Source organism: Cornus florida, unplaced genomic scaffold (assembly GCF_030987335.1).
Source record: "Cornus florida cultivar Cherokee Brave unplaced genomic scaffold, ASM3098733v1 CherokeeBrave_3.0.0_Hap2_Chr06, whole genome shotgun sequence".
Classification (NCBI taxonomy): domain Eukaryota; kingdom Viridiplantae; phylum Streptophyta; class Magnoliopsida; order Cornales; family Cornaceae; genus Cornus; species Cornus florida.
In genome coordinates, this window is record NW_026775576.1 from 43637202 (window position 1) to 43709290 (window position 72089).

At 36.1% G+C, this 72089-nt stretch overlaps 1 protein-coding gene and 1 non-coding gene across 2 annotated transcripts; one reads left to right on the plus strand and one right to left on the minus strand.

Annotated features, from left to right (window-relative positions):
• Positions 1-17691: 17691 nt before the first annotated feature.
• Positions 17692-18354, minus strand: LOC132313999 (UPF0496 protein 1-like). Its single transcript, XM_059812924.1, has one exon. The coding sequence runs from the start codon at positions 18352-18354 to the stop codon at positions 17692-17694; it is 663 nt and encodes a 220-aa protein (XP_059668907.1).
• A 20724-nt stretch (positions 18355-39078) lies between these two features.
• On the plus strand, positions 39079-39187 carry LOC132315435 (small nucleolar RNA R71). The gene has a single exon (XR_009483646.1). It is a non-coding gene; the product is annotated as a small nucleolar RNA R71 (small nucleolar RNA).
• The last annotated feature ends 32902 nt before the right edge of the window (positions 39188-72089 follow it).

Sequence of the window (72089 nt, forward strand, 5' to 3'; positions counted from 1 at the left end):
CAAAAAAAAAAAAAAAAAAAAAAGAAGAAAAAGAAGGAGGAGGAGGAATATAATCATGACACAATTATAAATAAATATAATATATCTATCAATTTATCACTTTCCTAGAAAATATGATATTTTTTTTCACTTTCCCAAAATATTATATTTTTTTCACACTTTCCAAAAAAAAAAAAAAATTCATCAAGATATTCTATCACACTCTCGACTTTACCACAAATAAATGGATTGTTTCCATCACATTTTCAGTCTTCAATATTTTTCACAATGCAAATAAAGTGAGCGAAACAACTATTTACCAGTAGACAAAGATATAGATACTCAGTCAGCCACACTTCAGCTAAAAGGTAATTTACGATTATTATTTGATATTATAATTTTAATTAGAAAAATTATTAGTTATTGCCATCAAAATTATTTTAGGGCTTGTTGTTCTTTCAAAAATTAGTTTGTGTAATTGTGTTACTAATTATTATTCTCTAAATAAGACTTAAATTTTTTTTATTTGCAGTCAAAATCAATAAAATCATAGATTCACTTACTCTATCAAATTTTATGATTGATTGGATTATTTGGTTATAACTTATAAGATTAGATTTGGTTATCATGTATTTTTATTTTTATTTTTATTTACATATGTGATATATTAGAACAATTAGGTAACTATGTTATTTTCATTTTCATATCTTATTCTCGATTCATCGAATATGATTTTTTTTTATTTTAAGTATATTTAATTTAATGAACTCAATTTTGAAACAACAATGAATAATTTGAAAAATCGTTGTGAATATACTGAATAGAAATATTATGAATCAATATTTTAATTTTTACATATATTGTTTTGGTTCAAATTATATATATATTATTGTTATTAAAGATTATCCCCACAAAAGGAAATTCCTAACTACACCACTGGGTGCTGATGAATGCTTACATGAGTGTGAGTGTGAGTTTGGAGTGGAACGTTTCACACGCATACTTGTTTTATTTCCTTTTTGTTTTATTGTTATTATTATTATTATTATTATTATTATTTCTTTTGTTTTGTGTTATTTTTTCTTTTCTTTTGTTTTATTTGCTTTATTTTTAATTTTTATTAGTTTATTACAATGATTTTTCTTTCATTTTCTTTTCTTTTAATTTTTTTTTTCTTTTTCTGATTTGTTTTATCTTTTTATTTCCTTTCTTTCCTTATTATTTTCTTACTAATTTTTGTTTTTCTTTAATTTTAATTTTCTCTACTTTTTTTTAAAAACATGTTTAAATATAAAAGTAGTTCAAAATAGAATGTATTCTTCAGAAAATTGTGAAGCATTGCAAGGAGAGATGGAAGAATTGTGCAATATAGGCTATATAGTAAAGATGGTTGGAAGATTTTAAAATGTTAAAAGTTGTAGATATTTGTAAAGTAGAATTTGAGAAAATTATATATGTGGACCAATAATCGATGAAGACTTCATCTTTTGATTATTAAATCATTGATTATAATTAACCAACCATTTTTAGTGAAAAGTATTGTCCATCTCAAGAATTTGTAAAAACAACCTCCAAGATTCAAGATATAAATACTTCAGTTATGAGTGCTAGCTACTTCACTAAATGAAGATGATGAGATTCCATATTTTTTTGAAATGATCTATTCTTGAATAAGCTACAAAAGGGGATCGCTATAACATCACAAAACCTTTATTAAAAAATAACAATAACTTAACTCGAAAAAAAAATAGATTTTCAATTCCTAACTAACTAGACTTTTGACATGAGTAATCTCATCTGCTGAAGAGAATAACGATAACATTTTTTTTCCCTTGGTCTACAATAGTTTTCAACTGTCCGCTCTTCAAATTGTACAGGTACCAATTCCTCCTCTCTAAAAAATGGCCAGCTAAATCATCATCATGTCGAACAATCATCCATCCTTGATTTCCAATCCTTTGGATTGGGTAAAACGAATCACTCACTAAGAAACTTGACAAATCAGTAGGCTTGGCAACAATTGAAAAAAGACATGTTTTATGTTTCATAACCCAAATACGATTAGCCAAATCCTCAAAGTTGCCAGGGCCTATGGATTGTGGTTGGGTGGTCAAAGGAGATCTTGACTGGCCGACAAAGTCTTTCTTGAAATTTCCGTATTTTCCAATTAGGATTCCGACGTTCCGATGACGTCCTCGGGCTTTTTCGTGTCATGGTACAGTGTCAAAATCAAAGTTTGGGGCGGCCTTCTGTGGCGTTGACGTCACGCAACTAAAGGGTTGTACGTTTCTAGATCCGGTTGTTCTAGTTGTGCGGATGGGACTGCCACATGGGCTTGATTGTAAACGGGTTCCATGTTTAAGCCCAACTTTGTTGTATTGTAATAACGATGAGGTGGATCTTGTGAATGCTAGCGCTCCCCCTATCAGTGACACCCTTTAAAGCTTTAGGTTTTTATTAACCTTGGGTGGTAGTCTTGTTTTGGAGGGTTTTATGTCTTTTAGCGCTACTTGTGCGTTCTTTGGTTTATCAATGATTCATTGTTCTTGCTTGTGTAGATTTTGCCAGGTTAAAAAAAAAAAAAAAAAAGTGCTTATGAATGCGTACTTGAGTGTGAGTGTGAGTGTGGTGTGGCACGTTTCACACACCATACTTGTTTTATTTCCTTTTTGCTTTCTTTTTTTTATTATTATTTTTTCTTTTATTTTGTGTTATTTTTTCATTTCTTTTGTTTTATTTGCTTTATTTTTAATTTTTATTAGTTTATTACAATGATTTTTCATTCATTTTCTTATTTCCTTTTCTTTTAATTTTTTTTTTCTCTTTTATTTTCTTTTTCTGATTTGTTTTATCTTTTTATTTCCTTATTATTTTATTAATATTTTTTTTTTCTTTTAAGTTTAATTTTCTCTATTTCTTTTTTTAAAAAAAACATGTTTAAATATAAAAGTAGTGCAAAATTGAATGGATTCATTAGAAAATTGCTGAGTCTTACAAGGAGAGATGGAAGAATTGTGCAATATAGTAAAGAGGGTTGGAAGATTTTAAAATGATAGGAAAAATTGTAGATATTTGTAAGGGAGAATTTGAGAAAATTGTATAGTTGACCAATAATAAATGAAGACATTATCTTTCAATTATTAAATTAGAGATGATTGTTAATCAACTATTTCTGATTTACTTGATAAGTGAGTATATACTTCACCATCTCTAATTTGATAATGAAATAATACATTCTATTTTTTATTAGTCCACATCTACAGTGAGACGGTGACATTACGGTGTACATCCTAACTAATGGGAACCTAAGTAATGTACATGTTAAGAGTGTGTAAAAACAACCTCCAAAAAACAAGATACAAACACTTCAGTAATGAGTACTAGCTACTTCACTAAATGTAGATGATGCGATTCAATTTTTTTTTTTTTTTTTAAATGATAACATCACAAAACCTTTCCTAAAAAATAATAGTAATAACTTAAAACTTTTTTAAAAAATAGAGTTTCAATTCCTAACTAACTAGACTTTTGATATGAGTAATCTGCTGAAGAGAATAACGACAACATTTTTTCCCTTCGGCAACAATAGCTTTCAACTGTCCGCTCTTCAAATTGTACAGGTACCAATTCGTCCTCTCTAAAAAATGGCGAACTGAATCATCATCATGTCGAATGATCATCCATCCGTGATTTCCAATCATTTGGATCGGGTAAAACGAATCACTCACTAAGAAACTTGACAAACCAGTAGGCTTACCAACAATTGAAAGAAGACATATTTTATGTTTCATAACCCAAATACGATTAGCCAAATCCTCCTCCTCCTCCTCCTACTCCTCCAACATCCACAACTCTAATTCTACATCCGTGGCGGGATTCGAGAAGTAGAGAGATCCCTTCATCTCTAGCAAGTTGCAGTTTATTAGTTTGAACAGCAGCCGGTTATTATGTTCATCTCATTAAGCATAGCACGTCCACCGTCGAAAAAAACCACCACTTTATATTTTTCAATTGAACCATCATGTACTATCGAAAAAATGCCACCAAACGGGCTCAGATTTGGATTCTGAGGCAACAGCCTTTGACTATCAATGACAGGATTATGAACACACAACTTTATTTTTTCGTCTTCTTGGGCAGGTGTAAGGGAGTAACAATGAAAAGATTGAACAAGTAATAAACCATCAGTAGAGGCAACAATATCGTGGTAACCTTTGGGAATACGTATAGGAAAATATTCCGTGGAGTCTCTCTCTCGGAGATCCGAAAGAAACAAGCGATCGGATCGTAAATCTTCTGTGAACATGAAACAGGGCTTGGATTCCCATATGTGAAGATGGGACCTGATAAATTTTGGATCAGAGATGATGGTTTTCCACAACTTACATACTAGTATCTCATAGATGATCTCAATAGGCAGGCTGGTCTGAGTTGTTGTCTTTTTTGTTGCCATCGCTTCTGATTTTGTAGATGCCACCACCGTTTCTGCTTCGCATGCTATGCTGCTTACAATCTTTCTGGCCTAGCTAGCTAGCTCTATATCACACACGCACATTCAACCAATATATATAATGATTAAATACTAACCATATGAATTGAGATGATATCATATTTTCATATAGTTTCAAGTGTACTTCTAATGTAAGTATGCCTTTAGAATTTAATAAGTAAAATTGAACGGGATCCACTACTAAAAGGTTCCTATGAATGTGGACTCTAGTTTATATGATATTTTTAAAAATTATGAAAAAGTGGTGATATTGACGCGCCCTAAAGTAGTACTCCCTCCGTCCTATAAATAAGTGTCATGTTTTGAAAACCCTGACTCACAACCTTTCAATTTCCTAAACATGACACTTATTATATGCCGCAGGGAGTAGTATTCTAGTGATCCACTGTTATATTATCAGAAAAATAAAATGTCAAGAAGCCCTTGTGCTTTAACGGGTTTTCACTCTCTTGTTCCCATCTTTATTACTTCTCTCCCTTCCCTCTCCTGTTCAATCCGTGTAGCAAACCTTGCAACTATTTTTTTCCTCCCTGTTAGTAATTCCAGATTCTTCCCTAACTCCCAATCTTTTCAAAATTTAAGAAGCGGCAAATAGCATAACAATAAATTGATAATAATCATAATATTGATAGACCTTTCGTGTTTATCAGCGTGTCCATTTGTCTTGGGGGACGATTTTGAATCGAAAAGAAAAAAGGCAAGAGTCATGAAAGGAATGAAGCGTTAGGGACCTTAGGGTGTGAGAAAAGGAAAGAACGATTGTTTAGGAAAAAAAAAAAAAAAGAAAGACAAAAAGAGAAACTTAACTTAAGAAAGTTTGATTGGAGTTTGTTTTGTCATTTCAATTTAACAAAACAATGTTTGGAGGTTTGGGTGAATACCCAAATTTCAAAAAATTAAGAAATTAATAAATAAATAAATAAAATAAAATAAAATTTTGATACACCTAAAGAAAAATTTTGTGATAGGTATTACGAGAGAGTTTCGAGTATCGATACTTCCGAGAGGTCCAGCAGGTAATAAGATGAGTACACATTGGCCCCACAGTTCCTACCAAAAGTTATATTAGACAGTAGGGGCGAAATTATCGGTGATTAGGGTTTTGCCCGCTTGGTGCTTCTTTGGTTCTTTCGTAATTAAAGTCTGCAGATTATAGATGACAGTTTAAAACCCTATCAAAATCATAATTGGTTAAGTTGAGAGCCCCTATCCCTTTCTCAACCCAACCAATAATTCAAAAGTAAAAGTAAAGTCCCTTTCTCATAACGACTTCATTATTGGCCAGATTTCATACTTTTTGAAACTATGTAAGAACGAAACATATGCAAATCCTCGATATATAAAAAGATGAACATATATATATATATATATAGAAGTGAAATTGAATTGAATTAGTATTTTTTCCAAAAAGAAGAAAAAAAGAATAGAGATTGATTCGATAACCTCAATTTGTTTGAATATCCCGGTCTTCCTCGCCAGCGGCTACCAAATAAAGAAAATTAGAAAAAGCTCTGCCTCATCACTGCAGCACACCGGATGATTGATGTTTTAGACAAAGCTATTCTAGGGCTTCTAGAATATTATTGTCTTCATCAACGGTAGGATGGGCCTCTTGGCTTGTCTATTGTAGGCTTGTCTTGGGCTCTGTTATTGGGCTTTGCCCATGTACATCTACCATTTTATACTTTTAATATAATTCTTACCTTCCAAAAAAATAAAATAAAATAAAATAAAATGCAATAGGATTCTTCCAACTTCATCTTTGACTGGGAAAAAACAATTTATTAATATTATCTTATCTCTAACTTAATAGGATCTTATCTTCATCTCTCTAATTTAATACTGTAAAAGACTCTATGCTCCACAGTTTGTACAGACCTGGTCAATCTATTTATCCATAATTTTTCTTTAGAGTTACTTTATAAACCTTCGTGTTTTAAAAATATGATGAATCTGAGTTAATAGAAACTGAAGAAGCAGAAGAATCGATTTATTTACTTTATTTTGAATTTAAAATTATGAATCGATTTATTTACATATATCAGTTTGTCTTACATAGGACCAAAATTCCTTTCTCTTTCTCTCGTTCTATACACGGAACCAAAATCCTTTGTCCATTGAAGTGACTAAAGGCGGATCAAATTCACAAGATTCGATCTTGAGGATTTTGTTTCCGATCTTGAAGCTGGATCAAACCCACAAGGTTTGATTTCCACTAAAAATTGATCTTTTTGAGTGGTGTTAGGGTTCCCTTTAAGGAGAGAAAATGCAACAACTCCCGCTCCCTCCTCTCTTCCTTCACCCTGACATTGTTTCTCGCTGTACTTCAATTAGTGAATATACGTGTATAAGTATACAAAGCCTTTAACGTAACAACTTAAATATAACTTGTTTTAAACATGAATGATACGTGGCATCCCAACTTTCTCGTAACATGTATCACATAAAGCCTTTAATAAAACAATTTAAATGTAACATATTTCATACATTAATTATTTCTCGTAACATGTATCACATAAAACCTTTAACATAACAACATAAATGTAACATATTTTAAACATGAATTATATGCGACATCCCAACTTTTCCGTAATATGTATCACATAAAGCCTTTAACATAACAACATAAATGTAACAAATTTCAAACACGAATTATATGCGAAATCTCAACTTTCTCGTAACATGTATCACATAAAGCCTTTAACATAACAACATAAATGTAACATATTTCAAACACGAATTACATGCAACATCCCAACTTTCATAAAAACTTAAATATAACCTGTTTCAAACATGAATTACATGAGACATTTCAACTTCTTCTTTTTTTTTTTCTATTTTGTTTTTTTTTGGAATTTTAAGCAAATTATATATATATAAATGGATAATTACAATGATGGGCCATTTGGCTAGAAACAACCTAAATAAAATTGGAACAAAAGCCCAATATGCCAAACATGGAGATAGCCCAGAGCCCAAAAACAAAATTAATAACCGCAATTAACGGCTTGATTAGCCATTAATAGAGGTTGTTAGCCAACATTCCCGTAGGTAGCCCTAGAGTGAGAGACCAGAGCAATGATCAGTCCGGCGATCTCGGAGGAAGTCTCAAGGGAGGCCTACAGCAAGCAAGAGAGATAATCCAGTCAGAGAGGATACGTTTGGATGAAGAACAATCCCCAAGGAAGCCCAATTTGAGGATATCAGTGATTGTGGAGGTTATCCGAGCAAGGACCAGTCTTTAAGAAAAGCTCTTCCCCTTGAAGATCTATTCATTCCTTTCTTCCCAAGTGTCGTATACCATGGACGAGAACCAGAGCTTGCGAAGTAGATTCTCTGGAGAGTTCGACTTCCATTGGGCACTGATCAATTGTAGCAGTTGGTCCCAATTTGTGATTACAGTGTAGAATTTGCATTTAAGCTTGATAAATCTCCAAATTGGGGATACAAAACAGTAGTTGAAGAACAAGTGTTGGTGGGATTCAGGATGGATTTTGCATAGGACACACATGTTGTCTTGGCTAGACATTGATCTGCTGTCAAGGGTGGGTAATCTTAATTGAACTGCTAACCAGAGGTTAAGTTTCATTCTAGGAATTGTTGGGGAGATCCAAACTAGATTGTACCAATGCACTAGTGGTGAATGCTCTGTGAGGTACATTGTTGTATGTCTAAAATTGTATAGTCCATTTGATGAAGCTAACCAGTACTTTGAATCATCTCTAGAGGAGTAAGGAGGGGGTAGTTGTAGCAGTTCTGGTATGGTAACTAAGAGAGAATTGGGAAATGACCATGATGAATTGTGGATAAAGGTGTCAATAGTAATTGAATCATTGAATCTTGTAGTGTAGAGGGTGCTGAGTGAGAAACGAGTGCATGACCAATTTGTTGGGACTTATATGCCCTGGCATAGTAAATTCCTATTTGGATTATAGTGACATATGTTCCTGACATATCTGAAATATTTATGATTTATATAATTGGTGAATTTAATATATTATGTTTCAATTCATTATGGAATTGATAGTGCCCATTTGATTACAAGAGATATTTATATATGTATGTGATGGCGATCAATACATGAATATAAATAGTAATCATAAATTGTTCATAGTTGGTAATAATAGATGGACTCATTATTAACTAAGACTTGAACTGAATCTACGTTAAATTGAGATATATTGCGAGAGCCGTCGTATTTAATTGCTCCCTATCACCGTCATATCATTTGACTCTTGAGCATGAGAGAAGTATAGACTTTTTTATTAATTAATAATTACTCTGATTTGTTCGGCGAAATTTTCGGAATCCTTAGACCGGCACTTTAGGTAATTATGTAATTAATAGTTAGAGGGTTATATTTTCAATATTTGTATCATTGCTAATTGTATTTATTTTGTATTGATTATGGTTGATCATAAAGTAAATTCGAAGGCCTTCGTGTGTTTTTAGACAAAATGATTTATTATATATTTATTTATTTAAATTATTATTTTTGTCAAACAAATATTTTATTGTGATCAAGCCGGAAATAATCAAAGGTACTAAAAAAAATATATTAATTAAGTAGTCGGATTGATGGTTTTATTTATCTGATAATTAATTATGCATAGAGGGGTCAAAATGTAACATTGACTTAGAGGTTATTTATTATTTAATTGGAGTTCAATTAATTTCTTTTAGTGGAGTAGAAATTAATTTATGAATTAATTGAATTGGGTCCATGGACCGGGCCAATTATTAATTCATTGTAGCCAATAAAATAATAAGTCCAAAGGATTCTCACTCATAGCCCAACTTGATATTGGAATCCTATTAGATTTGAGACATGTGAATTAGAGATTGAGAAGGATTTATTGTTTCCTTTTCCTTATCTTTATGTTGCTTATATATATAGGTGGTTTATGTATATTTTAAGGGTGATTTTTAGAAGAAGGAAAAAGTAATATATTTTATCTCTCTAGAAAAATTAGGATTAATTTTCTCATCTAATGGAAGCTCCTACAAGCTTAGTTTTCCAAGGTCATTCATGGAAGCTTATGGGTGATTCCTAAAGGCAAAACCATTACTAAGAACATGGAGATCCAAGTAGAAAGTATCTAGCAAAGGGATCTACAATAAGTGAGAACATTTACTTTAGAGGAAAGATTCTAAGGTTTACTCAAACCTTTGATGTAAGTATTCAATCTATTAATTGAATGATACATCATATTTTATTTTTGCATAAAACTTATCTCTATGTGATGAATCAAGATCTATGTATGAAAATTCCTCAGAAAGTATTAAAACATGCACGTTTCCCAACATAATTGTCATGCTAAAAAGAAGTATGTAAGCTACTGCTAATTTTGTGTTTGAGAAGAAGTTTAGCTGGATGTCTGAGTTGTAGGATTTTCCTCCCGCATATTAGTAATTGAATCATTGAATCATTGAATCTTGTAGCCCACATATAAGTCCATGATCTAAACATCATCCACAGCCCAAACATAATCCACGACCCAAATACCAAAATGCACAAAGTGAAGAGCATATGAATGCAGTATATTAAATCTTAAGATACTTAAAGAGTGATCTGGGTAAAGGTTTGTTATTCTTAAAAATGGTGTCTCTAACATTGAAGGATACACTGATTCTGATTGGGCAGGTCATCAAACAACCAGAAGGTCCACGTCTGGTTATGTTGAGGCTGAAATTCGCGCAGTCCGATACGATACCGTTTTCCTGCAAGGAAAAGAGGAGAAGATCGATGAATCTTGACGGCACCGGTGTGGTGCCTGCCAAGAGCTCTCCGACGATCAAATTAGTCACAGAGGTCTAAAAAGAAGGCAGGGATTAATAACAGTTTTTATGTCGTACCTTCTTTAATGGCTTGGTGCCCTATTTATGGTTGTCGATTGGAATCAAAATCGTTCCGCTGATGTCGATGGTTGATCTTATCTTCCACTTGTGCGAAATCATAGGAGATTTGTTGCAAGATTTGTCGGGGATATGATTTAATCATTTTGACTTCCTCCAGTTATAATAGGATTATTCTTACCTGTTGAATCACGTCAGATTTCATTATCCTTGATAATGAAATCTAATCAATTTTATCGAGGGTAGGGTAGGTTTATATTTTTCCCTATCAGGTTATTTTACTTTCGTGGAAGGTAATCTTGTCATTTAGAGAAGCAAAAAGCAGAAGGTGATGCCACGATCAAGTGCAGAAGCTGAATTCCGATGTATAGCTCATGGTGTATGCGAATTGTTGTGGATTGGGAGTGTTCAAAAAGATTTAGGGATTGAATATGCAAAACCTATGAATCTTCATTGTGATAATAAAGCAGCTATTGAGATTGCACAGAATCCTGTACAACATTGCCACACCAAATATGCTGAAGTTGATCATCATTTCATCAAGGAGAACCTCGATCAAAAGATTATACAATTTCTATTTGTCCAGTCCGAAAGCCAGTTAGCTGATATGCTCACGAAAGCAGTTTCAGGAGAGGTGTTCCATGGTATAATCGACAAGTTGGAGATAATAGACATCTATGCTCTAACTTAAAGGGGAGTGTCAGCATGAGTTGTATGTGGGGTGTAATTATTAGATTAATTTTGTTATTAATTCTAGGAATTTGGTTAGTTGACCAAACTTGTATTTAAATATAAGAATATTTAGTTTCCCTTAGGATAGGATTGTTTCCTTTTTATAGGATGTAATTGTAGTCCTTTTTATAGGATGTAATAGTAGCTATTTATTGCCTCCAACTTGGAGAATATTTTTAGTATAGAAGAATTATTTACAGATACCACTGTCTTACAAGTTTTTTTTTTTTTGGGTAAATCCATTGTCTTAATATTAATGGAAAGACTTCAAAGTATTAATTTTCAGAATATATTTTTTAGAAGTTTGGTAATGTTTTTAAAATTTTCTCTCTTTTGTCCTAATAATAATATAGGTGGCTTTTTTGGAAGAAGACAACTGAATGGCATGAGTTGGGTCGGAAAAACAAACAGGTATGTTTTTTAAGATATTATCATGCTTGTTTAATTAGATTTTCAACTGCATTAAGAACGTGACATTAATTATTTGGTGCTTTTCTTATTCATTCTAAAAATTACTTGTTTTTGTTTTTGTATTTTGTAATTTTGTTTTTCTTTTTGGGTATTTGATTAATTGATTTCTTAGAGTTTTGATACGCAGCATGCATGGGTATTTGATTAATTGATTTATGTTCTTGGTTTCTTGTTCTGTTTATCGCTTTATATTAAGTTGTTTCTTGATTTCTTGTTCAGTTGTACCTAATTGATTCATGCATGGGTATTTTTGTTTCTGTTCTCGGTCTGTTTTTAGATATAAATTTGTTAATTTTGTTCAGTGTATAATGTTTATGTTTATAATTCATATTGTTAGTAAGACTAGCCTCTAATAAGTAATAATTCATAAATATTTGAATTGATGTTGAAAGTTTAAAACTTGCTAGTTGAATAACTTGGATATATTAGTAGCTCTATATTCTCTTATATATTACCTAGTATATTTGGAGTGGTACTTTTTTACAATTTATTTTTATAGAGAAATAACAGATTTGATTTCAGAGCTATCATATTTTGAGTTCACAATTTCACAACAATATCTATATCTATATATATATATATATAGGAAGGATGCATAGTCAAGATGATTGGACAGCCTGCCAGTCTTAACATTCAGAGTGATTAGTCTAAATTCTCCAGAACTTGGGAGTTGAGGATGATGGGCTGCCGAAAGATTATGAAAGGTTTGCAGGAGTAAAAATTTACGGTGCAATTGCAAACCCAAATCGAATACCTTCTGACGTGCAAGATTGCATTTCTGCGATCAGTAATCATCTGTAAGTTGCAACTATATATATCCCCATTCTTTAGCTTCCGTTGGGGTTGGGGGTGTATAATGGTATCGGACCATTGAAAAAGGGTTATGAACCTCACGATACGTCGACGAATGTGGCAAACCATGTTTTGAAGTGCTTGAAGGCAGGATTTCAGCTCACTTCCCTTTTCTATTCATTGTGATCCAGGAAGGTTTGCAAGATGCTCATTTCCTGAACTAAACTTCAAAAAAAAACAGTTGGTAGGAATTGTGAAAAGCTCAGATGATCTTATTTCTGTTGGAAATTGTTCTTTTTAGACATTTATTATGAGGGTATGCCCTTTTTTATACAAACCCTCATTTCCACTACTATTAATCTCCTTATGAATGTAGGAATTGTGAACCTTGGGACTGTTGTACTTTAATTTGTAACTGAAAAAAATGTGATTTAATCAAATAATTTTCAAAAAAAACCTAGTTTCTTGGTTTCAAGTCCATACCAATTCTCGGTTTCTCAAATCACCATATTAAAATTGTAAAGCTATCAAATTGACGCTTACATTCTAAAATTAAAGTCAGTTTATTTAAAAGCACTGGCGGATCCAGCGTAGGGCTGGGCTAGGCTCTAGCCCATCCCAAATTTTTTTTTTTTGTTTTTTCAAATTACTATGGGTATTTTTAGCCAAGCCCAAAAAAAAAAAAAAAATTATTATTAATATTAGCCCACCCAAATAAGCCCAAGTCAACTAAGCAACAATACTAAAATAAAGGCCTAAACCTAACAAGTCTTATTAATGATGAATATTAGGATATGAAGTAAAACATATTTTGAGATAAATTTGTTGTAGAGGTCGTTATGAAATTATATATATAGAATAAATTCATAATTTCAACACTTTCAAATCATCATGAAAAATAAACAGAGCTCCTGTTTTTATCTAGAAAGTATTCAACAAATAAACAAAAAAATCTATTGCATTATAAACTACGAAAATTTGATGATTTTGATCTCTAAATAGACAAGGAGTATTAGTATAAAAGAAAACATCTAAATTCAATAATTCACAAATCAAAAGTTACTAACTTACTATAGATTTAGATAAAACAAATATAGATGGGTAAGTGCTAGAATTTCAAATTGATTTATAAAATAAAACCACAAACAAAAATTACAATAATTCAATCTTTAAAACCAAAAAAACCAAATATGAAACATGTTAAAACATAGCACGATGGGAGATGAATTTCTTACTGATTGCATGACTAGGACCTTGTTTGAAAAATTGACTTGAAGTTTATTATCGACGAATTCGAGTCTTTAAAGACTCGTCAAGCACAACTTAGATATATATTTTGTAATATTTGAATTCAAATATTTATCTGGATTATGTTATAAAAAAATTTGCTGAAGAAATTGTGTTATTAAATTTATGTTTAATTTTAGCCCACCCTACTGACAATGGATCCGCCCTTGTTTAAAAGCCTTCAAATTCCTCTACAATCAAACTACTTTTCACCATTGGATTAGATAAGAGCTACCGAAGCTACCCAAGAAACCAAATTTCGGCTTTACAAATCACCGGAAAAGTCATTGTTTGGAAAAATGTTGATCATGCTTGAGACAGAGCCGTTGTGAAAATGTGTTGCTGTCCGATTCGGACCAAACTGAACGGCTCACGAGGGCCTGGCCTCCACCACGGCTATTGTTCTAATTTTATTTTTCCAATAGTTTGGGCTATACATATTACAAAGATCCACTCCGATATTGAATACCATATTGCATTTCAAATCAAATCATCTAAATTCGCTGGTTAAGTATATAAAACACTTTTAAGATTTATTTTGATTCTATAAGTCCGTTAAAAATATAAAAATATTACAAATAAGGGATTATTTGTATTAAAAAGTATAATTATAAAGTCATGTGCGTAACACAAAATGTCTTATTGAAATATTGGAAATGCCCTTAACCATTTTCTATATAAATCTCATGTCTTCCTTAAAGCTATTATTGTCATTTTACTATAGGGAAAGGAAAATTATTTGGATTAGACCCATAATAATTCTACCAATTCAAAATTTAATATACTATTTTTTAAAATATTTTTAATTTATCCTCCTTACTTTGAATTTATAAAAGCATGTGAACCCACTATATAAGGATATATTTAAAAACTTATTCCTGTCACTATAATAAATATAAAAAAAAAATTTGCACAATTTAGTAGTGTAAGGAAGGTCAGTGTAATTTGACAAAGAAAAAGGAAGGCCTCAAGGGAGGTTAGTGCCCAACATTTAAACTTTAGTAGTTTTATGAATCTCCTAAAAAAAAAAAAAGTGCATCTCTTTAACGATGTTTTTTACAACCTGATCAGGATATTATTTCTATGAAACATATACTATTTCCCTCTAGAAAATGCAGCTCAAGACTTTTAATTTTTTAATTTTAACCTTAAGGGATTGACTCCAGGTGAAGTCTTGGGACTTAGTGCCTTAGGAAGTATTAAATTTCAAATTTGAATTCTCTCAAGTGCGATCAATTTCTTAAGGGTCACGACCGTATATATAGTTTCAGCTTTACCCGATTCGTGTGAAGGGATCACATTGCACGGACACTCCGATTATCGAAAAAAAAAAAAAAAAAAAATTGCAGCACAAGAGACTTGTTATCATTCTTCAATCAACAAACAACCTACCTAAGTTAACAGTTTCAAAATTTAGTGAAATTAGCTGTAGTTTAATCGAATGAAACTTGAGAAATCTATTAAATGCTTAAAACTAGCGAAGCAATGATCTTTTTGACAAAGGAGAAATGCAGAATCTCCTTTTTTTGAACACAATAAAACTCTTTTCATAATTTAATCTTATACACATATAAGATTAAAATTAAGTCTGGAGCAGAGTCACACAGTCTTAATTTTTTATTTTTGAATGATAAAATAAACTCATACACATAAATAAACTCACACACGTCTTCATTGAAACTTGAACCCTAACCTTTTTTTTTTTGGTTAATTCCACCTACACCCCCTCACGTTTGCTTATATTTCACTTACACCCCCTCTACGTTTCATAATTCCACCTACACCCCCTGTCAGTAACCACCATTTAGTTTTCTAACAGAAATGTGTGATTTTACTTTTTTGCCCATAAATTATATATTAAAATTTATAACTTAAATAAAAAGACTTAAATGCCCTCTATCTCTCTCTCTACATAGAGACACATTATGTAAACGCCCGTGACCAAGTCAGATGACGAAGATCTCTTCACCTCTCAAGATTGCTTCACCTAAGTCGGATGGCAATCCCAAGTCCGGTGAAGTTCAGTTCAGTTAGGCGAAGCTCGCAACGGAAGATAATGGCTATGATAAGAACCCGTGTCGTCCATGGCTGCACATCGTCGATCTGAAGACCGATAAAATGTCTCCACATGAAATTTTCAATCCAAGCTAACATTTCATTAAATTCAGTAAAAATCAAAATCTATAAGCTCTTATCATCCCCAATATCCAACCATCGCCATCTTCAACAGCTCGACCACAATCCATCAATGAAGTTAAGTAACCCAGACAATGTAATCTTATCATCCTAAGTTCCATCCCCAAACTCTCAATTCTGCAACCCAACATTGCAGTCAATGTCTTCGATCACCAGTATGGACCGGTCTGTCGTGCTGATCAACAGCCTCCTCAAATCTGAATTGCATTGAACCTCTCTCAAGTCCAAGTCATACATATCAAACTTCAAGTAATTAGCCATGGCTGCAACCAAACTCGACTTCCCTATACCGAGTGGTCTATATAACAAATACCCACGCTTCCAAGCCCTCCTAACTCTTCTGTAATACTCCTTCCCATTTATGAACTTCTCAATATCTTCAATTAGCTCCTTCTTCGTCTCCGTATTCATCGTCATTGTATCGAATGTTGCCGGATGATTAAGAAGCACCGTACCCCAATAGTCTGTACCATTATAGTCCACTGTGTGAAGCTTCAAAGCTTTTCTCTCTTCTTTTATTGCCTTGGCTCAGCCGAATCCATCTCGTCGAACTCAGTCTTGCCGCTGCCGGACATCAAAGCCTCGAACTCAGTTTTCGCCGGCGCCATCAACATCGTCACAGTAAGCCATCTACATCTTCACCGACGCCGCCATCAACATCCTCACAGCCCGTCATCTTCAACAGCCGGATCGAAACCAGCCATCTCCCTCTTCGCCAGCGCCATCAACATCCTCACAGTAAGCCATCTTCCTCTTTGCTGGCGCCGCCATCAACATCTTCACAGCCCGTCATCTTCAACAGCCGGATCGGACCCAGCCATCTCCCTCTTTGCCGGCGCCATTAACATCCTCACAAACCGCCAACTCCTCCCTACTTTTGCTAGATCCGTCGCCACCGGATCGGCTCTACAACAGCCGCCAACTTCATCTCCAAGCTTGTGTACCTCATGGCCAAAAGTTATCCATCTGTTGAAACTTGAAATTCTCGGCTACAACAAGCAGGAACTATCTTGGTTTGGGTTGGCACCGATAGAACTATCTTAAGGGTAATTTTGTAAATTTGCATTGGTCAATAAGGTTAAAAATGCCATTTCAAGTATTGGAGGGGTAAAATTGACCTTGTACTGATTTGTTAATGCTAACACCGTTAGTTACTTAACGGCAAGGGGTAAGTTGCTACATAAATCAAAACCTCAAGGGAGGTAGGTGGAATTATGAAATGTAGAGGGGGTGTAAGTAGAATATAAGCAAACGTCAGGGAGTGTAGGTGGAATTAACTCTTTTTTTTTTTAAGGGACCAAGTTTGTAAAGATTAAAATTAAGCCAGTGGAGCAAAGTCACACAATCTTAATTTTTTATTTTTGAATGGTAAAGTAAACTCATACAAACATAAATAAACTCACACGTATCTTCACTGAAATTTGAACCTTAACCTTTTCTTTGGAGGGACCAACCATGTACCAACTGCTCTATTGCTTATTTGGTAGGTCTTCTTTCTATGTAGTGATGTTTGGTTATCGTCTCCATGATCTTTTCCCTCCCTCTCATTATCCTAGTGCTACACTCCTCAGTATGTTTACTCAACTTCTCAATTGTTTCCGCAAACTCCCTCAGCTTCTTCTTGATGTCATCTATGGCTAGCACCACATCCTCCTCTTCTCCAAGAACAAAATCAGCATTTTGCAAGACTGAGCCAATCTTAATTCCCACTGTATCCACAAGTACTCGAATGTTGTCCAAATCCCAGATTGCAAACTGAGTCTCGTTGGTTAATGAATGAATTATCTCTTTCTGTCCTTTCAGCTTATTCTCATACTTCATCCAAAGGGAACCAATCCAATGATCCATTGGGATTAACACCGCTGTAACTACTGCCCCCAATTCCTCAACCGGGGGCGCACAAATAGCACCCAAATGGTAAATATCAAAGCAGAAACAAAAGTCACCCCAAAAATCACGTTCCATATTGTCCTCCAAAACTTCATTTTATTCGACTTCTTATCAAGCGCACTTTTAAGAGGTTGAAAGACCAAGAAGAACTCTCTGGTAAATGGGTCACCGGCAGTCTCGAAATTCTTCAATTCCTGCAGCGTGCTCGAATAGATTTTCCTCTTCCCATCGAACCCTTCTTTCTCTTCTTCCTCAGATGGCTGCAAAGCGACTTGAATCGTCAATTGGCTCTCTCGGGCACCCTTGAGGCACTTCTGGAGAGCATTACAGAAATCCAGAGTCTGGAGACTGTTGTCGAAGTAGTCCTTCACAACATCGAACTGATCTTCGTTCTTCAATGTGTCCTCTTCGCGTTCCTCAAGGAATTTTACCACTAGTTCATTCGTTTTGCAGTAGTAGCCAGTGACTTCTCCGAGTGAGTTCAGAGAGAGTTTCCCAATCCCGACGTCCACTACCAGGCTGTGGATGACTCGGCTGGTGCTTTGTTGGAAGGTCGAATCGAATGACTGAAGAAATGGGTCGCTTCGGCATGCGTCCTCGTAGGAGCTCAGAACTGACGCGACCTGTAAATATAGTTCCATTGTGGGAGAAATTAGAGAATGGTAAATCGAAATTTGAAAGCTTAGGTACGCTGTTAGATATGAAGATAGATATTGGTTTTGGTTCAATTGTACTACTTCCTTTCCAAAAATAGTATCATAATAGTGTCATATTTTTGGGAACTGTGTCAATTCAATTTCTAAGACAATTTGTAAGAGTTATGATTTATTAAAAGTGACACTTTTTTATGGACGGATGAAGTATTTGTTGCGACATGCAACTCAACTGAACCATTGTGGTGATTCAGAATTGGACAATCCTCGAAACTATAAATGGGCAAAGGAGTGACAGAATGGAATTTTCATGATGGAATTAATGTTACAATTCCCACACGGAAGAGTACACAAGTTAACAAGAAGTTGGTTATGTTAAGAAGTCATTATTTGATATTGTTCCTTAATTTTTGTTTATCTTTGGCTATTCCTTATAAGTTATAGATTTTATATCCAACGAACCAAGTACTGTAGTAGTTTATTCACACTTGTAATAAATCAGCTTTAATTACAGTTGACTAACCAAGCAAAGATTCTATAAAATTAAGAAACACACATATCTTGAGCAACCACCAGCAACTAGGATATTGACATTGCCGGTTGACTTTTAAAATTCGCATGTCAAACAGTGATACAACTCTAGGAGTACTTTAAAAATTCATATCTCAGGTCGTGATCCATCTGTTCGATAAATTAAAAGACAACAGATAAATAGAGCACTCCTTTTATCTTTGGCAGACAAGAACACAAAAAAACATACCAGGATGATCAGAATTAATTCTGACACGTATGAGTATAAATATGATCGTCTGTGTGATTAGAATTGTATAATAGGATTTGGTTTAACTGTTGAACAAAGAGTGGGCTATAATTAGGGCTATAACTGGGGTGGGCCCAATCTGAAAAAACTCAAGTTCAGCTCAAATTTTTTTTTGGGCTTGGAATGTTTTTCTAATTTCGATTTGAACATGTCTATATATTTTTAAATCGAATTCAATTCGGGCTTGGGTCGGGTTGGGTTGATATGGATGAAGCCCGAAACCTAACCTAACCCCAAAAATATTATATATATATATAACTAGACTTAAATCATAAAAGTGTGTAGCCATATTGGTACTGTGCTTACGGTATATGTTGAAGGGTTCATGTTCAAGTCTTGGGATAAGTTTAAATTATATTATATTTTACACAAATTATTCTAAGACTAGCTCATGGGGCTCGGGTTGGACTAGTTATGTATGGGCGGGCTTGGGCTGAAGATTTTCTGTATGGGCTGAGCTCGAGTTGAGTGCCCAACCCGCCTTAGTTATAATCTGCAGAAGAGAGAAATTTTTTGTATGTTGGAAGACACATACAATCACACCCTCTTAGGGACCCAACATATATGTTGGTCACACTTTTGGCTCAACTCCAATACCATTCATAGCAACCCACTCTATCATATGGCATGATGTTGTTCACTTTGGTGTCGAGTTTGCACAATATGGTTTTGTTCTTTAGGTTTTACCTTCAAAGATCTCGTTCAATTTGGATATTACCAATTCTAACTACATATATAGCACTTCTAGTTTACACGCCATGGTGGTGATATAGGATCATGCACCCGTAGCCTACCAGCATGGTAGCATGTCAGTGCCTCACACTCTCTTAGGCATACCCAGCCACAAGGTCGCTGCAATCCGGCCACTTAATTCCCTAAGAGCCCGACATCTAATATCATTTGTAACAGCGCAATCTATCGCATGGTATGATATTGTCCGCTTTAGACACGAATCCGCACAGTTTTATTTTTTGACTTTTACCCTAAACGGCCTAATTAATAACATTTGGAGATAACACCTATACATATAAGCACTTCATCTTACCCAAGCGATGTGCGATTGTGCACCAATAAAGTCTGCCACCATGGTAGTCTGTCAATGCCTCGCACCAGCCCACACAGACCCACCCACAAGTTCACCTTGATATTTGCAAGGAAAATTCTTACTAAAGCCCTTTTTTTCTCCTTTCAATTTCTTCCACCACAAGTTCACCTTGATATTTGCAAGGAAAATTCTTACTGAAGCCCTTTTTTTTTCTCCTTTCGATTTCTTCCTTCATTTTCCTTCTTTGGCTCTCCTAATTTCACAATAACAAATATTTAGGTTATCTGAAACCCTAGTACTAAAATACTAGAGTTATGAGTAACAAATCATACACATTCATTTTTATTTAACTCTGATCGATCATTCTAGGTATCATACTCTCGAGATTTTCAATTGTTGGATGTGGTGGTAGGACCCACTTAATAGATAATCCAACAATTGATAAGCATCGGGAGTACCGCACACCTGGGGTATCGGGAGTACCGCATGACCGGGTCCTTTACAAGGGTCGCGATACCAAGTCAAGCTTGAAGAGTTGTGTGTGTTTAGGAGGTGGCCAAGTTTTACATTTATAAAAAGCCACTACTACCTTTCTCTATATAAAACATAGATAGGGCGAGTAGGGATCGTCCCAAGGGATTTGATGGTGTATCGAATTGTGAATTATGGTAATTAGGGTTAGTAGGTCAAGTGATCACACAATTGGTTGGTTGGTTGATTAAGCTAAATTGAATTCAACTAAATAAAATAATATGAGGTAAACAAGAGAGAGAGGTCTTGGGGTGTAGAGATCACCACCAAGCAATACTTTTTTATACTACTAACAAGTGATCAATTGAGGGTAATGGGTGTGTTGCAATATGATAAGGGTGTGTGTGCATTAGGTTGATTCAATAGGCAAGGATGACAAATCAAGCAAGTATTGTCTAAACATCATGTGAAGAGCACAATATATCTAAGCAATAGAGCATATATTGTCTAGACAATATGGGGATAGCACAATAGATCAAAACAAGTCATTAATCCTTCATTAAGCTTACAATCCACATGCAACACAATATTAGAGGAATATGCCATTTGGACTCACAAGCATGGAACATCAAACATCAAGAGTAGATTGTCCTCCCATCTAACATTATACTACCACTACACTAAATCTACACTACTAGCATGAAAATAAAGCTATCTAGACTAGGGGAGAGGCACAAACCATCAAGAATAGGCATAAACCATCAAATGAACCAAAATAGCATTCATTAAGCATATCATCTTGATAATCTCTAGATCTATAGCATCAATACACATAGACATGCATCAAAAACACTAAATCTAGAGATAAACACATGAATATCCTACTCTAGCATACATAGACATATGGGTAGAATAGAATAGTCAATTGGAAGCATTAAACCATACAAACCATGAAATAATCAAGATTTATATATACATGAATATCAAGATGTATCATACAACACTAATCCCTCAATAATACACAAAATTAGAGTATAGAAAGCATGCTTGGGGCTAACTCTAGCCCCAAGAAGATGTCTAGCCACTCATGGTAGTGATGATCCAACCCTCAAGGGCTAACTCCATGGCTGCTCCTTGTAGATGAAGATCTCCTCCAATGGTTGCTCTAGCTTCCTCCCTTCTTCCTCTCCAAGAATAGCCTCCAAGATGATTTTTAATGTGTGACAAGAGACTCTAGACCCTTCACTAAAAAGTGTATCATATTCCTTATATAGGTAGGTCAAATACACCCTATGATGAGCTGTGGTCGTGCAAGGCATATTCTCAAATGATTAGGTGAAGGACGGAATAAATGACCTGGACTTTAACTTTTTCTCGCTGGAGGAAGTTCGATCGATCGAACCTTAACTTGGATCGATCGAAGATGGGTTCGATCGATCGAACTGCATCTTGGATCGATCGAAGTGGTCTGACTCCTCCGGATAAGAACAAGGCTGAGATATTTCGAAGATATTTATGGGGAAAAGGACAAAAGTGGTTGGTAGGCGTACAGCTATGGATAAGATCAATCATTTGACTAGGACAAAATAGGGTTCGATCGATCGAAGGTGATGTTGGATCGATCGAACTTGGAATTTCAGCAAAGGCCAAGGTTGGATCTATCGAGAAGTACTGTGATCGATCATAGATGTTCGATCGATCGAACTCTAAGTTGGATCGATCGAACTTTTCAGCTGCACAACTTTGATTCCTTTTTGCTCCTTGCTTTCTCCACTTTGCTCCCTCCTTTGGTTTATCTCAGGATTGCTTCAATTAAGCTCTTATTTGGCTGAGTTAGCTCAATTTTGGGATTAGTGCCTGAAAATATAAATAACACGTAATAAGTCTAAAACGGCAAAGTAAGATAGATAAAGGTACTAGAATGCTTAAGCTTAACGGGTTTAAATGCGCACTTTTCAGTGCTCATCACACCCCCAAACTTAAATATTGCTAGTTCCTAGCAATGAACTAAGAAGTAAAGGAATGAAATGAACAACTAAACAAGTATAAACTGGAAAGCAAGTAAAATGATAGCGCCACTTTCGTAGGGAACACGATTACATTTAGCATATGCAACAAGCCTTTTGAACCCCTAGGTTACCCCTAGTGGACGAGTAAAGTCTCGTGAGGGTTTCCAGAAATGGTACCCACAAACATTAAGCTCATTCTTTCAAAAGAGGCACCAATATTGCAAACAAGCATTGAGAGAAAACTACCTCAAGTATGCAATTTTTCAACCGTTTCTAAGCAATCTCCCAAAATTTCAATATCAAGCAAGCAAGCATGGTCCTCCACACATCAAGAAAATGATCATGAAAATCAAAACAAGTCTAGAATCCATGTGAAAGGTCCGGCATCAAGTGTGTTGCTATCTTAGCTAACTAGAGAAGTAATCACATCCTTACCCTCAAACTAGCACACAAATCTAATACCGATCATCAAGATAAGAGAGTGGACCTTTTATTAAAGCTTTATTGTTCTAGGTGCGCTTATTCTTTTCACTCTATTTCTTTTATTTTATTTTTTTTTATTTTTTTTATTGAGGATCAAAGATGGAAGTATTGTGCAATGTGTTGATCTCTTAAGCTTTCTAGAAGATTCATGTAGCGAGCTTTAGGTCAATGACTCCCAAACCAGATGGCTTTAGGGCATTAGGTGTTAAGACACCCCTACGAACTTACAAACTCAAATCAACTAGGCTACAAATCAAGACGACAACCATCTAATCATTTCCCACTTCTCACCTTTTGGGAGAAGTCCTTACTTTTATTGCTTTTTGCAACTTCTTCTTCCTTTTTTTTTTTTTTTTTTTTTTTTTTTTTTTTTTTTTCAATTCAATTATTAACCTAGAGTTTGGGCCCTCCACCTTTCGGCGCGAGAAGTTCACTGTTTAATGAGGCAAGAATCCCGGCTACTCAATGAAAAGGGGTTGTTATCCACCTTTATCAAGAATGAAAACTTTCAATGCACTACTAGCCCAATTGGGATATAACCAATTCAATAATCAACAAAGCATGTACCTCACAATTGAATACTAGCGTGCGCTGGTGCTAGTGTAGAATCCTAGAATGAATCTCAAAATAAACACAAAATCAGGATGATGTGGACCAAAAATGCAAGTAAGATATCAATCTTTTGAAAAATTTACTCCTAAATGGCATCCTCAAGGCATATAAGGAGTATTGGACTCTCAAGTCAAGCAATTTTTAAATTTTAAGCAACATAGTCCTCAAAAGATCAAAATCATAGCTAGAAATGAACCAAGTATAGAAATATCCCTCAAATACACAAGACATGCTCAAAATTTGAATTTTAAAGTAACACTGAAACATACACCAATACCACCAAACTTAAAGTGCACATTGTCCTCAATGTGTGAAGAGAACAAAGGAAAGAGTATACCAGTGCTTTAGACATGAATGATCGGGATAGAAGTATCCAAAGTGGGTGGCATGGCCCCCCCAAACTTGGGATAAACTGTGGTCCTGAAAAGTTTGCACTCGGATAAACTCATTAGATAACAAGATAGGATAATCAGTGCACAGTGGACATGTAAGTGTAAGATGGGATAAATAGAGAATAGAGAGAGAGGTGTAAGAGTGGTCCTGAAAAATTAGGCAGCACTCTCTCACTGAAGTCACTGTGGTGTACCTGATAGAGTCAAACATACAAATATGAGATACTAAGAGACATCCATAATCAAAAAGCAATATATAGAGAATATAAAGTGCAGGTACATCAATAAAATAATAAAGCCGACAGACCGGCCGCAAAGTATAATACAGTAACAGTGACAGTATAATACAGATCTAGAATAAAAGAAATGAAAGCATAAAATAACTGGAAGTGGAGTCTCAGGAGGCCTGATCGTGAAGATCTGCAGTGGCTGGAGGTGCAGGTGCGGGTGCAGGTGCAGGTGCAGGTAGTCGGCTGGAAAGATCGGCAAAGCAAGCCATGACTTCTGCCCTGAAAGAGGTGAACTCAGCTCGGTGGGCAGTGATGTCGGCTCGCATGGCTGCTACGTCCTCCTCTAGTGTCTACAAGCGTGCTCCGAATCCGGGAGTGGGAACTGGAGACTCAGGCAGAGATGCCTCTGAAGAAGACTCCCGAACTCGCTCCTGAGCAGCGGCTCGATCACTGGTATCATCGGCATCAGCATCAACTGAAGCATCGGCATACTCCTCCGCAGGTCGCTCCAGGTCAATGTCCATGCGATCGGTAGCCGGACCGACTGGTACGTCGTCCGCTGCTATATCTGCTGCTGCTGGAGGTGCCGGCTGTGCCTGGGCTGCCTCCTCCTACCCTAGGTCAGCTGCTGCCTCTATAGCTGGCTCCTAAAGACTCCGAATAAGAGCATTGTAGCTCTTATTCCAGTCGCTCCTCTTATAGAAGCTGGACAATGCAAGGGGCTTCTCATCTGGGGGCACTCTGTAGCGCTGGTCAAGAAGGATCTGCGTGATGAGGTGTCCGAAGGGCAGGACCTTGGACCGCTTAGGGTCCTTCCTGGAAATGAAAGAATCATACAGCAACCTCATCACACTCCAGATGAGGACTGGGATAGATACCCAGCAGCCCGTGTAAAAAGCATAAAGAGCTGTCAAATAGTCATGACGCCTCTGGATCTTGTGGCCCGCCATGTAAATGTTCTGGAAAAGAACTGTGTCAATGAACCAGAGGTCGTCAGGCAAGAAGGTCCTGTGATCGGTTGGTCAATTAAACATCAACCTTCGCAATAGCACGAATCATTGTAAAATAGGGCTATTGGTCGGGTAAGTCGAACCACTGGGACTGCGCTAGTCTATGGCAATCTAAGAGTCTAGAATTGTTCTTAGAATGATAAGGGGTAATAAGGGTTTGTTTGATTGGTTTATCACTAAGCTAGTAATTGAAGTGCATAAAACAATAAATTGCAAGGAAATTAAAGGAGTGAGATACAAGTAGAAAATACTAGGGAGATGAATCCACACTACACCCTAAGTACATGCTAGATTAAGGCTAAATTGGGGAAGTACAATGTATAAAATGGTCACGGAATATATAGAAACACTAGATTACCATATACCCTTAGAGAAGTTCATTAAATCATTAAACAAGAATAATCCCTCAAAAATTAATACATTTGAGCTACCTAAACTAAAGTGTAGCCTTCAACATACTCACTCAAGCAAGAACTATCAAGTTTGTAATCAAATGATAAAGCACATGAGGTAGGAAACTAGCATAACCCATCAAAGGAAGTTCCTAAGCAATGGACTATCCATTTTCTCTATCAACATGCCTTGAAAATTATTCATAATCCTATCTCCATTGTCACCATGAAGAAGCAAGCATTATGATTACTACAAGAAACCATCTAAGACAAGATAAATCACTTACAACAATCATTTATAAACATTAGAATTCATTACAAGAAGTAATATGCTCTAGATTATGAAAAAACCAAAAATGATACATCATAATCCCCAAAATAGATCCTAATGTAGAACATAAGCAAAAGGGGAGGCTTCATCACCTCCCTAGATGAGGTTTAGTTACCCATGAGTGAGCCTAGATGAAGGAAGAAGCAAGACTTTCCCCTCCATTTTCGAGCTTCCTCCTTGAAGCTTCAAGAACTCCTCCTCCTTGCTCTCTTCTCTCTCCTCTCTCTTCCCAAAATGAAGCTTAATGATATATGTGGCCTTGCTTCCCTTCTTTTGTATCGATAAGGCTCTAAAAACCCCCACCAACCAACATCTCCAACCAACCATTAAAGAGGGAAATTAGAATTGAGGAACCTAAGATGCAAGTGGCTGAAAATGGGCCATTCCTAAGTGCAATTCTGCCCTAATTTCGAGCACTCGAAATAAGGGCTCGAGCACTCGAAATTGGAGCAGAATGCTCCATTCTTGCCTTGCTCCGCCCGGACCTACTTTAATGAAATGGCCATAACTTTGCACTCCGAACTCCGAATGACAAATAGTTTGAAGATTTGGAGAGCTAATTCAGAGCTTTAAATACTTCATGTTTTGGTGGAGATCCAATTCTCAAGGATGGTTGGTCGGAAATGAAGATCAAGGCAGAATTGTATTGCTGCCAGGCAGTTCTGTGCACCTCTGGTAACAAGGCCATAACTCTCTGATCTGAGCTCCGAATGATAAACTGTTTGAAGATTTGAAAAGCTGATTCAGAGCTATAAATCTTTTATGTTATGAGGAAAGTCCAGTTCCCAAGTTTTCAAGGTCAAAATGGCGAGCAAAGTTCAGGATCCACTGCTGCCAGAAATTCAGCCTTGTGCCTTTTGATGGCCAAAACTCCACAAAGCCTTGATTTTGCTCCTTTTTTGGCAAATGGACCTGAAAATATATACATACACACAAATGATGATAATCTACTTAATTAAACAAACAACGGACTTAACTAATGCAATTTAGGGCGCTTGAATATACAGTATTCGGCGCTTATCACACCCCCAAACTTACATTTTGCTAGTCCCTTAGCAAAACTACAATGAAAAACTTAATGAAAAGACAACCATGGGCATGCTACTACAAAAATATCATCCATGGTAAAATGAGATAGATACATAGCTCAAATACAACTTGAAACAGACAAAAACTAGAGATGGGGTCATTGGGAAAACTACCTTGCATATATGAAGCATTGATACAAAAATTGGCTAAATACATTTCCACATACATGCATCAACATCAAAGTCTATATAAATAACTCAATTATCATCTCTTGAATGGAAATCAACTCTAGCTTCAGTGAAAGTGAATTGGATTCTCAACATGCGGCTTTTACTTTCTTTTCCAATTCCAAAGCACAAGTTTTCAAATCATTGAATTCCCCTTTAAATGAGGTCCCTAAGGTATGATTTTATTTACAAGACAACTTTTGTTGCTTGTTGACAATTTATTGTAACTCATAAGCGAAACATAGAATGGTTGTGCAATGCTGAAGTCCCTTAAGCTTTCTAACCAACCTATGTAGCAAGCGTTAGGCCAACAACTCCCAAACAAGATGGCTTTAGGGTGCTAAGTGTAGAGACACTCCATAGGGCTTAATAGCTCAAGTTGGAAAGGCTACGAACTCTAACGAACCATGTTTATTACTAGTTTATTTTTTTGAATGACCGTGCAATGTTTAAGTCCCTTAAGCTTTCTAACCAACCCTTGTAGCAAGTGTTAGGCCAACAACTCCCAAACCAGACGGCTTTAGGGTGCTAAGTGTAGAGACACTCCATAGGGCTTAATAGCTCGAGTTGGAAAGGCTACGAACGTCAACTGGTCATTTTTTTCTTTCTTTCTCATTTTTTTTTTTATTTTAATAGATACATGCCAAAGGTATCCATCTATCAGGTTCATCAAATCAGATTAACTAGGCCAAGGTCAAGGTCAATCAAGTTGCATGCCTCACAGTTAAGTTTCCAATGTGCATCTGTGCATTGTGAAGCTTATAAGAGTGTAAATCCAGCAAGAATCTAATTGAGGCATTTATACAGACTACATTGTATTTGCATGATCACTTCAAATTTGAATTTCTTTATTTTCAAAAATTTCTCAATTACTTCTATACACAAGGTATTAAACATATGCTTCATCTCCAACAGGTTTCAAATTACAATATCATTGCTTAGCAAAAATGCAAAACCAAAAATGCATAAATGCACCCCCAAACTTGAATGTCACATTGTCCTCAATGTGAGAAGACAAGTAAATGAAAATAAGAACAGAGAGGGTTAAAGAACAATAATACCAATCGGAGTGAGGAAGGCAAAGGTTTCCATCTATGTGAATGTGCAAGTGCTTCCCCCAAACTTGGACATGAAGACCTAGCAAAACATAACTAATATACAAATGTAAAAGCATAGGCTCTTAAGAAAAATCAAAACAGAATTAAAAACACTAACCTGAATTGTAGTGCAAGATAAAAATCCAAACAAAACACAAATGCAGACATTAGCCACAAGTGTAAAATGGATAGCAAAAGAATGCCAAAAGTGTGCCATTTTTTTTTTTTTTTTTTTTGAATGGCATGCATGAGGGTGTTGTGGAGGAATTGAGGATGGGGTTGATTGAGTGTGAAGGGTGGTGGGTGGTTAGGGAGTGAAGGTGCCGAGAGAGAGATGGTGGCATGCATGGTGGGGTTAGGTGAGGAAGTTTGGTGAGGTTGGTTGGATGGTTGGGAAAAAAGAGGATGCCGAGAGGGGCATGCATGGGTGTTGCATGGTGTTGGTGTGTGTAGATGCCGAGAGAGAGAAGGCTTGTGTGAGGGTTGGTTGGTGAATGAGAGAGGGGTGAAGTTTGGGGTGGTGGTCGGTTTGGTTGGTGTGTGCATGGTGTTGATGTGAATGGTTGGGATTGTGTTAGGAGGGTGGCAGTGGAAGGCATGCATGGTTGAGGATGATAAGGGGTTGCCGAGAGGTTAGGGTGTTGTGAGGTTGGTTGATGCTTGGTTTGCATGGTTGGATGGTGCCGATGGTGGTTGGTTGCATGGTTGGATGCCTTGGGTGAGAAAGAAATTTCGAGCACTCGAAATGGGATTTTGAGTGCTCGATTTGAAGACAGAGAGTTTGGTATGTTGGGTTGTAGTGGGATAGCAGCTGCGAGCACTCGAAGCTTGGCCTTCGAGTGCTCGAATTGGAGACAGTGGTTGCGGGATGTTGGGCTGAAAATTTAGAGCACTCTAAATGGAAGCTAGAGTGCTCTAAATGAAAGCAGTGAGCTTGGGATTGATGGTTCACATTTAGAGCACTCCAAATGGGAGCTAGAGTGCTCTAAATGAAGGTAGTAGCTTGGGATGAGATTGGTTCACATTTAGAGCACTCTAAAATGGAATTAGAGTGCTCTAAATACAAGCAGCAGCCTCGGAATGATGGTGGAGAAGTTTGGAGCAATCCAAATGGAAGCTAGAGCACTCCAAACTTGGGCAGTGAGCATGCAAAATTGGTGTGGTAATTTGGAGCAATCTGAATGGGATTTGAAGGGCACGAAATTGGCTCAGTAGGCTAGGGGGTGAGCTCGGCTGTGAGGACTGAAGCAAGGAGTGAAAGGGAAAACATGCAAGACAGTGAGCACCATAGAAGTTGAATTTGTTGCAATGGAATATGGAATGTGAGCAACATGGAAATGGAAGCTGTTCAAAATGGAGTCCATGCGTGGAAATTCCATGCATTTGCATTTGCAATCTCATTCCATGGGAGACAGTGAGCACTATTGCATGCATTTTCATGCATTTTGATGCATTTGCAACATCATTCCAGGAATTTTGCAAGTTGGCGACTTGGAAACAAAAAAATTTTGCGTGTCATTCCCATGGAATGGAAGAATGTCCGAAAATTTTTAAATTGTCTCATAATGCTTGAATGAACTGAAGAAAATTTTCAAATTGCATCGTTTTTGGAAAATTTCCAGACTTTGAATGAATTTGAAAATTTTGGAATTTTTGAATATCTCTTCAATGCAACATCACACAATTCATGGAAAATTTTTAAAACTTGCAATGTCAATCCAATGCATGGATGGACTTGTGGGAAAAAAAAATTCAAAAGCTTTGCAATTGCAGGGATGGAAAAATTGCCAAGCTCTAAGCTTCAATGCAATGCATGGAAAATTTTGAAATTTTTTCAGACTGAGCAATTTTTCCCCAATGCTTGGATGAATTTAGGAGAAAAGAAAAAAAAGTTGAAATTGCACATCATCTCAAATGCATGGAAATTTTTTTAAAAATTAGCAACTCCATTTTAATTCAATGCATGGAAAAATTTAAACTTTGCACTTCATCTCAAATGCATGGATGAAATTTGGGAAAATTTTGAGACCTTGCAACTACTCTCTACTGCATGAGTGAATTTAAAAAACTTTTCAAACTTTCGCAACATCACACAAATGCATGGATGATTTTGAGGAACCATGATCCAACAATGCATTGAAGATGAGAGGCTATGCATGTGAGTGCCATGTCGAAAGTCCGAGAAAATTGTCTGATAGAGCCGGAAACTTGCGGGAATGAAAACAAGAGTTGAGAAGGTCTAATAAACCGGTCTAAAATTGTGAAACACAATTGAAGAGCATTCCAGAAAAATCAAATTTTTGGCTTTTCGAAACCATTTCTCGGAAAATTTCAAGGCTCAGGCAATTGAAAGAAGGGAAGCTTGGAAATTGAAAGAATTGCTTCCCATGAGTGCTAAATTTAACGTCGATAGCTAGACGCACCGAGATCAGGTTAGTCCTCATCACCCTATACCACGTCTCTCAAGAGATTCAAGCTTCCCGAAGTAAGATAATTCTTTTAAAAGCGAAGGAGGAAGAGCTTGAAGACAAAAGTGGAAAAGAGGTAGCGGAAAGACCTCAACCCACTCTTCATCCTCAATGAAGAACTTTGGATTATGGGGCTTATTTGGATTATGGGAAGATGGATTAGGTGAAGGTACACCAAGCAACGACTTATGAAGGGTCATATTGAGCACGAGAATGCTCAACAAGTTATCCTTCAGACTTTCAACATCCTCCTCACACTTATCCGGCGGTTCGGGCTCAATAGCTTGAGATAACTCAGGAGAAGGAATGAGAGGAAGTGCAAGCTCCCAAGAGAGGGATACATTTGATGTTGACAAAGGAAGAGAATGAATAGGAGGAATATCAAGCAAAGAATTGACCTCGCAAACAGAATTGGCAACATCAAAATCCTCATAATTAAAATGAGCTAAGCATGTTTTTAGAGGATCCTCCATTAAAGGAGGTGCATCAAGCAAGGGATTATGTAGGGGCTGCGCTGGATTTTTATAGGATACAATCTCATCATCATTAATTTCCTCATTTTGAACCACAAATTCTTCAATTTTTTGTGTGGCGACAATTTGATCTTCACCCACTATTTCTTCATTTTCACATGCGGTAACCACTTGAACATTCTCGTGATGAAAATTACTAGAAGTAAACTCATCATTTATAGAATTCTCTTTTGGATTGACCACAAGTTCAATTGGAAATTCTTCTTCCTTTTCCTGATTTAGAACATCAACCATTTGTTGAATTTGGGCTATCTGGTCATCTAAATCAACTCTAGATTGGGAATGAGAATAGGTGGTGGATTGCATGCTAACAATGTCATCCAACATTTGCTTGTTGGACTCCATCATTTGCGTATGCATAGACTCCATCATTTGTTCGTTGGCAGCTATTAACTCATCCAATGGAGACGGTAGAAAAGGAGAAGAAGAGGGCTGGAAATAATGATCATTGGGTTGAAAATTGGAGTGAAAATGTTGCCCAAGAGATTGTGGGGCTGAATTTCCTATGTCATGCCACAAGAAGTTTTGATGATCTCCTGAACCCGAGTTATAACCATTGAAGTATGGATCACTACCCGGTTCAGAGAAATTTGCATTTGGTTGCTCTAGATAAAAATCTGAGAATTGTCTCGTTGGAAGACAATCTCTTGTATGATGTGTATTACTAGAGCAAAAAGCACAAAACGCATGTGGTGTGTAGAATTGAGTTGGGAGATAATTATTCTCCATCTAGGAGTAATTCAACAACACACAAAGCAATCAACACAACACTTCATCACCATAACCTCCACATATGATATTCCCTTTCTCCTCAATTATCAAGACAAAAATTAAAATGGCCCGACAAGGACCGATGCTTGGAATTGAAAATACACAATTGAAATAGCCTCGACAAGGGCTTGCAATTTATCTACTTCTAAGCTTAACACATGCACAATATCCACAATTCGAAACTAGAAGTCACGAGACTTACCTGGGGTCTTCTAGACTTACAATTTGCTAGCAATCCCACGGCGAGCTTTGAGTCCCTAGAATCTTACAACACGAAGATGATCAAAACACACAAGGAATATTCACAAGACACAATATTAACAATCAAACTAAAATTAACCCTAGAACTTTGGTCGCTAAACCGTTTGCAGTCCCCGGCAACGGCGCCAAAAATTGATCGGTTGGTCAATTAAACATCAACCTTCGCAATAGCACGAATCATTGTAAAATAGGGCTATTGGTCGGGTAAGTCAAACCACTGGGACTGCGCTAGTCTATGGCAACCTAAGAGTCTAGAATTGTTCTTAGAATGATAAGGGGTAATAAGGGTTTGTTTGATTGGTTTGTCACTAAGCTAGTAATTGAAGTGCATAAAACAATAAATTGCAAGGAAATTAAAGGAGTGAGATACAAGTAGAAACTACTAGGGAGATGAATCCACACTACACCCTAAGTACATGCTAGATTAAGGCTAAATTGGGGAAGTACAATGTATAAAATAGTCACGGAATATATAGCAACACTAGATTACCATATACCCTTAGAGAAGTTCATTAAATCATTAAACAAGAATAATCCCTCAAAAATTAATACATTTGAGCTACCAAAACTAAAGTGTAGCCTTCAACATACTCACTCAAGCAAGAACTATCAAGTTTGTAATCAAATGATAAAGCACATGAGGTAGGAAACTAGCATAACCCATCAAAGGAAGTTCCTAAGCAATGGACTATCCATTTTCTCTATCAACATGCCTTGAAAATTATTCATAATCCTATCTCCATTGTCACCATGAAGAAGCAAGCATTATGATTACTACAAGAAACCATCTAAGACAAGATAAATCACTTACAATAATCATTTATAAACATTAGAATTCATTACAAGAAGTAATATGCTCTAGATTATGAAAAGACCAAAAATGATACATCATAATCCCCAAAATAGATCCTAATCTAGAACATAAGCAAAAGGGGAGGCTTCATCACCTCCCTAGATGAGGTTTAGTTACCCATGAGTGAGCCTAGATGAAGGAAGAAGCAAGGCTTTCCCCTCCATTTTCGAGCTTCCTCCTTGAAGCTTCAAGAACTCCTCCTCCTTGCTCTCTTCTCTCTCCTCTCTCTTCCCAAAATGAAGCTTAATGATATATGTGGCCTTGCTTCCCTTCTCTTGTATAGATAAGGCTCTAAAAACCCCCACCAACCAACATCTCCAACCAACCATTAAAGAGGGAAATTAGAATTGAGGAACCCAAGATGCAAGTGGCTGAAAATGGGCCATTCCTGAGTGCAATTCTGCCTCTATTTCGAGCACTCGAAATAAGGGCTCGAGCACTCGAAATTGGAGCAGAATGCTCCATTCTTGCCTTGCTCTACCGGGACCTACTTTGATGAAATGGCCATAACTTTGAGCTCCGAACTCCGAATGACAAACCATTTGAAGATTTGGAGAGAGAATTCAGAGCTTTAAATACTTCATGTTTTGGTGGAGATCCATTTCTCAAGGATGGTTGGTCGAAAATGAAGATCAAGGCAGAATTGCATTGCTGCCAGGCAGTTCTGCGCACCTCTGGTAACAAGGCCATAACTCTCTGCTCCGAGCTCCGAATGACAAACCGTTTGAAGATTTGGAAAGCTAATTCAGAGCTATAAATCTTTCATGTTATGAGGGAAGTCCAGTTCCCAAGGTTTCAAGGTCAAAATGGCGAGCAAATTTCAGGATCCACTGCTGCCAGAAATTCAGCCTTGTGCCTTTTGATGGCCAAAACTCCACAAAGCCTTGATTTTGCTCCTTTTTTGGCAAATGGACCTGAAAATATATAAATACACACAAATGAAGATAATATACTTAATTAAACAAACAACGGACTTAACTAATGCAATTTAGGGCGCTTGAATATACAGTATTCGGCGCTTATCATCCTGGTGGCGAATGTCTGACCACCGGCATTATGGCCTGTCAAGGAGACAGCCATGTCAGAAAATGAAGGCCTATGCAGCTTAGGGTATATCTCTGCAAGCTCAGGTGGACACCGGTGTGGGCACCGGCAAGCACGGGCCAGAGTGTCAACTGTGATGACAATCTCGTGGCCGTCCAGTGTAGTGATCATCTCTGTGGTAGATCGTGGCGAGGGCCGGAGATGCTGAAAGAATAACCGCACCAGTCGCGGGTATACAAGGCCGGTGACTAGGGCAAAGATGGCTGAGAGGCCCCGCTGCATGATATCCTGATAGCCAGACCGGGTCAGGATAGACTCGGAGAAGTACGCAGTATCGAAGTACGACTCCTGAGCCACAGTCATGGCTGCATATCTCGGCAGCAACTGGTCACGGCGCTGAGCCGGTAGAGGTGGCTACGGTGATGGCATGTGGTCAGCATCTGCCTGATGGCGCACAGGAGAAGGTGATGGTGTGAAGGCTGGAGGAGCCTGGGATGTAGATGGCATGTGGTCAGCTCCCTCCTCAGCCTCGTGGGATGGGGACTGAGGGGAAGTAGCCTGTGCGGGCTCCGCCTGAGCATGAGATGGCTCTGCAACCATCTCTATCCTGGGCCGCATATGTCTGCGGGGTCGCTGTGGCCCCGAAGATCTCCTGGCTGTACTCTTGTACCGCGGAGGCATGATCTGCAAAAAGACAAGAAAATTTCAATATAAGTCAGTGCCAGATATAAGAATTTAAGTGCATAATAGAAACATGTATGTTAAATAAGATAGACAAAATATGGATGACATGAATCTATGATGATGATGAAATGTGAATCATGCTAAGCAATGTAGGTATGAAATGCATCCAATGTGGAATATCACAGGCATTGTGCATATAAAGATAGCATGAAGACAACATAAGATGAATGGAGTGTGTATGTATGATCTGTGAAAGTTCGATCGATCGAACTTTAAGTTTGATCGATCACAGAAATTTTCGATCGATCGAAGTGAATTGGATCAATCCAACACTTGGATCGATCGAAGCATGAAAGTGCACAAGATTGGATCGATCGAAGGTAGTGAAATGAAGTTCACTACTTCGATCGATCGAAGAACGAGTTCGATCGATCGAACTGTGCGAATGCCGAATTTGAAAAGTCACAGATCTGTGAGATCTAGAGCACGGGGCCCACACAAACGTGTTTGTGGGCCCATCTACACACCAAACATCCCATCCTCAACACCCAAACACTCCCCAAATGCCAAATCAAATAAAAAATCCCCAATTTGGTTCGGTCGAATGCATGTGTGAATATGTATACCATAATCATGAAATTGATGCTTCAAAATGGATGATTAATACACATACAACATAAATCAATATAGAAAATCATGAATCATGCATTGATTAAACTTTTAAATCAAGAAGTGGCTTGTGATTTACCTCAAAACCGAGAGGGATGAGATGAGAGAGAGGGTGCAAAGCCGTGGTGAAAACAAGGCTCTACCTTGCCGGAATTGGCTCGCCGGAGGTGGGGAAGATGATTGGAATGGAGGTTGGCCGGATTGAGAGAAGAGGGAGACTAGGTTGTGGTTTCCTTTTGAAGTTGGATCGATCCAAAATGATCGATCCAACTCGGTTATATTTTTAAAAACACGATATGCAGAGTTCGATCGATCGAAGATGGAGTTCGATTGATCGAACTTAGGTCTCCACTCTTAATGGCATTTTTTTTTTTTTTTTTTTTTTTAAATGAGATGCAAATTTCGATCGATCGAAGAAAGATTTCGATCGATCGAAGAGGATAAAGAATGTACAAGTTTAAGGGTTCAAGAATTGATATGTGCTGGAACCTTGGATCGATCGAACTTGGAATTCGATCGATCGAACATGAAAAATTTTGAAAAGTCCCGAGAGCATGCATTTTGGAGTTTGGATGCAGGTCCAAAATTTTTCTAAATGTTGGGACTCATGATCGATCGAACCACATGTTGGATCGATCGAAAGGTAGTTCGATCGATCGAAATGGTTTACGATCGATCGAACTTTTGAGAATTTGGAGATCCTGAGAGCATGCATTTTGGAATTTGGATGCAGGTCCAAAATTTTTCTAAGTGTTGGGTGCAAAATGAGAGCTGGATCTATCGAACCAAAGTTCGATCGATCGAACCAAGACTTGGATCGATCGAAATTATGCCTAAATGCTCAAAATGACTTGAATGCTCATGCAATCCCTTACTCAGTTCCTTCCAATTTATATGAACCACAAAAACAGTATCTAGACTTCACAAGAATCAAAATGCAAGATAGAAATGTGGAAGGAATAGGGTTTTGACATCCTACGAATTTCGGTGCTAGTCTTTAACGTCTCTAGCAAGACCTTGGGCTCTTTTAGCCCGGATCAAAGATCTTGCAATGCATCCCCTCCTTTTTGGGATGAGAGATGTTTCGAGTCACTCCCAACAAATGGTTCTTAGAAGAACTTGTTGGGGTAAACTCAAAAGACGTCTTGAGTTCTTTATCAAAACCTTCCTTGGGCTTCCACGCCCTTTCACAACAAGAGTTCGAAATCACTTTTCTGGCATGCAATGCTGAAGATGAAGATGAAGGCTTTGAAACATTGTTCATGCACAAAAGCTCATTTCTTTCGCAAGCAAGATCATGATATTCCTCTACTACATTAACTTCTTCTTCATATTTGTCAAATGGATTGGGTGTGGGGTTAAAGATGTTTAACTTCACTCTCATGTGCCCAAAAGAAATCTTCATTATCCCCGTCCTACAATTTATGTTGGCATTTGAGGTTGCCAAGAAAGGACGGCCAAGGATAACTGGAATTTGGTTCTTTAGATTGGGCATTGGTTCCGTGTCAATGACGACAAAGTCAACCGGGAAGAAGAACTTATCAATCTTAATCAACATATCCTCAATTATCCCCCTAGGCTTCTTAATGGATCGGTCGGCAAGTTGTAAAACCACCGACGTTGGTTTCAATTCACTTAGGCCCAATTTGACATAAACCGAATAGGGAAGAAGGTTAATACTAGCCCCTAAGTCAAGAAGTGCCCGGTTGATGACATGTTCACGAATGACACAAGATGTTGTAGGTGCACCGGGGTCCTTAAACTTTGGCAAAGTGTTGTGTTGTAGAATGGAACTCATTTGTTCGGTTAAGACCACCTTTTTTGATGTTTGGCTCTTGTTCTTCTGCTTTTGGGTGCATAAGTGCTTTAAGAATTTGGCATAAGCCGGAATTTGCTTAATTGCATCCAAAAGTGGAAGATTAACTGTGACTTGCCTAAACATATCCATTATCTCATTGTTCTTGGTTTTTTGCCTTTCTTTTGAAATGGACCCTTTCAAGGCGTCCGGAAATGGAGCTTTTTCAAAAACTCTTTCAGCATTTTCTTTCAAAGAATTTTCAGCATTGGACTTGTTCGATTCATTGGATTTCAAATCACTTTTCAAAGAAGAATCATAAATAACATTTTTCAAAGAACTTTTCTCAAACACATTTTTCAACACTGTTTTCAATGAATCTCTTTGGAAATCATCTTTCAACTCACAATTTGAGGGCTTCTCATTCTCAAGATCATGCACATGCAATGAAGGAGGAATAGTGTGTGGAACGGGACGGGTGACAACTTGAGGTTGTACGGGTTCACTCTCTTCATTAGGCATTCTAACTTGATTGTCTACCACCCTACCACTTCTCAAGGTTGTTACCGCATTGACATGCTCAACATTATGCCCTTCCAATGAGGATTTGGTTTCTACAACACATTGTTGTTTGATTGGGGCATTCACGTGCATCTTTCCCTTCTCTCTAGCATTAAGTGTTTCAGCTATTTGCCCTACTTGGGTTTCTAGCTTGGCAATCGACTGAGAATGAGAATGCAACAATTGAGTATTTGCTTCTAGAGTGCCCAAAGCAATTAAAACCTTTTCCTCAAAAGCGGAACCTCTAGAATTTCCTTGAGAATATGATTGGTTAGGAAAATGAGAATTAGCAAATTGATTTCCTTGTGAGTTATATGGTCTTGAACCTTGGGATCCTTGGTTTTGAAGTGGAGGTGGAATATATTTCCCTTGAAAACCGCCTTGGGAAGAGTTTGAGCCCTCCCCTTGGTTTTTCCAAGAAAAATTAGGATGATTCCTCCAACCGGGATTGTAATGATTACCATAAGGATTGTTCCCTTGGTTCACAAATGTTGCATTAACTTGCTCAATGGGTTCATTTTGAATTTGTCCATGAGGACAATTAGAAGTAGAATGAAGAACACTAGAACAAGTCATACATGATTCATTTTGAGCTCTAGGAGAATGATTAGGAAAGGAAGACACTTGATTCGCCGAGTTTTGATTGATCAATTGATCAAATTTTTGAGATAAAGACTTCATCTCGGCGGTTATATCATTTGAGTGGTCAACTTGATGTAAGCCAACACTCTTCCTACCTTGAGAATTTCTACCATTCCTAGATGACAATGTTCTATGCAAAGAGTTTTCACTCATGCTCTCATAAAGACGCCACACGTCTTCCTCTTGCCCGTCTATATAAGAACCTCCCATTGAAGCATCAACCATGCCTTTATAATTGTCCGATAAGCTTTCAAAGAAGAATTGGACCAATTGCCATTTAGGCATGTCATGGTGAGGACACTTCCTAAGCAATTCATTGAAGCGCTCCCATGCCTCGTGGAAAGTTTCTCCCTCCCCATGTGTGAATTCCCTAATGGCGGTTCTCATAGCATTGGTCTTCGAAACCGGATAGTACTTTTTCAAAAATTCTTGTTGCATTTCTGCCCAAGAAGTTATAGAAAAAGGCCTAAGGTTGTTGAACCAATACTTCGCCTTATCTTTAAGGGTGAATGGAAAAAGTTTCAGCCTTAAAACTTCTTCTGGCATGTCCGTGTATCGAACGGTAGAACAAACTTCAAGAAACTCATCCAAATGCTTGTAAGGTTCTTCACTAGGAAGTCCATGAAAGTTAGGTAGCATTTGGATAGTTTGTGCTTTAATCTCATAATGGTGTGCTCTAAATGGTGGCAATTGAATGCATGTGGGTGCATTATACTCATTAGGCACATAGTGATCTCTCAATGCGAGTGGTGGATTAGCAACTTGAGGTGCAACATGGACACCTTGGTTATATTGAGCTTGATTAATGATGGGGGGTTGTGGTGCATACATTGGCCTTGGAATTCCCATTGGAATTTGGCCTTGTTGTTGAGGAGGTTGATGAATGTATAGCCTAGGCATGCCTAATGGAACTTGCATATTATCATTTTGCACATTAGGGTGAAGGATGCCTTGTTGGTCTATGTGACCAAGGTCTTCAACATGATCATCATTGAGAGCATCCATTGGTAGATTGGTTCTATGTGAACTTCCTCTTCCCCTTGGATTCCTAATAGTGGATTCTAAATGTAAATCAAGAGGGACAAGAGTAGGTCTCAATGAACGACGACCATGCATACACAATGCAACACGAATAAGCAACTTTCTTAACAATGCAATTAAAACTTCACAACCACAAATTTCAAATGCAATGTATGTCAAATAAATGCCTCCACGTGGGCCCCCGATTTAACTAAGGAGGTTGAGTAAGAAGGTCTCACAATAGTCCTTTAGCACTTCAACTCTAAATTTAAAAGCTTAGCTTAGCAAAAATTTTTTTTTAGCAACTCTTTATTTTAAGCATTTTTCCTTTGCTTTGCTTTGCTCCTTAGCTTGGAAGTTCTTTGCTAGCTCCTTGCTCAATGCACCTTGTTAATGAAGAACAAACTTAATAAGTAATTAAAAACAGAAAATAAAAAGAAAGTAAAGACACGAGCAAAAGAGTACTAATCCTAATTGAATTTCACAATTCGACGTTGCCAATTTAAAAATCCCCGGCAATGGCGCCAAAAACTGACCGAGTCCTTTACAAGGGTCGCGATACCAAGTCAAGCTTGAAGAGTTGTGTGTGTTTAGGAGGTGGCCAAGTTTTACATTTATAAAAAGCCACTACTATCTTTCTCTATATAAAATATAGATAGGGCGAGTAGGGATCGTCCCAAGGGATTTGATGGTGTATCGAATTGTGAATTATGGTAATTAGGGTTAGTAGGTCAAGTGATCACACAATTGGTTGGTTGGTTGATTAAGCTAAATTGAATTCAACTAAATAAAATAATATGAGGTAAACAAGAGAGAGAGGTCTTGGGGTGTAGAGATCACCACCAAGCAATACTTTTCTATACTACTAACAAGTGATCAATTGAGGGTAATGGGTGTGTTGCAATATGATAAGGGTGTGTGTGCATTAGGTTGATTCAATAGGCAAAGTTGACAAATCAAGCAAGTATTGTCCAAACATCATGTGAAGAGCACAATATATCTAAGCAATTGAGCATATATTGTCTAGACAACATGGGGATAGCACAATAGATCAAAACAAGTCATTAATCCTTCATTAAGCTTACAATCCACATGCAACACAATATTAGAGGAATATGTCATTTGGACTCACAAGCATGGAACATCAAACATCAAGAGTAGATTGTCCTCCCATCTAACATTATACTACCACTACACTAAATCTACACTACTAGCATGAAAATAAAGTTATCTAGACTAGGGGAGAGGCACAAACCATCAAGAATAGGCATAAACCATCAAATGAACCAAAATAGCATTCATTAAGCATATCATCTTGATAATCTCTAGATCTATAGCATCAATACACATAGACATGCATCAAAAACACTAAATCTAGAGATAAACACATGAATATCCTACTCTAGCATACATAGACATACGGGTAGAATAGAATAGTCAATTGGAAGCATTAAACCATACAAACCATGAAATAATCAAGATTTATATATACATGAATATCAAGATGTATCATACAACACTAATCCCTCAATAATACACAAGATTAGAGTATAGAAAGCATGCTTGGGGCTAACTCTAGCCCCAAGAAGATGTCTAGCCACTCATGGTAGTGATGATCCAACCCTCAAGGGCTAACTCCATGGCTGCTCCTTGTAGATGAAGATCTCCTCCAATGGTTGCTCTAGCTTCCTCCCTTCTTCCTCTCCAAGAATAGCCTCCAAGATGATTTTCAATGTGTGACAAGAGACTCTAGACCCTTCACCAAAAAGTGTATCATATTCCTTATATAGGTAGGTCAAATACACCCTATGATGAGCTGTGGTCGTGCAAGGCATATTCTCCAATGATTAGGTGAAGGACGGAATAAATGACCTGGACTTTAACTTTTTCTCGCTGGAGGAAGTTCGATCGATCGAACCTTAACTTGGATCGATCGAAGATGGGTTCGATCGATCGAACTGCATCTTGGATCGATCGAAGTGGTCTGACTCCTCCGGATAAGAACAAGGCTGAGATATTTCAAAGATATTTATAGGGAAAAGGACAAAAGTGGTTGGTAGGCGTACAGTTGTGGATAAGATCAATCATTTGAATAGGACAAAATAGGGTTCGATCGATCGAAGGTGATGTTGGATCGATCGAACTTGGAATTTCAGCAAAGGCCAAGGTTGGATCTATCGAGAAGTACTGTGATCGATCATAGATGTTCGATCGATCGAACTCTAAGTTGGATCGATCGAACTTTTCAGCTGCACAACTTTGATTCCTTTTTGCTCCTTGCTTTCTCCACTTTGCTCCCTCCTTTGGTTTATCTCAGGATTGCTTCAATTAAGCTCTTATTTGGCTGAGTTAGCTCAATTTTGGGATTAGTGCCTGAAAATATAAATAACACGTAATAAGTCTAAAACGGCAAAGTAAGATAGATAAAGGTACTAGAATGCTTAAGCTTAACGGGTTTAAATGCGCACTTTTCAGTGCTCATCACCGCACACCTAGGTATTATAAACTTTCTCCATCTAACCGAGGGAGATTATTTTTTTGACTTTTTACCTAAAATAGCCCACAAAGTCAAGTATGCAATATATTTGCCCAAATTATATGTAAATAGCGAAAAGATTATGATTTTTCTTTCTTTCTTTCTTGAATAATAATATTTATATTTATATTTATACATATTCCATCAGTTATGTATGCCAATGAAATAACATGTATAATGTTTATATGTACAAAAGGTTAAGAGAGAAAAATCGGTTTCCACACTTTAACTTGCAAGTTATCACGTTGTTCATTTCGCAAAAAGGATCTTGTTGTTTGGCTTGATCTTAACTAGATTTTTAATTACAGATCGAGGTATTTATATCTAACTACTTTATTTATGCATTATACCAATGTGAAGATAATGAAGTTTTAAGATCTTATGATTTATGTTTATTTGTGATTAATGGTTTCCACAAATAATTATAATTCACATGTGATATCAGAGCTTACGGTTTAAGAACTCATTATTTTCCTCTATATAAATAATGTGTAAATATAAAGTAAAATTAAATATTTATATAATTTAATTTTCTTATGGAATCTATATATATATAGTATTTGTGTTTGATCGGTCTCATGAGACTATTCACGAATTACCAAATATATGGGTTTGTAATTTGGATCAATTACCAAATATAAGACAATTCACGAATTACCATAGTAATAATATGTATAGCTTGGTAACTCCCCATCTGGTACAGATTGAAACTGCTAACAGGTTAGGTTGCCTTATAATTATTATTTTAGAATTCATATTTTTTATATGGTTGCCATAAAGACAAGCAAGATACATGTATTAGTTTCTTGGTCTTTGTGCACAATTGGAGTAATATATGAATGTGGAAGGTTGTATGTTATTGTCTTCAAGAAACTTATTATTATATTAATAAATGTCCAATGATTTCAAAGATTCTATTTTAGTTATTTAAAAGTTAATAAATTATTAAATACGTAAAGTATGCGTATTTATTTGTTTTATTATCTGAATTTTTAGAATAAACTTGAATCTATAAATTTGATCTTATTGGACATATAAATAAATTATCGTTTTGTACCCATACATTTATATACGATGGAGAGTCAATTTTAGATTGATTCAATTATGGGCTTTAAGTCCAGAAATTAAAATAAAATAAAATAATGTTTTATTATGTATATAAAATAAAATAATATTTTTATTGATTTTTTGGACTATTAAGTTTCTGAGATCGAAGTTGCTTAAACTTCAATCAACAAGTATAAGTATGTGTGTATAATGTTAAATGGGTAAATTAATGATTAATTAGTTAGTAACTAATTTAATATTCATATTATGTGAAGGCTAGTAGCTACCAAAGTGGCCTAACTATAATGGTTGATGAATATTAATTTTAGTAGTAAATATAATTAATGATGAATTAGTCACTAGCTAATTTAATATTCATATTATGTAAACATTAGTAGCTACTAAAGTGGCCTAACCATAATGGTTGATGGATATTAATTTTAGTGGTAGACATAATTGCAATATTTCGTGAATTATGATGCATATGATTTTTTGTTGTATTCATGAATATTTACTTTATTTAATAATGAGAAATAATTCTCCAAAATGAATTAATTTTCAAGTGATTAAATGAAAATTAAGGGATTGTATGTGTATTTTTTTTTTTTTTAATTTGGTAGATATAGGATTTTTAAAGGTAACTTATCTATTTAATTAAATAATTCATCACCAAAAAATGTATACATATAAATACATGTAAGTATCATTATTAGTATTTTATAGTTGCCACCCAAAGGGGTACTATAGTTATACATTGTATTTATATTTTAAGTTATATATACGTATTGTTAACTCAAAGCATTATTGTTATAAGTATTTCATCTTATTATGTTTGTTTTATTGTATCCTATAATTCGTATGCTACATCTGCCCTGATTCTCAATATGATTAACTTCTCATAATGGAATGAGTAAGTTAAGTTCAAAATTTAGGTGTGCTAAATCTTGATTTAGTATTTTAAATTGAGAAACCTACTGTTATTACTGATAAAGACAGTGAGGAAGAAACATACTCCGTAAAGCTTGGGAGAGATCGAACAGATTAAGTATTATGGTTATGCGAATAATTGTTCCACATAGTGATAGTGGTAAGGAATATTTGACTAGAAGAATGTTTTCGTATTGTAGATAAATATTTAAAATGAAATTATTAATTTATATCACTACTATGCATTTTTGTTGGTACTCTTACCATGTACAGGTATGTTCTTAAGATGACTAATGTTGTTACAAAATTGAGAACTTTATTGATAATTGTGGATGAGAATTTTTTTATTCAATTTATTCTCAATTTTTTATCTACTCAGTATGGGTCATTTCAAATTAACATTAATAAGATGAGTGAAAAGTGAAAGAATTGACCATTATGTTAATTTCGGAGGAGATAAGGCTTAAGCAACAGGTAATCATTATGTTCATCTCATGACTCAAGAAGCTAGAAAGAAATTTGAGAATAAGCCTGAAAGAGCATTGAGTGAGCAAACCCCAAAATTAAAAGATTTAGGTCACTCTACTAAAAGAAAAGAATGTAATAATGTAAAAATGTCATTTATGTATTGAATACTTTTAGAAAGATTATATGAAACATAAAGAATGATTCGAAAAGAAAGGTAAGTCTTTTAACTTTTGTATATTTCGAATCACTTATTGATATTCCTTTTAATACATAATAGGTTGACTGAAGTACTAATGTTTATGTTTCGAATAGATGTAAGGATTTCTTAGGGCCTAAATCACAAATTCAAATTCAATTTTCTTATTTATGAGAATTGGAAAAAAGTTTTGTTGAAACCATTGAGATATTTTGTTTAGTCTTAGATAATGGATTTTATTTAAATTATTTTAAACTTTTTATATTTCTTCAATTTCTTTCAATTTGATTTTATTTCAAAACTTTATGTTAATGATTTTTCCTTTAAATTTGATAATGATGTTTATTCAATAAATTTTAATTTGTGAGTTATGGTATTATTGTTGATGATTTCTGTAAATTTAAACTTGATAGTTTATTTATTAAAACCCTTTTGACCTTGAATCATAATGTTAGAATTAAGCGTAACTCAATTACTGAAAATTCATTTATCTTGTGGCATAAAAGACAAGATAATATTCAGTGAAAGGTTAAGAAAATTATTAAAGGATGTGATTTTTTTGTATCTAAACTTTACTGATTTTGGTGTGTGTGTAGATTGTATTAAGGGTAAACAAACCAAACAAATAAAGAAATGAGTCACAAGAAATACAGAGTTTCTTAAAATTATTCATACAAACATTTATAGACCATCTGATGTTTCATTTTTTGGTGGAGAAAAATATTTTATTGCCTTTACAGTTAATTTTTCACGTTATGGATATATCTTTTTGTTGTATAAAAAATCTCAAGCAGTGGGTACTCTTGAAGTATACATAAATGAGGTTGAAAAACAACTAGATAGAAAAATGGAAATCATAAAGTCACATAGAAGTGGTGAATATTATGGAAAGTATGATGAAATGGGTTAATACTCTAATCATTTGCTAAACTCCTTAAAATACATGACATTTGTGCTCAATACATTATATCAGGCATGCCACAGCAGAAGCGTGTAGCTGAAAAGCGTAATCGTACTCATATGGATATGGTTAGGAGTGTGTTAAGTAATTCCTCATTACCCATAATATTGTGGATGTTGAGTAATCTAAAGGATACAAGTTTTATTATCCTAAACATAGTACGATAATTATTGAAACCGGTAATGTTAGATTTATTGAGAATGTTGAAATCAGTGGGAGTGATAAAAATAAGAATGTGATCATTCCAGAAGTTAGAGTACAAATCTCTTTACTTATAACTTCTAAAGAAATAATTATACTTTCAGTTGTTGAACCGTATAACAACGAAGAATAACTGAATGATTAACAACTCCACGATGAAATTGTCATCAATGAATAGATTGTAAAAGAACCACAAGGAATAATATTAAAAGGATCTCAAAGAGAAAAGAGATCTGCTATTCAAGATGACTATGTGGTATATCTGTAAGAATCTGATTTTGATATTGAGATATATAAGGATCCGGTTACATATTCACAAGCCATTGACAGTAATGATTTTACTAAATGGTTTAGTGCCATGAATGAAGAGATTATAAAGAAACCTTTTTTACAGTATTTAAGAAGGATTCTTTTAAAAATATCATGGCATTAGTGTGACGGCCCTGATTTTTAGGCCAGTGCGTCTTGTGATGAATCGAACGTAGATCCGATAACGAATCCAAAATGCGGAAGCAAAAATGGAACCCAAGTCTCTAGAGATACAATACGTCTCTAAGAAACCAAAGTGACCTTCCAAGAGGCCACGAAACTCAACGAGAACTAACGTAGGAGAAAAAGATAAAAAATAGACCAAGTATGCCTCCAATGACAAAATAGTCTTTTCACACGAAATGAAAGTCTAGAGAGATGTACGTCATCCCTAAGACACGAAAGTGGCTTCCTGAGGAGTCTTGAGACTCAAAGGAAGCAAGAAGGGAATAAGGTTTTCAAAACCCTACAAGAAATGGACTAAGGGCAAAATGGTCATTTTACCTAAGAATGGGTGTTATCGTGCACACCATTATAAAGACAACGAAAAATTAATCAAGATGGACTCAAGAATCGCATGATTCGGAGTCTAAATGAAGGAGAAACGGCAAGACGAAGAAAAACGAGCACTTAAGGCTAAAAGGGTAAACTGGTAATTATCTATGAATGGTGCAACCGACCACACCATTGGATAGACGACGACAAATTTTTCAAGTTCAAAAAAAAGTTCACTCAATTTGGAGTCCGGATGACAAAGTTATGATCAAATGAAAAAAATGAGTTAAAAGATGCAAATCAAGACCATCTAATCCATTAGATGATCCATCTAATCGATTAGATACCAAAACAGAATGCTGAAAATCCCATGGAAGACCATCTAATCGATTAGATGGCTCATCTAATCGATTAGATGAGGCTGACAGCAAGTAAAATTTTTTTTACCAGAAAATTGAATTTGAAATGGGGTTTTCGTGTCCGAGACGACGTTTTTTTTGGAAAACCACAAAGAAGAACCCCCCCTAAAATCACGTTTTCTAGGTGACCATGTCAAGTTCGAAATTTATTTCTCGAAGAAAAATCCTAAAATGGCCTTGTGCAATAAAAATGCAAAATGAGTCCATAGGAGGCTCATTTCACCAATGGAGAAGTTTTTCTTGAAAATGATCATGCACGCAAATGTAACTCACCTATTAGGACATACTACAATGTTTCATGGCTTAAAAATATCGCCGATGCAAAATTCGACCCTCCAACGGCCAAAAAGGCGAAAATGAACTTGAAATGGAAATTTGAAATCCAAAATTATGAAATGGTTTCAAATAACCATTTGGCCCTTAGCCATACTTCATACATGATTAATGAGACCTTATAAAAGAATAAAATTGGAATTTCCACACCCGATGCAACCATGGTGAAACAATAACTTGACATTTTTTTTAATATTTTCATAAAATTTTATGAAGTCAAAAATTACATAGGATACAAAATACATGTCATTGGCCTTCGGCCTCATCTAATACATGTCAAATACATTACAAAGAGTGTACTCATGTACACAATACATGTTTAGAATCAAATACACACATTTTGACAAATAAGGCTACAAGTGGCATTTTAAGCTAATCTTTTCAAGAATTAAAACCTTCAAGTCCACCATCATCCAAGCAATGATGAACATCACGAACCAAGTCTTCGTACCTGAACAAATCCCCTGTAACTTTGAGGTGAGCAACATAAGGCTACTCGTAGGAGATGAGCATGCATAGACCTAACATTTTACAAGATTATCACCTTAAGGTGAAACAATTCAAAATGATCATGCCACCTAATGTCTATGTTAAAGGTAAGACTCAAGGAGCATTCTAAGCTACCCTTGATCATTCCTAGCATAAATCATATCCTTCATGCAATTCCAAACAACATAAGAGCATGCTATACAAAGTAACAAGATATAGATTCTCAAAGCCATCAACTTGAAATCTAAAATACGGTAATAACTAAATATAACAATTTAGTATAATAAGAATTTTTAACACAATGCATCAAGACATAGATTCTCAAAGTTATCAACTTGAAATCTAAAGTGCAAAAACAACTAAATATAACAATTTAGCATAGATGTACTTAACAACATCAAGAACATGCGATGATTCCTTGAAAATCATAATGCACAAATGTACTTAACAATATTAAATCGCCAATAACCAAAACCACAAGTCACAATTAAACATGATTGTCAACTTGGAATTGAATACAAAATCAAATAGTGGAAGGCTTGGACATCACGTCTCAGAATGAACCAAGAATAAAATGGTTATTCTGGGCATTAACCCACTGGGAAGACCACCCTAGTGCGCACTATCTCAATTGGGGAGAACTCATACCTCCCGCACTAGAGCCAAACTCTAGCCATATCACTTGTAACAATGTCCCAAGACTCCAAAATAAATCAAATAAGTTCACAATTTATACATAATTTATATAATGCATGAAATCATCTTCCATCCACAAGTAGGTTGAAACCACACAATCCATGCCTTAGAGTTTAAATTCTAAAATGGCATATATAATGTCAATTACAAAGTGTGCAATTCATTACACAAGGCAACAATATATTCCATAAAGAAAACATGTTCTTATGAATATAAATATAACAACAATGTTATCCAATACTTAAAACACAACCAAGTGAATACACAACAAGTCTAAGTCCATGATTTAAATACAGAAACAACTTCTAAAACACAAATAGATCCATGGAGCCATTAGATAGAATTTAATTAAACAAAATAATTAAATTCTCTATATTTCAAATCAAATTCAAATAACCCCTGATTAATATATGTTAAATAACATAGCATGCTCATTATATATATCAAATCAAAAGTGCAAAATGAGCAAGATATCATCAAATAGAATTTAATTAATTTAAATCAATTAAATATCTAGATTTCAAAAGTTGTTCAAATGATTTCAAATTAATATATATCAAGCACTAAGTCATTATCATACCATATATCAAGTCTAAAATGGAATACAAGTAATGTGACGGCCCTGATTTTTAGGCCAGTGCGTCCTGTGATGAATCGAACGTAGATCCGATAACGAATCCAGAATGCGGAAGCAAGAAACAAGACAACGGTCTCCCAAGGGACAATACACCTCTAAGACACTTTGATGACCTTCCATGAGGTCGTGGAACTCAATAAGAACTGACGCGAAAGCAAAAGATCGAAAAAAATAATAATTTAGCCCCCAGGGGCAAAATAGTCATTTTACATGGAAATGATATCTCTAGAATGTATATCATTCCTAAAACACATCCATGAATTCCCATAAAGTAACGGAACTCAAAAGAATGTAGCGAAAATGGAAAATAAGCAAAACTGGACAAAAATAGCCACAAGGGCAAAATAGTCATTTATGAAACTATGGATTTGGGTGCCACCGAGCACACCGTTGGAAAGACAATGAAAAACTAATCAAGATGGACTAAAGAATCGCATGATTCGGAATCTGGACGAAGGAGAAACGGCATGACGAAGAAATACAAGCACTTAAGGCTAAAAGGATAAACTGGTAATTATCCAGAAAGATCCGGGTGCAACCGAGTACACCGTTGGAAAGACAGCGAAAAATTAATCAAGTTAAAAAAAAAAAATTTCACTCGATTTGGAGTCCGGACGAAGGAGAACGAGCGAAAACAAAAGTTGACGTCACGACGTCGAGACGAGCACCCCACGAGCACCCCAACAAGCACCATGACATCTAGGAAAGAGAAATGATTCAGCCAGAAATGAGAGCTGAAACGAGGTCCAAAACGAATTTTTCTAGAAAAACACGAAGAAAAAACCCCCCTAAAATCGAGTTTTCTACTCGACTATTCAAAAGGAAACGAAAAAGATATACTGCAAAATCCCCAAAATGTCCCTAGATCATAACTGGACAAGAGGGTAAAAAGCTTTTACAGTAATTGTCCATATCTGAGATAAAAAACGGGCTACCAAAAGAATTTTTTTGGAAAAACATAAAGAAGAAACCCCTCCCAAAATCAAATTTTCTACCCGGCTACACCAGAGAAAATGAAAAAAACTCACTGTAAAATGCCCAAAATGCCCCTCCATGAAATCAGGTCATGAGGGTTAAGAAGCTGCTAAAATGCAAAACAGAAAGCTGAACTTTGCGAGGGATTTCCGATATCAGGACGATATTTTTTGGAAAAATACAAAGAAGAAACTTCTCCCAAAATCACGTTTTCTAAATGACCATGTGAAGACCGGAATTTATTTTTTGAAGGAAAACCCTGAAAGTGCCCCGAAAAGGCCCCGCCGGGTCTGAAAAAGTGAAATTTGAGCAGATGCGCTCAAACGGCAAAACTCCGTGAACAAAAAAGAACCGAAATGAGAAAATATGAATAAAGAAAGAAACAGCATCGAAAATTGAGTCCTGAGCAAATAGATATGCCTCGAACAAGTTCGGCGGCAACTAGGGTCAAAAACCCTGAAACTGGAGAAAAATGACCAGAAGGAAATTCTAAGAGCACACAACTCAAAGAAATGTGAAAATGAATCCAGTACGAGGATCCAGGCTCAAAACGATGCATTTTTGTAATAACTTTCAATAATTGCACAATGCCCCTCTAAAAAGTGAAAACTGCATTAATGACCTAGAATGAAAATATCTTCCAAAAATATTTCCTTAAAAACCCCTGAAATAAAATATCTTCAAAAGATATTTATAAAAAACACCCCAAGAAAAGAAAAAGATTCTGAAAAACTATGTATCCATACCCCTATGGACACCGGGAGTAACCAGAGTACTTTACTCCAAAAGTAAAGATACGTATTTCGTGGAAACCACTTAGAATAAAAATACGTGAAGTCAAAACCCAACTTCGAGCACAGAAAGTGAGATTGTGCCAAAAAGTGACAAACAAGGAAAAGACAAAATAGGGAAAAGGATGAAAAGTGAATAGTGTCCAAAAAGTGAAAATATGGAAATGACTCGGTTCTTAAAGGAAGTTGTCAATCCAAGGGAAAGAGTCTCGAAAACCATTTCTGAGCATTCAAGATGACGCTAAGCATAAAGAAATAGAACTCGGAAAAGAAAATTAAACAAAAAAAATTTACCGGTAAAATTTGAGAAAAAGGAAAGGGAGGAAAATGACCGGGTCATTACAAGCAAAACACAATTAACTAGAATTTAAATCAAATTAAATTCATTTAATCTCTAGATTTGAAAACTCATTTAAATCATTCCAATTTAATATATAACAAAGATCAAGTCATGGCCATGCCATATATCAAGTCTAAAATGAGTTATATACAAGCTATGATACATCATTAATTTCTCAAATTAACAAAAGACATGCATACAACTTATATTTCATACAAAAGTAAGTAAAACCACTTTGAAAATAAATTATAACACCCCTTACCTCACAAGAGGATTGTTCGTCTTGAATCCAAGGTAAATCAATACAAAATGACAAACCCTTCAAGGGTTATGTAGAGGAGGATGAGGGAAACAAAAAGTATTCTAAGCTTTATGGTCTAAGGTGAGTGGAAGGAGGCCAAAAACGAAGTCAAAGCCTTGAGTCAAGCTTTTCCTTCCATGGAGGTTAGGTTAGGGTTTGAGAATAAAGTGGTGAGGAAGATGAATTAAAATGTGGTGAGTAGAGGATTTAGCATTCCTCCACTCACTATGTGAGTCTACACCATGGTCTTCACACACACATAGTGCTAGACCTAAAATGAACCTTACATTTGTCATTAATCTAAGGCTCATTCCTACACTAAATCCCTAGCTTACACTTGTCAACCAACAAGTGGTCCAATCATAGGCCAACAAATGGGTGATTCTCCACTCTCCTTGTGTCAAGAGATTAAGCTTCCAAGTGGTTCCACCAAAATGTCAACAAGTGGTTTCATAGGAATGTGACACTTGTCACATTTTCCAAAAATTACAAAAAGGTCCTTTTCCAAAATATCTTCTAAATTTAATTGCAAAATGGTTCCTAAGAAGAAAAATAATTACTTTATTTAATTATACTAAAACCCCACAAGTTAAGAATATTACAAAAAAGTTATGCATCCATACCCTTTACAAGAAAAGTAAACACTTAGCATGTTTTTCTAAGAAAGTAAAAATACATATAGCATGGAATTTAAATATCGTGGATGCATGCAAAACTAGAATCAAATCCGAACACGAAAAGTGAGGTTGTGCCAACAAAGTTACAAACAGGAAAAAGACGAAAAGTGAATAGTGTCCATCAAGTGAAAATGTGAAAATGACTCGGTCCTTAAAGGAAGTTGTCAATCCAAAGGAAAGAGTCATGGAAACCATCCTCGAGCACTCAAGATGACACTAAGTGATGAGAAACTGAACTCAGAAAAGAAAAGATCAACGGAAAAAAAATATCCGTGAAAATCTGATAAAAGGAAAGAAAGAAAAATGACCGGGTCATTACAATTAGTAGCTTATTAAGATTTAGAATTACATCAAATAGATGTGAATACAACTTTTATGAATAGGAGTTTAGAAGAGGAAGTCCGTATGGAACAACCTGAAGGCTTCACATTATAGAGTAAAGAATTCATGGTCTGTAAACTTAAGATGCCAATAGATGGATTTAAACAAGCTTCCTGACAATGCTATATTAAGTTAAATGATACCATTATTTCTTTTGGTTTTAAGGAAAACACTGTTGATCAGTGTATAAACCAGAAGGTTAGTGGGAGTAAATTTATATTTATGATTCTATATATATTGATGATATTTTGTTTGCTAGTAGTAATCTTAGTTTATTATATGAAACTAAAAGTTATTTCTAAGAACTTTGAAATAAAAGATACGGATGAAGTATCCTACGTGATAGGAATAGAAATATTTCATGATAAATCACGTGAATTTTTTGTATTGTCTTAGAAATAATATATTGAAAGAGTTCTAGAAAGATTTGGTATAGAACATTGTTCAACCAGTATTGCTCCATACATAAAAGGGGATAAATTCAACCTAATGCAATCTCAAAGAATGAGTTAGCTAGAAGGTAAAGAAATGAAAAATATTCCTTATGCATATATTGTGGAGTTTGATGTATATACAAGTTGGTAGGGGATAAAAGATTATATGCTCACACTTATGAAGACATTTTTATGAATATGTGGATAATTATTAATTCACAATTGATTATTGGAGGAACAATATTATGAAAAAGTTTAAAGTAATTTATTATTATTTTGTCTATTATAAATTTTTAATTTGTAGCATGTTTTGAGGCTACAATTTATGGTTGCAGAATTTATTTCAGGACTTGGAGTTATGGGTACCATTTTCAGATCGCTGAAAATTTATGCTGCAATTGTTGATCTTCTTGTATAAAAAATGATATGTATTCTAAAGTTGAAATACTTTATCATTAAAGAAGATATTTAAAAATAACGAATGCTTATTGAACATATAAGCACACAACTTATGAGTGCAATCCATTAACGAATGAACTACCACTCAAGACATTTTTGCAACATGTTGAAAGAATGGGTCTTGAATGTAGTCAACAATGATTAATTTTAATTGTGGATTGCTTAACGGTGCTTATATATCTTTGACATTTTGTCCTCATTAAATGTGTTTATGATATTTCCTATTAAATAATGTACATGTACGTATTGCTTTAATAAGTGATAATAGGAATAATTTTTGAAAAGACATTATTGTTAGATCATTATTGATACTTCTCATTTATAGACTATGTTGAATAGGTTACTAGTATTGTGGTACATGGAAGGGATTATATTATTTAGTGATAGACAACTACTATGACTCGCATTGGTAATTTATTTACCATGATATTTATAATGACCAACTTAATGATTCAATCTGATTTATGGTACACACTAATGACTATTTTACTAACAGAAGTTATCATATGGGCCATGTGGGAGACTGTAAGATATTTTCTTATACTTGTGGCCTACATGATTTGGACACGTGATTTACTTCTATTATTTGGTGGTTAAATAAAATAGATATCAGATTAATGTTATATTATTTGGTCAACTTATAAATTACCTTTTTGGTAATTAATTATTGGATAAGTGTTTTCCTATTTATTCCTTACTTTGATAGAAAGTGGAATTAAGGTTACTAAAAAATAAAACTAGTCCTCTCTCTATCTTTATAAAAGTGTATATTGGATCAGTTATGTATGCTAATGAAATACCACGTATAATGTTTATGTATGCAAAAGGTCAAGAGAGAGAAATCAGTTTCCACACTTTAACTTGCAATTTTTCACGTTGTTCATTCCGCAAAAAAGATTTCAATATTGGGCTTGATCTTAACAAGATTTTCAATTACAGATACAGGTATTTATATCTAACTACTTTATTTATGCATTATATCAATGTGAAGATAATTAAGTTCTAAGATCTTAGGATTCATGTTTATTTGTGATTAATGGTTTCCACAAATAATTATAGTTTACACTCTATATAGAGGGCTTGAGAAGCGACTAAACCTGAAGAGCATCAACGTTCAATCCATTGGAAAAGTTTCAGCGAACCTCAACCGTGAGTTTTAGACAGACCTAGAAACTTCAGCGATGAACTTCGATGAGCCACAATGTTAAATGACCTACATCAAAGTCTCGAAGAGCTTCAACTGTTTCGTGAGTGACGCGAATGAATGAATGGAAGAAACAGTGGTAATAAAATAAAATTTGGAAAAAGAAAATGAAAAAACAGAATGAATGGAAGAGATAAGCAATTAATGGTGATAAGGTTGGTGATGTGTCAAATTGTTAGTGGTTCTTCAAATTACAAAGGGCCACATCAACTAGTCAACTTTAAAAGCATGGTTAAAGAGTTAAATGACCACGTTTTACTAAAAGGCAAAAATGACTTTATCAAATTCCGGCCATGAAAACTGACCGAATATGTCTTCTCTGTCCTAAATTGCAATATTTTCATAGTTTGAGGTATGAGTTATACGTAGCGGAATATTTAGAAAGTTTGGTATTTTTAGAAACAGATCTGTCTTTTTAACTTTTTTATTTATTTTAGCAATTAATAAATTAATATTATGTAAGATAAAACAAAGTAAAGTAAAGAGTTAAAGATGACACTGGATTTTTAGCGAAGAAACCCCAGTTGATAAAATATGTTAACTGTTGGCAGGCAAACATCGTGGACTGTGCAGTCCAAAGTAAACCGATCCACTATGTTTGAAACAAAGTACACTGAACTTTGACTTTTGCTTACACCCTATCGTTCTACCAAACCCAATCGTTCTACCAAACACCAATTGCTGACAATCCTTTGGCTTTGCGACATCCCGTCCAATAGCAACTTAACCTCAAGTTTATGCTTGATCTTTGTAGAAGAGTAGCAAGTAGATCAAATAAGACTCTACGAATGCTTTAACTCTTTCAAAGTGTGATCGCTTTTACTTCTGTTCTTCAATACCTGAATTTGATGTAGAAATAATCTGATTTTCTCTGATTGATGTAGATGCAACTGTATGATCATGATTAGGATTTTGAACAACACTAGTCTAAACTCACTATGTGGTTATGTGTGTGTTCTAGAAAAATGATAGAGAAATTTCTTAGATTTTCTGCAAAAATAATCTTCCTAAGGCTTTTATGAATAATGAAGTTGTAGTGCTAAAGCCATTTTTAAACCTAGATGTGTATCAGGGTTTATATAGAGTTTTCAAAGTCCTATTCCTTCTGAAAATAAAGGAAATTTTGTGTATTGGACTTTTGGTAAACTTCTAAACCAAATAAGAAGTTCAAAACTGATTAGGACAAAGTTTCCTAAATTTGAAACACTAGTGGTACCAGTAGGAGGTGGTTGAACCAATTCCCAATGGACAGAATAGAATTATACAAATCGCAAATTCTTGAACCGGTTCCTAACTGTGGTACCGGTTCCTACTTGACAAAATCCAAATAGAAGTTAGAAAAATTATGTTTTTGGTAACTTGAAAAATATACCTTATAAGTATTTATCCTAAGTGGGAAACAACTTCCTAAAAGTTGTTCTTTCCTTTTTCGATTATCTCAGTATCCTTCTTCTGAACAACCTTCCAAATTTTGTAGTCGATGTTGATCCTGATATGGTAACTGAAATTACAACACGACTAGGACTTGTTTTTTCAATCTAAATTTGCCAATTAAAAATTTATATCTCATATGAGGGGGTTAGTTGCATAAGGGGTATACTTCAAGGAGGTTTCTTGCACTTTACCCTTTATTTTATTATAAATATGTGTACTGCCAAGTGCAATATAAACTTTTATTCATTCAATTATCAAATAATTGTTAGAATTTATGAATGAAAATTGTTTCATCAGTCATCAACAGATGCCTTGGACTGAACATGTGTGATTACTGGTTGGTTGTAGGATGAAAAGATGCAACTCAAAACCAACAGACATAACCTATTCAATGTGAACCATTGCAACCTATTGTAGTGGATGTATCTGGTGATGAATAGACACATATAAATGGTTATTTTTAGTGATGAAAAGACACATAAATGGTTGTGTCCATGATGAAGAGACACACCCAATCCGAAAATGCACTTTTACTTTTATAAATACTCCATTGGCTGTCATTTTCAATTCGTTCAATTCTTTTTCTTCTCTCTCCCTCTCTAGACTTGAACCCAACCCAAGTGGGTTCAAGCCATAGGTCAAGTGGTCCGAGCCACTTAGACTATAATGTAATTTTACCAAGCTATAGTAAAATTGGTCCGAACCATTTAATTCGGATTGCACTCGATTTAACATTTATATAGTATATATGCATTTTTGAGTCAGAGGGACAGAGGAGGTTTGACGTATCCACAAGTTTGAAATGCTACTATTGGTGGATATAGACCATTGTATACTGGGAGACAAGCGCCATAGAGTTTATCAGCACCATGCGGGGGGTAAATTATCTTAAGGACATAATATCCAATATTAGCCTCGATTCAGGTTTTTTAATTATTATTATTATTTTATTGCATTATTCTGCATGTTTAATTAAATATCGAGTTGCATATTTAATTAATTATTTTTAGCATATTATTAATTACCTCATGCCGTATTAGTATAAGGTTTGTTATATCTTAAATATCACATGAAGCATATAAATTTTTTAACAATCTTAAGATAATTTATTCCTTGTGTAGATTTTATTATATGCTTTTATTTAAAAATATAAATAAGTAAAAATTATAGTAATAATTGAGATATAATAAAATAATGTTATAAGCATTATTACATAATAATATGCTAAATATTGACGTGTTCAATATTATGTGAAATCTAAGCATGTTATATACGTAGAATATTGATTTATTTATATGATTCAATATTTGTTGAATTATTTTAATTTTGTGATATGATATTATGTAGTATATTATATTACATAGTGGTAGTGCGAAATTTAATCATATTATGAAACTATATTGTTATGTTATTTCATGCAAGTGCAATATTATTGGAACTAATGTATGTTTAATTCAATTATACAATATGGTTTATTTGACGGATAGTTATCAATTTTTTTTTATACAACAGACAAATATTGACTGGTCCAACTATGTCGATTCTCCCGATAGTCAAAGGAAAAGATTTATACTAGTATTTAAGACACATATAACTGTGAATGGGCAGAATAAGAGAAGATTTTCTTATAACTCTAAGCAGTTTAATAGAAAATACTATTGATACACTAAGCTAAAAGTGACAAGCTAATTAAAGCTAGCAGCTATAAAGTACAATTTAGCTAAAAGCTAAAATGTTACTGAGGTACAAACTAGTTAGCTATAGAGTAAAAGTTAGCCAACTAAAACGATTATTGAGGTGCACAATACCGAAAAGACAGATGAAAATCTGTTAGCTGGTTCTAGCTCTCAACTTAGTAGAAAAAACATGAGGGTGATGAACTAGTAGTCATTTTAGCTATAAGTTATTTGATCTATACATCATATCTGCTCTTTTAAGGGTGAAGAATAATACTTGTAAAGTAGTAGCCTTTGGAGAATATTCTTCAAAACAAAATTTTCTACTACCATTTTAGACAACTTAGATAAGGGTGTACTAAAGCTAAGAGTTACTAGAAATGATAGCTGAGTAAACTTAACTTCAAGTTAGTGGAAATAGCTAAGAAGTGGGTGCTCATCATAACCTAATAGTGAGAGATGAGAAGAGTGTGTTTACTATAAGCTAATAGTGATAGCTAAAAATTGTGTATGCACTATAAGGTGGTTGTATCCACAACTTAAATAATAAGTGAATTATTTGTTTAGATGATTGAGTTATGTAATGTGTGATATATGGAAGGTTAAAACATGTTAATATGAGCTGAATTAACATAAATCCAAACTAAATAACTCAAGTTATACACATGAGAAATGTAGAAGCAAATATTAACTATTGCCCATTACAATTAATACCTCTAGCATTAATTCAGAATAATGTATGTGTTTACTCCATTATTTTGGCCCAATGGAAAGGCGACATGTGGCGAGTTCCAATGAGCTTGCTACATTAGATCACCTCTTTTAAAAATCTAAAAGAGGAGGTATGATTTGGAGTTGTTGAAGGTTAATTTGGTTCTACCCACCAACAAGGAGGAAATATGTGGCTAGTTATAATGGAACTTACCACACTGGAACGCAATTCTTGTGAACTAATTGGTTTTCGACACATTGTGAGTTCTATGGAACTTACCATAGTATATCAATTCTTTTAAAGAATTGTTGTTATGAAAGGTTTATGGGTAAAATCATGTACTCGTAAGTAATTGGAGGTTTCCCATTATATGATTTACCAAAGTTGACTTAATCAAGGAAGTAGAACGTGGGGTTGATGGCCTTTATGCTTTTAGGAGACTTTAACATTTATTTTGCTAAGTCAGACAAAAAGGATACGTGGGAGGTTAATTTATATATATATATTTATTTATTTATTTATTTAACCCATGATAAAATAACCGTTGTGAAGGAAGAATCTATGGCGCCATTGAGTACTGAATCCAGGCGAGGCAAGGCTGAAGGGAAATTGCTAAAATTTAGGAGATGTGATTACCCAATATGGAGGATGATGTATTTGTTCGTGGTAGGAACGAACCATGGTAGAAGCTAAAATCAAGGAAGTATGTTATAACCATAATCCACGATGTAGAATCGGTGGGAAAATGGAAAGTGACAACAACGCTATGAAGTTAGTATGGAAAGTTCAGCCTAAAATCCAAGAGATTGGTCTGCAAAAAGAAAGGGAGTGGTATGTATATATATATGTATATATATATATTCTGGAAAATGCCCATGATGAGGGAGTTGCTGAAGTTCAGGAGATTATGGCGCCATGAATTCTAAAGGAAAGTCTTAGAATGGAAGTAACCAAAGTTTGAGGGACGTAAGCAGTTATATTTCTGGTATATATGATATATTATCCATGATGAGGAGGTTATACAAATCAGAGACCACGATGCCATGAAATAGGGGTTCTACAGAAGGAAAAGACTACTAGAAGTTGTGGGATACTTGGCTAAACAAGGATATATCGGTTGAGAGTGGTGGAACTTTATAGTGAAACTACCACTAGCCGAAGTGGTTGTTGAGGATAGTGGGTAACAAAGCTGAATAAATCGTGTCTGAAGAGGGAAGAGGTCTACGACAGAGGTGGAAGAAATTATAACTGCCAAGAGATCGTGGGGAAATTGGCAGTTTGAAGTTAATCCACGTGGAAGCTGCTGAAGCTGCCACCTTAAGCTACTGCATGCATGGAAAGTCCTATAAATAGAGTACTTAGAGCTAGTTTACAAACCCTGTTCAAATCACACAGCCAAACAGCACTTCAATATCTTTACATTCATATCTCTTTACATTTATGTAATGTAATTTCAATATGTTTAATTCAAGTCCTGCACTTATTATTCTTACTTTCCAGCACCTTAATTTAAAGTCCTGCACTTTAAATACCGCTTTCCTTTCCACTAGCCATAGTTTAGTCCAAAAGTCCTTTTTCAAGGCAAAAAGAACATTTGAATGTGGTAATTCCAGTCCTTCATACAATCGCCTGATCCCTATAATCTCCTATTGGATAATTGTTTGGATATCCACTTTGGAATGACAACAGTTTGTGGCACACCTGACATCCACTCCTACTTTCCATTCACTTGAAAAGTGGAACGCCGGTTTTTAGGAGCCAAACATTATTGGCACGCCCGGCGGGACATTCTAGACAGACTGTTCAATGGCCGGTGGAAGAAAGTAAGACAAGTCTGTCCAAGACCTTGCCGAACTAGAAGAGATGCAAGCCAGTGAACTTCCAGTGGAAAGTTCACGATTTGCACCTGATGAAAATGATATGGTGGAAAAATTTGCTTAAACAATGGCAAATAGACCCATCATTGACAACATCCGCATGATGGCAATGTAACAAGATAGGTTTGCGCAAGACCAAGCTAGAGTCGCCCAAGACTTAGTCAGAGTTGCGCAAGACCAATCTAAGGCTAGTCAAGACCATGCAAAAGCCACTCTTGCTAACGAGCGGAAATTAGAAGAAATGGTAGACCGAATCTCTCAAAGGTTCAAGTCTATGTTGGAACGGACCCTTGGTAGCTCAAACCAAGGTTTGGCTTCTCGGCCAAACAACTCTGAAGGGTCTCAACAGTTGACCTTACAAGTTAGCAAGTCAGCCACGTTTGTTGAAGGAAGTTCCTCTCAGCAACATGCAGGGCCGTTCCTTCCAACTCAGCAGCAGGTGCAGTCCCTTCCAATGGCACAAACTTACATTCCAGTTGCACCTGTGACTGCTCTAGTGGCACAAATGACTGTTCCACAAGCTGCACCCATGCCAACCATCCAGCAAGTTTAGAATCCTCCACCTGTGGCATTTCCACAGCAGACTTGGCATGTTCAGCCTAGCCAACCATAGCCATACCATAACCCTCAAGCACAACAGAATGTTCCACCTGTGAACTTTCAGCCAGCTGCACCTGTTCCAGCAAGGTTACCCATAGTCATTCCTATGGCAGTTCGAGGGTAACCTTTTTCCAAGGGAGCCACTTCTTGACCAAGGAGGAAGGAACTATGGCAGGAACAACTATACAGACGCCAAACCCTTGTTTATGGCGGGTGGGGGGCATCAGGTGGCCAATCAACGTCAAGGTTGGCTAGACAACAACCCTCCACAACCTATGACGTTTGATAGAAGCCAATTGAAAGAATTCCTTCAACAGGAATTTGGCCTAACTTGAAGGGGTAGAAGGCCAACTTACAGAAAGCCCTATCCAGAGTTCATTGATGAAGTTGAATTTCCAAGGAATTTTAGAATTCTAGAGTTTACAACGTTCAATGGAAAGGGCGAATAGTCTACCTTGGAACATATCAGTCGGTTCACTATCCAATGTGGAGAAGCAGCAGCCAATCCATAGCTGAAAGTACACTTGTTTCCAAACACATTAACTGGATATGCTTTCAGATGGTATTCCAACTTGCCAGCCAATTCCATCTAAAGTTGGCAGCAATTTGAGGATTCATTCCATACTCAGTTCTATAGAGTTGAGCCCGAAGTGTCCATGGTAGACCTTTCCAGACTTTATCAACTACCTGGAGAGTCAGTGATGAGCTTCCTTTCCAGATTCAGGCAGGCTAAGTTCAAATGTAATTTGTCCTTGCCGCTAGAAGAGTATGTGAAAATGGCTGTGAACGGCCTAGAATTTAAACTTCGTAAGAAGTTTGAAGGTGTACAATTTCATGACTTGTTTGACTTGGCCGGTAGGGTGGCTAAGTATGAAGAGCTCTTTCGTGAGGAGTAAGACCAGAAGAGCTCTTCCAAGGGCACTTACTATCATGATCCTAATTATGAGGTATATACCATTGAAACTGAAGGGGAGTTTGAAGTAAATGTAGCCGAGCTCAACATAAAGAAGGCCTATTCTTGTGAGGCCTTGACAAAACCAAAGTCAGCCACGGCCAACTTGCAAGCCGCCTCTAGTTCCAAGTGGAAGGGAGCAGACCCTTCCAGAAGTTACTCTTTTGACATCTCTAAAGCCGAGCAAATTTTTGATTTGCTCATGGCTGACAAGTAGCTAATTTTCACAGCAGGCCACAAGATGCCATCGGCCTTAGAAATGGCCGAGAAAGAGTATTGCAAATTTCAAAATTCATGGAAACATTCCACTAATTATTGTGTGATTTTCTATAACATAGTGCAAAAGGCGATTGAAGATGGCAGTTTGAAGTTTCTAGAAAAAATAGAAGTCATGGGTGTTGATGAAAATCCTTTCCCCAAGGTTGTTGCCATAAATGTTACTTCCCTTGCTGCGGAACACCCTAAGAAAAAGGTGGACTTGGTAGATTCAAGAGCTAGTGGAAAACTTGAAAGTCCTGAAGCTGCAACATCCCTGGAGATAACGGTGGCCGAGTTAGAAAAGCAACTCCGTGAGGCTCAAATAGCCTTAATCCAGCGAGGTTGTTGCCCCAAGTGTAAAATTCAGAATGAAGGCTGTCATAGAGATGTTCCAAAGGAGAAGCTGTCCAATGATGACCGAGGCCAAAAAAGGAAGGTCCATGATCGGCTGACTTTCCAAAAGGTGAAAAACACAGTTACTATAACCATTCAAGAGAAGGAAAGCCGAGTCCATCCAGAAAGAAGGGCAGCAGAAAGGAGGTCAGAATTCCTTCCAAGGAGTTTGGAAATGAATGAAATTTCCAATCAGGTAGGACCTCATCCTAGCAGAAAGTTTGAAATTAGTAAATGGCAAGACAGAGGTTCTGAATGTGACAGGTATTCCAGGCTAAAAATGGCCTTGGAGGTATAGGTTAGAAGGGGGAATGAGCATCTCCGACCAAGAATGGTTAGACCTCCTACCTCGTATGATGAGGGGTGGAGAAGGCTTGAACACCCCAAGTTTCCTATTCATGATGACTCTTATATGACCCGCACACAAAAGCGAAGGCAGCAAAGGAAGAGGGCTGATAGAAGGAAATTATGGGAGAAAGACCATCGTTGGTCTAACTGGCCAAAGAAGATGGCTAAACCATCAGATTTATCTGAACTTCCGATTAAAGGAGGGGTTAGAGATTTGGATGATTTATTGGATTTGGTTTTAGAGGTTGGAAATTCCTTGACTACAGATGACCCTCCTACAAAAGATAGAACAGACTTGGAAGTCCCCAACAGTTCCAGCAGCAGCAAGAAAATCTATTTTGGGAGCCTTCCAGGTGAATTTACTTGCAATATGGTAGTGGTTCTTCCCTTATTTTTTGAGCCACAACCAAATTAGCCCAATTCAATGGAAGGAGATGTAGTAGATATAAGTCCTCCCATGGAAAGCCCTAGACAGTCTAGTTTTGGGCCAATCATAATTGAACCGAATAATGGTATACATATAGAAGAAGTTTTCGAAGAAGAAGCTGAGCATCTCCAGAAATTGAAGGGAGTTATGATTGAAAAAAATAGCCCCACGAAACCAAAGAAAATTGTGTGGGTAAAACCACCATATGGCAGAACTCAGCAGCTCAAACCTTTATATATCAAGGTACTGGTGGAATGGAGGCCCTTGGCAAGAGTTCTGGTGGATAATGGTTTAGTGTTGAATGTTCTTCCAATTAATGTCATGCGCATGCTTGGAAAGTCTCCTAAAGATATCATTCCAACTAATGTATCCATTAGGAGATTCACGGGAGGAATAGTGAAGACACAAGGCATTCTACCGTTGGAATTAACGGTGGGAGATAGAACTTCCATCATAGCCTTCTTTGTTATTGAATCTACAGCGGCCTATAACTTGCTTTTAGGCCGCGAACAGATTCACCTAAACTTTTGCATTCCATATTCACTCTATCAAATGCTAATATTTTGGGATGGAGAAGAGGTAAAAGTGGTAGAGGCTGATAGCCGGCCATTTGTGGCAAGGGTTTACCATGCCGATGCCGAGTTGTATAGTGAAGAATTCGTTCCAATCAGATTTATTGGAAAGGATAGCAAGGAAGGCCACCATAAGAAGAACTCTCATGGAAAAGGATGTAAGGGAGATTTTCCAAGAAACACCAAGGCCAACAATTCTACCCAAGGCCAATGTTTAGCACTACATTTCAAACAAAAGTTTTTGTGGAAGAGAAACCTAAAGGAAATAGAATACTTGGCTAGGCGGTTAACTGCTGCCTTGCCAGGTTGAAGGCATATTTAGCCGAACTACGGTTGGAAAGGGCTGCTGTTGCTGGTATTTCATTTTCAACCAATGTTTTGGAGATTATGGAAGATACTGAAGACAAGTTGGATGCTATACAACTGACAGACTTGAAGGTGGCACCAATGAAGTTAGACGATCTCAAGGCCGAAGTACAAGATCCACTTTTGGAAGTTAATCTTGGAACGGAACAGGACCCTCGGCCTACCTACATCAGTAAGCTTTTGGAACCAACCTTTAAAGAAGAATTGATTTCCTTATTTGAAGAATACAAAGATTACTTTGCATGGACATATGAGGAAATGCCAGGACTTTCCAGAGAGCTGGTAGAGCATAAGTTGCCAATTAAGGAAAGTTTCAAGCCTTTTAAGCAGCCTCCAAGAAGGATGTCCCAAGAAGTTGTTTTAAAGGTCAAAGAAGAGATAGAAAGGCTACACAAGGCTGGTTTTATAAGAACCGCCAGGTATGTTGACTGGATTTCTAATATAGTTCCAGTTATTAAGAAAAATGGCAAGCTAAGGGTATATGTGGATTTTCGGAATATCAATCTTACAGCTCCAAAAGACAAATACCCCATGCCTGTTGCTGACCAATTAGTAGATTCTGCTGCCAAGAATGAAATTCTTTCTTTCATGGATGGGCATTCCGGGTATAACCAAATTTATATTGCGGAAGAAGACATTGCCAAAACGGCTTTCAGATGTCCAGGATCCATTGGAACCTTTGAATGGGTTGTCATGCCATTTGGACTGAAGAATGCCGGAGCAACATATCAAATGGCAATGAATGCCATTTTCCATGACATGATTGGCTATTTCTTGGAAGTTTACATTGATGATGTAGTCATTAAATTGTCGGCCAAGGTTTAACATCTCCATAATTTAAAGATGGCTTTTGAAAGAACGAGGCAACACAAGTTGAAGATAAATCCTTTGAAGTGTGCCTTTGGGGTTTTAGCTAGAAAATTTCTGGGCTTTCTAGTCTACCAAAGAGGTATTAAAATAGACCAAAATAAAGCAAAGGCAATCATTGAAGCGAAGCCACCGGCTACTAAGAAAGAACTACAAAGATTTGTTGGCCAGGTTGGGTATTTGAGGAGATTCATTACCAACCATGCTGGAAAGACTCATGCTTTCTCCCCATTGTTGAAATTGAAAGGTGCTGAGGAATTTAAGTGGACAGAACAACACCAGCAAGCCTTTGAAGGTTTGAAAAGCTATTTGGCCAACCCTTCAGTAATGATGCCTCCAATCAAGAAGCGGCCTTTAAGATTATATTTATCGGCCACTGATGAATCCATTGGAACTCTTCTAGCTCAAAACAATGAATGGGGAAATGATCAAGCCATCTATTATCTAAGTAGGGTGCTCACTCCAGTGGAATGTAGGTATACTTCCATTGAAAAGTTATACCTTTCCTTATATTATGCGGCTATGAAGTTGAGAACCTATATGTTGCCAGTGGCCGTGTATATCATTTCTCAAACAGATTTGATTAAGTATATGCTTTTGAGGCGTTTGATTACTAGACGTATTGGAAAGTGGTCACTGGCCTTAATGGAGTTTTCCTTTAAGTATATTCCACAAAAAATAGTCAAAGGAAGGGCAGTGGCAGAATTTCTAGCAGACCATCCTTCCACAAAGATTGATTCAGAAATATGTGACGAGGTGGATAATCTCTACCTTGACTATACACCTTGGACTCTCATGTTTGATGGATCAAGCACTCATAATGGAGGAAGAGCTGGAATAGTCATCTGACGGTTTCTCGGCCGTTCCTATACGCCAAACTAATGTAGTGAATGTAGGTTCAAGAAAAGCCTTTTGGGTCAAGTTTAAATTTATAAAAACCACTACTACCACTACTACTAACGTAGCAAGAGTGAGTAGGAATCGTCCCAAGGGATTAGAGGGCTACTAGTAATGGAAACAATGTTTAAGGTTAGTAGGTCGAGTGATCAAAGGTAGATTGTTTGGTTGATTAAACTACAATTAGATTAATCAAGCTCAATATAAAACAAGTAATTAAAGGATAGAGTAAACAAGAGAGAGAGGTCTTAGGACTTAGAGATCACCACTAAGAATCACATTTCTCTACACTCAATTCATAATTAATGAGGGGGGAAACCATATGTTGCAACAATAGTGAGTGTATGTGATTGTTTTAACAAGCATGGATGACCAATTAAGTATATATTGTCTAAACAACACAATGAATAGTACAATACATCAAACTAAGTCATTAATCCTTCTTTAAGCTCACAATCCAAACACATCATATAATTAGAGAAATATACTACTTGCATTCATAAGTATGGAACATCAAACAACAATCATATATTGTCCTCCCATTTAACAACTAAGTTAACTACACTACGTCTAAGCTAATGACATGGAAATTAAACTAATTAAACTAAGGGAGACGCATAATCCATCAAGAAATGAGTATGAACCATCAAATAAACCACAAGAGTATTCTATTAAGCACTATGTCTTGACAATCTCCAGATCTATAGCACCAACACACATAGACATGCATCAACAACACAAGAGATAGAGATAAACACATGAACATCTATTCTAGCATACATAGACATATGGATAGAATAAAATGATCAATTGGAAGAATTAAACCACACAAATCATTGAATAAACAAGATCTATGTATATACATATGTCAAAACATGTATTATAACATAATCCCCTAAAAAATACATAAATCAAGGTAAAGAAAGCATGCTTAGGGCTAACTCTAGCTCCAAGAGGATGTCTAGCCACTCATAAATGGTGTCCTCCAACCCTCAAGGGCTATCTCCATGGTAGAAGTACTCTTCTTCTTGAAGTAGATGGAAAACCTCTCAAGAATGTGTCTCTAGCCTCCTTTTCTCTTTTCTTCCCCTCTAAGAATTGTATATCTCTACTCTCAAAAGTATATCAAAGACTATCCAAGACTATATATAAAAGTGGCTCATATTCCTTATATATGTAGCTCAAATGTCACACCCAATGGTCTAGGCTCGTACACAAGGGCTCCTCCAATGATTGCATACTGAGACAACTTTTAATGAGTTGGAAATATATTTTTTTTGCATTTGAGAGGGTTCGATCGATTGAACCTATGCTGTGATCGATCGAACATGGCTGAGATCAATCAAACTTTGGCTGTATCAATCCTCCCATGGCGGCGCCTTTTTGGATAAGGATAGATCTGAGATATTTTGGGGAAAGAGATAAAAGTGGTAGGTAGGGTGGTACAACAGGATAAGATGGAATCTTTTCGATCGATCTGAGAATTGTTGGATCGATCGAACTTTGTGGGATCTTTGGATAAGGACAACAGGGCTTGGATCCATCTTTAAGAGTCTAGATCGATGAATTTTCGATCAATCGAATATGTTGATTTCCATATTTTGCTTTAATCTGCTTCCACTTTGCTCCTTTCTTCCATCCAGTTTGAGTTAGCTTCTTTTAAGCTCTTATTTGGCTGAATTAGCTTATTTTTGGGATAAGCACCTAAAAAGGGCAATAACACGAAATTAGTCTTAAACGGGAAAGTAAGATAGATAAAGGTTCTAGAATACCTAAGCTTAAGGGATTTAAATGCGCATTTTTCAGCACTAATCATCATCATTTCACCAAAGGGAAGAAAAACCATATTTTATTTCTTCTTGGATTTCAAGTGTACAAATAACCAAACTGAGTATGAGGCACTAATTATTGGGCTGGAAATCCTACTGGAGCTAAAAGTGGAGAAGGTCCAGATTATTGGAGATTCAAATTTGATACTCAGCCAACTTTTTGAAGAATATAGGTGTCTTAACTAGTATTTGAGGCTTTTTCATTCTTTGGCTTTGGAATTACTTTGCCAGTTTGATGATTTCCAACTCAAATATTGGCCAAGACATTTGAATACAGAGGCTGATGATTTAGCACAACTAGCTTCCAGAGTGAAAGTCCCATCAGGTGTAGAAGAAACTTTGATCACAATCAAAAGAAAAACTCTCCCTTCTATAGAGTCATGGTATTAGATGGCAGGTCGTTTCCAAGCTGACAAGCTAGAAAGGATCAAACCCGCCAAGAAAATATGGGAGATTTTTAATGTTGATATAGATGGCTAGACTTGGAAGATTGGAGAACACCAATTATTCATTTCTTGCAGAAGCGTAGTACCAATGTAGACAAAAGAATTCAGCTTTTGGCACCGTATTATGTTTTGATTGATGGAGATCTATACAGGAAAAGTAAAGAAGATGGGTTTTTGCTAAGATGTCTTGGCAGGAGTGAGTCCATGAGAGTGATGGCAGAATCACACCTTGGAATATGCGGAACACATCAAGCTGGAATCAAAATGAGGTGGCTTTTGAGAAGGTACAGTTATTATTGGAAGGGTATACTAAAGGATTGCATAGAGTTTGCAAAGACTTGTACTGCATGTCAGGAAAATGGCCCGGTCCAAAGAGTTCCAGCTATCAACATGCAACCGGTAGTAAAAATATAGCCATTCAGGGGGTGGGCTTTGGACTTTATTGGAAAGTTAACACCACCATCCGCAGATGGACATACTCATATTGTGGTAACAACAGATTACTTTACAAAATGGGTGGAGGCTATTCCATTAAAGACCTGTGAGCAGCTAACAGTGATTGATTTTATCAAGAAGCACATTATTCATAGGTTTGGAATTCCAGAGACTATCACCACTGACAGAGGACTTTCCTTTGTTAGAAATAAAGTTCTTGATTATTGTGCTGAGTGTGGCGTCCAAGTAATCAGTTCCACTCCATATTTTGCCTAATCAAATGGACAGGCTGAGGCTTCTAACAAAGTAATTCTCAATATCCTTGAAAAGATGATTGAAAATCATCCAAGGGAGTGGCATCACTTACTTTCTGAGGCTCTTTGGGCTTATAGAAATTCAAAAAGATCAAGTATTGGCATCACACCATTTATGCTCATATATAGACATGATGCCGTTCTTCCAATGGAAATGACCATAAAGTCTGCAAGAATGGCTTTCCAGAACAAGCTTACTCCAGCAGATTACAACCATGCCATGTTGGTAGAATTGGAAGACCTTGATGAAGTCCGTCTTAATGCCTTGGACCATATTATTGCTCAAAAGAAGAAAGTCATGTGGGCGTACAATAAGATGGTTAAGGCAAAGACATTTGTTGAAGGGGACCTGGTATGGCAAGTCAGATTTCCACCAGGAGTCAAAGACAAGGAATATGGAAAGTGGACCCCTAATTGGAAGGGTCCTTACTTGGTGGAACGAGTCCTTGGAAAAGCGGTTTATAGATTAATGGACATAGATGGAGAATCCCACAAGTATCCTATGAATGGTATATACTTGAAAGAGTATCATCCTTCCATCTATGAAAGCTGGAAATCCACAATCATTCAACCAGCCACGTAGTCTGGCTAGTACCTTCCTTTCCAAGTAAGCTGGAAAGGAATTGTAATGGCCATACTTTGGCTATTTATATAGCTAAGTCAGAATGTATGAAGGGAACCACTCAAAGAAGAAAAGCTAAGTACTTGAAAGGGTACATTGGCTAGAGCCCTGGAGAATATTTAGTCAATTATTTCCAAGAACAGATGATTTTCCAAGTATGGAGTTTTTTCTTTGAGAAAGAGGCTGCATTTCATGGTCCAGGTTTTACCTATCTTGGAAATAATTGACATTGTTGTATATACATGTTTTTCCATGTTAGCAAGTTCTTTTATTTTTTTTGAATTCCTTTGTTTTGGAAAGTCACTTAGTAACTAAGCCTCATTGTTAATATATAGAAAGGAATTTTTTCCAGTTTTCAATGATTTAGAAATTTTCTATGTAAGAGGCACAAAACAAAAAGAGTTGAGAAATAACCTCCATTCTCATTAGATCCATAATTCCATTACATATTCCAAAAATGGCCGCTAACTCTAGAAGCTGGCCATACAAAAGATTCTAAGAGGAGTTTACTTATTCATTATAGAGCAATCACTTAAAACATCATGAGAAAACCACATCAAATGGCAAGAAGGACATTTCCAAGTGCCATCCAAATTTTTCTTATTTCTTCAAGAGTAGCCAGTGCTTTGGTTTTTGTTTTTTCAAGTTGGGGAAATTCGTTTACTAGAATTTCCCATTCTTTCCTGTGAGGCTTAGATTCAGCAAGAATAGCACTAGCAGTTTGATCCAATTCCAGCTCATCACGTTCCATTTGTTCTAGTTCTTTCTGAATTTTGTTTAGCTCTTCAGCCAATGTGTTTTTATTGGTTGCAAGTTCCTCAGCTCGTATCTTGATCTCCGGATAGGGTGCTAAAGCAAGATGAAAACTTTAAAAGGCTTTGTGCCTAAGTTTAGCCTTTCTTTCATATTCTAAGATAGAGGAAGAACTGAAATTCATATGGGAAACAAAAAATTGAAGTTGATGCTGCAATTTGGTCAAGGCAGTTTGAATGTAATCAGGAAATCCAGGGTGTTTCTTCAGGGTAACTATAGTACCAGCAAAATCTTGATGGATGGTCACAATTTTTTCCACATCATAAGCAAAGAAGGATAACAATTTTCTTTTGGCTGAGGCAAGAGGGTCTTTTGAGGGATCTGGAAGTACAAGTACGTTGGCAGTCGAAGTTGAGGTACTTGAAGATTAAGTGGCTTTGATCACTTTGTATAGATCGGCCAACGCTGGAAGAGCTCCTCTATGCATCATGAAAGAGGTTGATGTGGACAAAGAGGGGGTAGCCTGAAGGAAAGAAAGGTTTTCCTTATTGCATAAGAAGTAAGAAAGGAGGCGAAGTTTAAAAGTGTAAAAACTTGCCTCTGGATGGAAGGAGGAGGGCCGGTAGAAGTTCCACCAGTGCCGGAAGGAATGGATGTTCTAATAGTGGGAGTTGGAATGGGCAGAGATTTTCCACTTTGGTCTGCCAGACTTTCCATAATAGAGGCTTGAAGGTCTAAGTCTTCTCCATGAGCAACTTGCATATCTGACTAGATCTTGGAAAAACCCTACAAGATGAGTATAAAAGGGAATTATGGATACTTTAAAATTTTAAAAAGATGAAGGAAATAACAAATGAGACTTACCCAAACAATTTCTTTGGTTGGTTTTAACTTTTTTTATTTTTGGAGAGTCTTTTGGCTGTTTGAACTCCTCGGCCTTTTCCAAGTCAATTTTCCTTTTTGCCTTTCCAGTAACTTTTCCAATAGGACTACACTTGGTGATTGTTTTGACAGAATGCTGAGTATGAGTTTGCCCTTTGGAAATACCATCGTCTTTGGAGGAATCTTCATCAGAGGAAGAAAACTAGGGTTAAGACTCTTTCTTTACAATGGCCAGTCCCTACAAAAGGAGATATTAGGAGAACCAAAAGTTAGAAAAGTTAAGTCTGGCTTTGTTGGAAATACTTGAGATATTTTTTCTTTTCCTTTTGCCTTATACA

Coding starts and splice junctions, on each gene's coding strand:
- LOC132313999 (XM_059812924.1), bottom strand. CDS start 18,354: ATGGAACTATATTTACAGGTCGCGTCAGTTCTGAGCTCCTACGAGGAC.